This window comes from Podarcis bocagei (assembly GCF_964188305.1).
Source record: "Podarcis bocagei genome assembly, chromosome: 4".
NCBI lineage: Eukaryota > Metazoa > Chordata > Lepidosauria > Squamata > Lacertidae > Podarcis > Podarcis bocagei.
Genome location: NC_138128.1, coordinates 76997598 through 77069686, shown reverse-complemented (window position 1 = coordinate 77069686; position 72089 = coordinate 76997598). Strand labels below are relative to the sequence as shown.

General features: G+C 40.9%; 1 protein-coding gene and 2 long non-coding RNA genes across 7 annotated transcripts; all 3 read left to right on the top strand.

The window, feature by feature from the left end:
* The first annotated feature begins 13650 nt into the window (after nucleotides 1-13650).
* Nucleotides 13651-67444, top strand: CABCOCO1 (ciliary associated calcium binding coiled-coil 1). Of its 5 annotated transcripts, none has more exons than XM_081190956.1 (8): nucleotides 13651-13917; nucleotides 23417-23517; nucleotides 24091-24260; nucleotides 26147-26291; nucleotides 33099-33171; nucleotides 61312-61434; nucleotides 62843-62977; nucleotides 67150-67444. In XM_081190956.1, the coding sequence occupies exons 1-8, from the start codon at nucleotides 13747-13749 to the stop codon at nucleotides 67222-67224; spliced, it is 993 nt and encodes a 330-aa protein (XP_081047082.1). In that variant the 5' UTR covers nucleotides 13651-13746; the 3' UTR covers nucleotides 67225-67444. The 5 variants fall into 5 exon arrangements, with proteins under 5 accessions (XP_081047082.1, XP_081047086.1, XP_081047084.1 ...); XM_081190960.1 differs by lacking the exon at nucleotides 13651-13917 and adding an exon at nucleotides 15900-15962; XM_081190958.1 differs by lacking the exon at nucleotides 13651-13917 and adding an exon at nucleotides 19965-20118.
* On the top strand, nucleotides 15973-17510 carry LOC308585376. The gene is made up of 2 exons (XR_014007347.1): nucleotides 15973-16626; nucleotides 16696-17510. It is a non-coding gene; the product is annotated as an uncharacterized lncRNA (long non-coding RNA).
* Nucleotides 31569-32706, top strand: LOC308585389. Its single transcript, XR_014007361.1, has 2 exons — nucleotides 31569-31647; nucleotides 31935-32706. It is a non-coding gene; the product is annotated as an uncharacterized lncRNA (long non-coding RNA).
* Nucleotides 67445-72089: the final 4645 nt, after the last annotated feature.

Genomic DNA, 72089 nt, shown 5'->3' with positions numbered 1-72089 from the left:
TTCAGATGCCTTCAATGGATCCAAAGAGCTATTCCAAGGCTTGCAATCTTCCTCTGACCCTTTTAAATGGCAGATCCCTGATGCCATATCACAAACTGCTTTTGAAGCTTCCCTCATATTTGAAATACATTTCCCTGCAGCGTGGGGGGTCCATTTGCCAAGAGCAAAGCGAAGCAAGCTGCCTGCTGGCTTTTGAAGATGCACCTGTTTGCACAGGCATTCCCTTAAATTCTCTCCTCTTTTAATTGCCCTTTTAGTTTTATAGGATTCTTTTATTGTGCACTTTCATTATGGGTGCTTATAGTTTAATGATTTAATTGGATTGTTTGTGTGTTTGTGTTTTAGTTATGGATGTTTATATTCCAATGTCTATGTAACAGGTTTTTATACTTTGTAGACCACTTAGAAGCCTGTTTTTGTGTTAAGCTGTATATAAATTAATTAATACACAACATTATGATTTTACTACTACCAAAGGGACATTCCTTTTATCTCTTGACTTGAGTCTCCAGTTTTAATTGCTGTGCCATTTTAATAGAATTACTTTATTGTGTGTTGTAATTGTGGGTGCTTGCGTTTTAATGGGAAATATGTCGCGTTAATGCTTATATGTCTGCGTAACTGGTTTTTATACTTTGTAAACTGCCCAGAAGCCTATTTTGCCATTTGCAGTTGCAAATAAACAAGCAACGCTGTCTCTGGTGTTAAGGGAGGAGCAAGGGGCTGGCAGTCAGGAGTAGTACCAGGGTGTCAGGGCTGAGGAGCAAAGCCTTGACACCAAAACACACCAGAAGCAAGAAAAACTTTGTTGTTCAGTCAGACCCCCAAGCCAGACAGGAAGACTTGGAAGCTCCAGCTGACCAGCCTAGGTGCTTGAATCCAGTGCAAAGCTGAGGAATGCTTCACTACCCTGGAAAATACGCCAGATGACAAGTGTGGGACTCATCACACATTGTAGCTACATACAGAAATGAGGACTCCAGGGCTAGATCTACACAGCTATTAAAAATGCTCTGAAAACGCACTGCAAAAGAAACGCTGTGAAGCTCACAATTGAAAATATCATTGGGTTGCCATTTCAGCTCTATAGCGCCATCTGGTGCCACAGTGTTATAACGCATTTATAACACTGCATTTTGACTAATGTAGCTGAGTCCCGGGTTCCTGGCCACTTGCACATCACCGCAAAAGAGGACACATTTGCTCAAAATTTCCAAGTGTATAGATGCAAGTTTAGAAATACCTGCCGCAATTTAGAGAGAAATACAACACATCTCACCATAGTGGGCAAGACTGTGACCAGGTGACCTGTGCGCTTGCTCAATCTGCAGTCCAAGTGCTAAATGTTGATAAGCCACTTTAAGGCTCTTAACCTACCTGCTTATGAGTATTTATCTTTAAACTAAACTTGGACCAGGCAATCCTTCAAATAGAGAATGGTCCTCCATAAGGTAGACACATAGCGACTGTAAGCCTGACAGGTGGAAGTTCTTTCTTGTGCTTTTTCAGATCAACACTCCCTTAAGGGACAGATCCATTCAGCACCTGATCAGGGGCAGAGTGCGGAGGAGATGCTGCAAGCAGAATGGGTAAGGTGCCTTTGTGAATAAAGGCAACTCCCCATATGTCCGGGGCTGCATTCTGGGCCATTGTGCACCTGCGTGAAATCGCATATACGGTGTTACCTCGGGTTACATATGCTTCAGGTTACATACGCTTTAGGTTACAGACTCTGCTAACCCAGAAATAGTACCTCGGGTTAAGAACTTTGCTTCAGGATGAGAACAGAAATAGTGCGGCAGCAGGACAGCAGCAGGAGGCCCCATTAGCTAAAGTGGTGCATTAGGTTAAGAACAGTTTCAGGTTAAGAACAGACCTCCGGAACGAATTAAGTACTTAACCCGAGGTATCACTGTAATTGGAACAACTATTGAAAAAGCCTGCAAACACCCCATTCCATCTCCTGCACCATCCCCCATCCCACTCTTTTGTGATATTTTTGTGACATTTTCAGGTCACTTCCAGGTACGGCGTGATGCACTTGTGTGTGGTTGTCCCCATATCAGACACGATGCCTATACTTCCTTCTGTATTTGCCTCCTCATATTAAAGTCTTGTCCCTTGTTGGAATCAATAAAATATACAGCAGAGTCTTCTTGTTGTAGCCCCCATCCTGCAGAACTCCTAACCCTAGGAAATCAAACTGGTTCTCTCCTTTCCTAATTTTCAGCCCAATATTTTTGCCAGGCTCTAATTAGCTGGCTGTGTTTTACACGGCACTGAGATTTGGTTTTAGTCTGATCTTACCAAAGGAGGTTTTTAAAGATTTTGATTATAATGTTGCCTATTCTTCTGGAAAGGAGATTTAAACATTTCAAAATAAATAAATAAACAAATAAATAAATAAATAAGATATATTTGAGCAAATCTCTTTTTAAAAAAAATGCACACCATAAACTTGTTGCTAAGCCTATGCAACATTTTTAAATAGATTTATGCCCTCATAGGTGATTCTGGTGTTGGGTGCTGTTGCTTTCCTTCTGTGGCAGTTAATCCTGATGAGAAGCTTCTGGCACAGAAATGAGAGCCTATTACATAGTCTGTCGAGAATTATATTGTATTGAACCTGGTGTCTGACGCAGAATACATTAAAAATCTATAGGAAGCAGGTAATTGGGAGGAAAAATTAATCCTCCATCAGCCTTTGGTTGCTCTTCTCACAGCAAGTGTATTGTTCCCCTTCAGAAGTTTATATGGGCATAAATATTTCACTTTAATGTTTCAGAATTCATTGACTTTTGAATAGCATTTACGATTCAACATGACTGATGTTTTCTTCCTAGCTGGCGTTGTATTTTTTAACCACGATGGCTGCAATCCTGCATAGTCGAGCATACAAAGACCACTGAAATCAATTGCAATTAGGTTTATTAAGTTCCTGTAAATTTTTTAATACGACATGTTTCTTAAGGAGAGAGGTCATTAAATAATAGTTTTAGTACGCTGCCTCATTTGTAGGAACAACTCGCCATGATTAAATTCTCTTCCATCTGCATTTCCACAGTCTCCTTTCTCTTTTTGTTTCAAAAAGCACACTGTGCTAGCAGTTCTGGTTTTTAAGCAGGCTTGGTCACACGATCTTGGTAAGTAGTTCTGATTCATTCTGTAATGACTCAGATACTCCTGATTCCGTGGAAATTTATGAAGTTTCATGCTTGGGAAGCAGTTTTCCAACACATGAAACACTTTCTGCCTTTTATCCATACCCATGCCGGTACTGCATCTCACAAATGAGGAAATAAGCTGAGAGATCGTGGCAATCCTGCTCTGCTGTTTAAATTTGCCCATAAGCTTTGGCAACTAACAGTGAATCCTGAACTATGACTTCCATCATCCCTGGCCATTGGCCATGCTTGCAGAGGCTGATGGGAGTTCTGCAACATCTGGGATCCCAAAGCTTTCCCGTGGCTGGTTTACCCAGACTGGCAATGGCTCTCCAAGGTTCCACAAGGGTTTATCCAAGCCCTACCTGGAGATACCAGGGACTGAACCACTACCATTGAGCTATCGTCCATCCCCATAGTATTCCCAGAGAGCTGTCAGGCATGTGTTGTTGCTTGGATGGGGGAGGACTGATTCTGCTTAGGGCAAGGCCAGGCAGAGGGCCTTCTTGGTAGTGGCGCCTGCCCTGTGGAATGCTCTCACCTCAGATATCAAGGAAATAAACAACTACCTGACTTTTAGAAAACATCTGAAGGTAGCCCTGTTTAGGGAAGTTTTTAATGTTTGATGTTTTGCCGTGTTTTTAATATTCTGTTGGGAGCCGCCCAGAGTGGCAGGGGAGGCCCGGTCAGATGGGCGGAGTATAAGTAATAAATTATTATTATTATAAATTATTATTAGGACCTGTTCTGCCCACCTGCCTTCTTCCAATTTGCCCTACCAGCACAGTTCCCACAAAAACCTCCTTGAGAGGTCCAGAGGGTGGCAACATGAGAACGGGCCTTTTCTGCAGTGGCTCCCCGTCTGTGGAATGCTCTCCCCAGGGAAGTTCGCCTGGTGCCTTCATTGTACACCTTTAGGTGCTAGGCAAAAACATTCCTTTTTAACCAGGCCTTTGGTTGATCTGTTTGACATCCTATGCCCTTTTAAAATGTGGCTCTTTTGTCTTATTGGTTTTGTTTTGTTTTTTTATTATATACATTGTGTGTATATAATCACACAATGATGTCAAAGAAGTTCCCTCACTGACACATTGTGGTTTTTATGTTGATCTTTTATGTGAACTGCCCTGAGACCTAAGGGTATAGGGCCGTATATAAATAATAATAAATAATAATTACAAATCTCCAGCATTTGTTATTCACTTAGAAACCAGCTCTTTAGCTGCCCATCACCTCAGACCCTCCAAGTGTCTCCTTCCCTATACAGGGCTGCCTTCAGATGTCTTCTAAAGGTTGTACAGTGGTACCTCGGGTTACAGACGCTTCAGGTTACAGACGCTTCAGGTTACAGACTCCACTAACCCAGAAATAGTACCTTAGGTTAAGAACTTTGCTTCAGGATGAAAATACAAATCTCGCGGCAGCGGGAGGCCCCATTAGCTAAAGTGGTACCTCAGGTTAAGAACAGTTTCAGGTTAAGAACAGACCTCCGGAACAAATTAAGTTCTTAACCCAAGGTACCACTGTATAGTTACTTACCTCCTTGGCTTGGGGGGGGGCGTGTCACAGAACTTCATCCCCTCAAACATTTCTCTGGTCTAAGGAAAAGCAGGAGATTCTGGGATCAAATCAGAAACTGGGATGGCTTCTGTAAATCCGGAACTGTCCATGGAAAATAGGAACACTTGAAGAGTCTGTTATGGCATTAGATTGTGTGGCCTAGAATAAAACACAATATATAAGAAATGAAAGCAGCAATGGAAATACAATTTGAAATCGTACAGCATCTAGCACCGCCAACAGGCAGAGAAATCACCATGTGGTCCGCCATTTTCAAGTTATCGGTGGAGAGGAACATTTGGGAACGAGCAGTATAGACAATGTAAGGGAAGATGTGGGCTGGAGCGCTCCTGCTTTCCTCCCTCACATAATTAGTACTGTGTGGTTCTAAACAGCGCTAGAAGGGTTTGTTTAAGACTGGGTAATGAGTTCTTGGCAGAGGTGAGATTCAAATCAAAGACTTCCTGACTTCATAGTCTCTTAGCTGCTACGCTACACCAGTTTCATCAACGGATGAATACTTCATGTACTCAGTTTAATTGGAATTTCAGGAAACATGCCTGATGCCATCTTTCTTGCTGTAGAAGAGTATATGTCTCTTGTATAAAACAGACAGTGCCACAGTGGCAACATTAAAGGAGATGCATGGCATGCTTCTTCCTGAATTTGAGAAGCAATGCCGTCAAGTGACACCCAAGTTAGGGATGCTGCAGTCTCACCTTGTACAAATTTATTTTCATATGACACTCATTTGGAATGAGATCAGTGAAATCAATGCCCATAATTGCATGAATGCAAAGGACTTATTAGAATTGGTAAAACCTGTTTGCAGTATAGGCACCGATTCCTAGGGACTGAGGCAGTTTCAGGTGCCCAAAATATATTTTTTGAAGGATCCAGGCCTCCTCAATATTCAGAAGACAGGACATTGTGTGATGTTGCGTTAGCCCACCCCCAATTTTTTGAAGAAGCTGGCACCTCTGAGTGCTCACTGGAAGGACAGGTCGTGAAGCTGAGGCTCCAATACTTTGGCCACCTCATGAGCAGAGACGACTCCCTGGAAAAGACCCTGATGTTGGGAAAGATGGAGGGCACAAGGAGAAGGGGACAACAGAGGACGAGATGGTTGGATAGTGTTCTCGAAGCTACCAGCATGAGTTTGACCAAACTGCGGGAGGCAGTGGAAGACAGGAGTGCCTGGTGTGTTCTGGTCCATGGGGTCACGAAGAGTCAGACACGACTAAATGACTAAACAACAACAACATCATAGACATGTGGTTGAAGACTGTGTGATCTGCACTGCCTTATCTCATTGCATGGATGCAAAGGCTACCTCTTGTAACAGCAGCTTCAACATCCCGCTTGATCTGGATTCAAATGCAAAATAGTGTTTGATCATTTGGGATTCTTGTGAAGCATTCATAATCTATACAATAATCATAATCTGAGCCTGCCTTTGGCTGGGGAGGGCAGGATATAAATAAAAAAATATTATTATTATTATTGCATCAAACAGGTGCATTGTAGGATTAGGAGCTGTTCTTTGCTGCCTTTGAAATATCCAGCTTGAATTAGGTTCACGTTCCATAAAAACGAAAACCGTCATTTCACCAAATGGTTGTAGGGTCGGTTACAAAAATATCACAATTAAAACAAGAACAAATGATAAGAAAAGAAAAAAATCATAACATAAACCACTAAACTTCACCACTGACAAAGTTAACAAAACAAAACAGCCGCCATCCTTTGTCTATCTATAGCTGGAACTTGTCTGCATGCATCAATGGGGGCTGAGACATGAAAAATCTATTTTGTCCTGGGACATCAACTCAGGTTTGGTTTAGCAAGGTGTTCTGAAAACAGGAAAAGTGAGAAACTAAAGCACAATGTGCATTTAAAGCATGTTGCTCCCTGCCCCCAAATCCTTGGAACTGTAGTTTGCATGTCACAGAGCTACAATTCCCAGTTTTTCAACTACAATTCCCAGGATACTTTGCAGGAGGTGGAGCTTTACTTGTATGTTACAGTATGTACATGACTTCAGTTAACTAAATGCATGAAGTACTGGGTTGTTGCTCCTGTCTAAAATGCAAAAGTGTGTGTGTGTGTGTGTGTGTGTGTGTGAGAGAGAGAGAGAGAGAGAGAGAGAGAGAGAGAGAGAGAATATCTACCTGCTATGTTCAGGAGCAGCTACTAAAAATATCTGAATAATGTAAAACTTAATATGACTCCTGTACCTATATAGCTAAATTATATTTGCACGTTGAGAAGTGACATCCTTTTCAATATTGTTATTAAAAATCATTGGAATGATGCCACATATATCCCATCAGAATCAACAGGTCTCGCTGTAAAACTAATGATATAATCCATTATGGAAGATAGGCTGTGAAATTCCATTCCTGAATTATACTCACAAATAGGAGATGAGATAGAAAAAAATATTCCTTTAGGAAATATCTCGTCATGACTGAACAGTTTCCTATTTACGTTTGGGGTAAATCATTCTCTGCTGATCTTACATACGTACATACCTATGAAAAACGAAGGAGGGTGTCTCATACTCACACTTTTAGAGAAATTTATTTACTTATCCTATCAAGAGATAGGCAGATCCGTATCACACTGCTTAATGGCCTGGAAAGATTACAATGGCATACAATTTTTGCCTCTGGCCACATAATTGTGAGTTATTGTTGGAGAAGCATTTGCTTGACACACAATAATAGTAACCATGCTGAAAACAATTGGCTATCACAGCATTGTTTAAACTACATTTTAATTGCACAAGGCAAGCAAGTTCTCTTAATAGCTAGTTAAAAACAGAATAAAGCGTAGCCAACAGGGCTGTTGTTGAAAGGCTGAAGCTTCGAATGGGTTGCTGTAAGATTGGAAGGATGACAAGTCATGTTCCACAAAAGTGTTCAGCATCACCAAACTATGTATTACAATAAAATTAGGAACATGGGAAGCTGGTATAGGTAAGGTAAAGGATTCCTGGACAGTTAAGTCCAGTCAAAGGTGACTGTGGAGTGTGGCACTCATCTCGCTTCAGGCTGAGAGAGCCGGCATTTGTCCACAGACAGCTTTCCGGGTCATGTGGCCAACATGACTAAACCACTTCTGGTGGAACAGAACACCATGATGGAAACCAGAGTGCATGGAAATGCCGTTTACCTTCCCGCAAAACTGGTATATACCAAGTCAGACACATAGACTATATAGGCCATGATTTGTGTATATTTTAATAATTATTTAATGGTTATTAAAGAAAAGCTCATAATGGCAGAGAAGCAATGACACTGATGATGCTGCTTACCTGAGTCTCCATAGGCATGGAAGCCAATTTTGGCAGTTTGTACTCTTTCAGTTTGTCCTCTTCATGCCGACTACCAGCGTTAAAGGACATGAAGGGCTTAAAGAGCATTTGTTAAACTGACACAACTGTTCATGTGAATGTGACTCTAGAATGACATGATTGGTATGCAATGTAGAAAAAGAACAAGACGTTCACTTTGTGAGAAGGAATGTCAAGGAGCTAGGAGAAAAACTTTTAAGTAATGACTCTGATAATGAAAATGTTTTGCTTTTTTTCAGTGATTGACAGTTTACCTCAGAGACACAATACCCTGCATTCAGCAATGGGTGTGTGTGTATATAAAACGGTCTCCTATCTACTTCCTTCCATCAAATAAATAATATTAACGTGACGTTGAAGATATTTACAGCAGCTATGAATTTCTCCATGCAACCTTTCTGACAAGACTTTCTCTAAGTATTTTTGTCACATACAAGTTTCTATGGCACTGAAATGAGGCATGCTAAGAATAATATCCCTAGAATATCTCAATTGGCCTCAGTGTTCCTAACCCAGAGATGAATTTGATCCAATGACAGTAAATGTACTAAATCAGATTCCGAACCAAAAAGATGACTCTTGGAAGATGAAGAAAAGTGCACTAATTGACAATGACATCACCCCACTCTGAATCAAAATTATGGCTTCTAGATCCACTTTACAGCCAGTTTCCTTTTCCCAGACATCCGTATTGCTTCTTTATGAACTATCTCCATCATTTACAAACCATCAAAGGAAGTTTTAATAGGGCTTTGCTTTTCAGTTTGGCAACTGCTGCTCTTTCCCCCCATAGTTGCACTGTTTGTAGCTGTGGGGTTTTTTTTTTGTTTAAATAGTAGTTTAAACATACATTTTAAAGGCCTTTGGCATGAGCCTCTGCACTTGCGTCCTGAGACTTGTCACTTTTCAGCCAATAAAGTTCTCAGAGGACTCTAGACTGTGTCCTGCTCTGAGAACCTTTAAAAGAAAAGTTGGGTGTGGGTTCAGAAGAATCAAGCTGGTTCACCATGAAAGACCACAGCAAGCAATAGCATCCAGCTGTGGCTGCAATTCTACACATTTGTGGGAGTGTCTTAATTAATTCAATAAGCAGAAGTGCCCATTTCCAGCTACAGCCAATCAGATGACTCTTGAGGAGACACTGGTCTTGAGAACTTTAAAACACACTCGGAAGATATAGAAGCAGCAAAGTGAAAATAAACAATAAAATAATGAAAAAGTTAAAATACAATGATTATATACACACATATTATTAAAATAAAATGATTATATACACATATATTATTGATTATATAAAACTTCTGACAGAACTTTAAAACCCAGTTTCCACTAAAATTGAACTGAGCACAGCTGGGCTGGATTTTGATAGCCTCAGGTCCACTCAGGAGCCAAATGTGTCCCTCCTGCCATAGCAGAAGTCTGGAGCTTCACAGCAGAATGAGCGGGAGATACTTAAATGTAGCTAGGCTGGCTTGCCATGTTTTGAAGTTTTGAAGTAATTGATGTGAGAAAGGGGACTCTGTAGGACCATTAAGTCCAGAGGCTAACATTAGCCAACTGCAAAACTTCAGCCAGTGTGGTGTAGTGGTTAAGAGTGGTAGATTCGTAATCTGGGGAACCGGGTTCGCGTCCCCGCTCCTCCACATGCAGCTGCTGGGTGACCTTGGGCTAGTCACACTTCTCTGAAGTCTTTCAGCCCCACTCACCTCACAGAGTGTTTGTTGTGGGGGAGGAAGGGAAAGGAGAATGTTAGCCACTTTGAGACTCCTTCGGGTAGTGATAAAGCGGGATATCAAATCCAAACGCCGCTTCTTCTTCTTTGTCCACCTTCTGGCAAGCGGATTAGTGCTGTTATGGAGAACAGCTTCAGCACCGTCTCCTTCGATGTGGCAAGGGGGTTCTCACCTTACCCTTGTCAAGAGTGGCATTGCAACAGCTGGGATGCTGTCAGTGCCAGGCCTAAGGTGTCAAATACAAACACTGCATACCTGGGAAGTGTTGTCTCTTACATCTGTTAACAATGAGGACAGAGATGAAAACTTGATTCCATATGTGCTTCTTTGAAACTGATGACTATGCATCATGAGGAGCAGATCTGTGTTGCAAAGCAGCCAAATATTGTCAGCATAACATAATATTGTTAAATATTTTCCATTCTGTTAGCATCACATAGCTGCTTAACACAGAAAGAATCACACACCTTTTACCTCAGAAGTACCATGTGTCACTGGGATGCCTTCTGCCCTTCCAGAGTCATGGGATGGGATGCAGAATATGTTGATAGAACAGCCCCAGGAACCTCAGTCAACTACCAAGGGCTCATGCCTGCTCCAGATTGGACTTAACCTGCCACCTACTCTTCCAGTTCAGTTTTCACCTATTAGTGAGCATCATTGGAAATTTCCCACAATGCCCTGATGTAGCATCACTCTGGGGAATTGTGGGAAATTCTCAATGGCAGACAGCTCATGGGTGACCGTTGAAGAGGCCATGGGGAGCCTCTAAAGCAGGAGTGGATAACCCCCAGTCAGTGGCGTAGAGTAGGGGGTGCAGGGGGGGCCGGCCGCACCAGGCGCAACATCTGGGGGTTAGGGTTAGGGGGCGCAAATCCACGGGTTAGGGGGCGCAAATTACTTGCCTTGCCCCGGGTGCTGACAACCCACGCTACGCCACTGCCCCCAGTTTGGGGACCTGATATTCCCACCAGCACCAAAGAATCTTTCTACCCCCACTACACAGATTTTGGCAGAAACAACAAAAAGGGGAAGGGAAGAACTGATCAGTACGGACCTGTGTGTGTGTTTTCTGTGCATACATGCAGTATGAGGTAGTCATATCCAGTTTTGGTCACACCCACCACTGGTATAAGATTCCATAGAGGGTTGGCTAAGGGCAAACAAAGCTCTTAGCCAAGAAAATGGTGAGTCATCCCTACTCTAAAGCAGGTAGACCCACCAGGGGAGGGTGCAGAGAAGGGCCAATGAAAAATGTGGGTTGGATAGGGGCCCAAGGGCTGGATAGGTAGGCCTGGATTTGGCCCCCGGAGGCTGAGTTTTTCCACATGACAGGCATTGGGATTGTGTATGGGAATGAAAGAAGCCAGACAGAGGATCAATTATATAGGCAAATGGGGAGTAGCAGAAGGAGGCAGCATCGGGCCAGGAGTGTTGAACAGAGTCAATAAAAGAATGCCTCATACTTCTGGAACAATTCAGCCCTCAGCCATGCAATTTTTAACTAAGAAAGACTACCTTTTTTTCTTCTCAAAGGTGAGAGTCATCGTCTGCAATTTTGTCTAACAAAAAATATATCCCGCAGCCACACTGGATAGACTTCTCAGGATCTCTACAACTCCTTCAGTAGCTGCCATTGTTTCTGAACAGTGGGCCACTTTCTGAAGGTTGTCATCAGAGGCTCCATCCTGTGCAAAATGCAAGAACTGTACGCAGAGCCCTCCATCCCCTCAAATCCTTGTCACAACAAATGAGCAAAAGCCCATTTCCTTACTAGCAAAGGCTGTGATTTAAGGTTTGAGAATCACTGTGTGTGTTGTATCATCTCTTCTTCCGCTGCTCCAGAGCTTCTTTGACCTCTCTGCATCCCTAACCACCAATCAGATTTTCCCCAAACTAAGTTTGTCCATTAGAACAGGACACAGGGTACCAGATCCTGCGGTGTTTTGTAGAATTAGTTATAGCATTTTCGAGAACTGTTTAGACGGTGCAGATGAAACCCTGTGAATTTTTATATAAATTCCCTGCAATGCTTTTACAGCTGATGCTGGCAAAGCTGCAGTTATTTCCTCTTCTACTAAATACACATATATTATTGTCAATTAAAGTTATTATTTTGAGCGGCAGACGCAGCTAGCTGTAAGACGGAAAAAGCATGTGAGGAATTAGATGTAACTGTTGGAGGATCTCCCAACATTCTCTGTATCCTTCTGCTGCTAACTATGTATGAATATAGTTGAGTATATCTGGGGATGTTTGTAGATTTAAGCCAAATATTCTTGACGTGCATTGTGTGAACTTGAGAGCATATGGTCGAACTGATTATCAAACAGTCCTGTGGGCATAAACTGTGTGATTACTAGTAAATTTAAATTGTCCTTGAAGAATTTTCTCACCACCCATTCATACAACCAAGATAGTTAAAGGTAATTTATAACGCAAAGAAATATTAGTTAAAAGTGTGTGATCATGTACAAAAGATTGATATTACATGATAGAGCAATGGGAGGGGGGTTGGTAAAAGACACCTGGGGGACACATTTAACACGCATGACATAGATAGCATAGCTTTCCCTTCTTGAGCCACCCTCATAGTCACAGAGAGGATGTTTAATGTGTGGTTCCTTTTCCTTTCGCTCCCATTTTCCCCTTGACTGTGTGTATGGAACGAAGAATGATAGTTATTCTGATCAGCAGCAGACTAGTTTTATGTTGTGCCACTGGAGCAACATGATTATCACAGGAAGAAGGCTCTACTCTTCACAATATTGTCTAATTTGGATTTACTTTTGAATAAGGTGGAAGAGCCGGGCTAGGAAGGGCCTGCCAGAAGTACAGCTGTTTCAAAACACAGCCGTGCCATCCAAACTAAAACAGAAATCACACCTGCTGCATAAAATTATTTACACCTTAACCACCGTGGGGGTCTTTTCTTATTCTCTTTGCCCTGCCTTCTCAATATGCACACTCTGCATAATTGATCACAAAACACGGCACATGTGCATCATCTGAATGACAATACCCAGGACTGCCAACTTGAATAAAATATTGGGGGGCAGGTAAGCCCCACCCCCCTCATAATTGATTGCATGACGTGGCCCACAGACACAATTAGAATGGGAATTCCCCTCAATTATAGGAGGCAGCCCCCCGCAAATATTTTATTGGGGGAAAGCAGGCGGCGAAGGGACCTGACCCATTAGGAGTTGGCTCCTAATGCCTGGCCCTTGCATCCCCACTCCCAGGGCTGGATTTAGGTTTGATGAGGCTCTAAGCTATTGAAGGTAATGGGGCCCTTTATATGGGATATTTTAGGGAGCAAGCTAGCAAGTGGGGCCCATTACTTACACCATAGGAGCCTAGACAACACAAAACACTGTTCCTGTATGTAGGTTGTATTTTATTTGTTTTTCCCCCCTTATATTTTGGAAATGTACATCCAGTGGTTTTTTTCCTTTAATTTTTTGCCCCCCCCCCCCGAGAGTGGGGCCCTAAGCTATAGCTTGTTTAGCTTATATGTAAACCCGGCACTGCCCACTGCCCCACCCAGAAACGTGGCTGCCCCTTTATGACAAGGGAGGCCGGCTATAGGATGGGCGCTGCTGTTGCCACCTGTGAACGGGAGCGTAAAAACATCCGGAGTGCGCCACGTTGGGGAAAGGCAGGTTGAAGCAGCCCACGTCTAAACCCACCACCAAGGGGTTGCGCCCCAACTTCGGATCAGATTCTTCCCCGGGTCGAACTGAATCTGGAGTTCGCTTTCCCCTTCGCGAAGCGGACCGGTGGCCCCAAGAGGTAAAGGGGAACGACCCAGTTGGAGGAGGAGGAAGGAGAAGCAAAAGGGGCTCCGTAGCCCTCGGAACCCGGCGCGCTCCGCTTGGAACGCGGCCGGCCTGGAGGAGGAGGAGGAGGAGGAGGGCGGGACGGAGACATGTCGGGCTCGGCCCGCCCCTCGCACCCCAAGGGGCATCCCGGCTCGTCGCCTAGGTCTCACCATGTCCCCGCCCGCAAGATTTCCACGGGCAGCGCCGACATGCTCAGGGCAGTCGTTATGGCAGCCAAGAAAAACAAGGCGAAGGAGAAGGAGAAAGCCAGCCGGCAGGTAGGAAGAGGCGAGCCAGCAAATAAAAAGCCTGCCTCTCCGCCCCAGGGCCCCGGCCTGGCCCCCTACGCGAGCCCCGCCGCCGCCCTGAGGCCTCGCCAGCCTTTGCTCAGCCGCCCTCCTTGGTTCATTCCTCCTCCCCAGTCTGGCTTCTTTCCCCTTTTCCCACCTAATGGTGAAATGCTCTGTCCTCCCCATTCCCTAAAATATTCTCTACCCTTCCAGTGTATCGAGGGGCTGTGGGAAGGCTCAAATCCTTATATTTATTCTAATGGTCAGTAGTAGTAGTTATTTTATTTTTATTATTTATACCACCCCACTCTGGAAGGCTTCCAACACTTATGGCTCTAATTAATAATAATTTTATTAGTGTTGTTCCAAAGGGTGGCCATATGTTACATTTGCCTTTTGAAATAATAACAATAACATTTCAAATTATTGTTTTATTTATTTATTATTTATTGAATTTATATACCTGCCGCTCTATACCCGGTGGTCTCAGGGCGGTTAAGACAGAACAAAATCAAAATATAAAACCACCCCGTGTGTGTGTGTGTTCAAAATGCAAACAACAACCCAATGACTACAAAATTGTTTTGTAGGAATATATCGTAGAACTGTAGAGTTTCAAGGGGTCCTGAGGGTCATCTAGGCCAACCCCCTGCAACGCAGGAAACTCAGCTAAAGCACTGATGGCCATCCAACCTCTGCTTAAAAACCTCCGAGGAAGGAGAGTCCACAAGCTCCCAAGGGAGACCATTCCACTGTTGAACAGCTCTTGCAGTCGGAAAGTTTTCCCCCCAAATGTTTAGTCAGAATCTTCTTTCTTGCAACTTGAAGTCATTGGTTCGAGTCCCACCCTCCAGAGCAGGAGAAAACATAGCATACACATATACATTATAACTGTTATTATTATCACCCTTAAAATTGCACATATCAGGGCACATTAAAAATAAAAGAAGCGCCTGCTGGATCAGGCCAGTGACCCACCGAGTCCAGCATCTTGTTCTCGCAGTTGTCACACAGATGTCCGTGGGAGCAGAATCCAAGCACAAAATCACTATCCCCACCTGTGGCTTCCAGAAATTGGTATTCAAAAGCATTACCACCTCCACCCATGGGGCAAAGCCATCATGGCTAGTAGCCATTGATTAAAGCTAAAGGTCTTGTTAGACTACAGTCATGCACACTTACCTGGGAGTAAGTCCTACAGAGCTCAGTGGGACTTCCATACAGCGCTTGTGTAAAAATCCTTGCACCTGTGTCATGTCTCTGTCTGTCTCTTCAGCATCCAGCCCACTTTCTTCTGTTTTGCTTACAGTCCAGTCCTATGCATGTCTACTCAGACGTAAGTCCCACTAAGTTCATTGGGGCTTACTCCCTTGTAAGTGTGCATAGGACTGCAGTCTTAGGTACGTATAACATGTAAAAGAGCCTTTTGTTCATTATGGGATGCTGTGTTCTATGTTTGTCGTTATATAAACGAATATTTCTTAAAGCATAAAAGGAATTTTAAAAAACCAGAATGAAAATACAATAATTTCAGCAAAATCTCTAGAACAGCAGGGTAAAAACGACATGATTTGAAACTCCCTCAGATGGCAAAAAACCACAAGAATAAGAAAGGCCTTTGCCTGTCACTGAAAATACCTGGAAGTAAATAGATGTTATTTCCCACCTGCTTTACCTGAGATGGCAGAGGTACCCTGAAGATGACCTGAGTACATGGGCAGGTTAGTGAGGAATAATAATGGTTAGCATTCATATGGCCCTTCAGAGTTGTGGCTTGTCCTGCTGCTGCTAAAGGAGCCCTGCTAGCAAAAGAATGGCAACCAAGATTCAGATGTGATTCACATTGTGACATATCTGATGACAGTGGCATCAGATATGTCATAAGGGGATATAGCTCCATTATGACATAACTGATGACATAGCTCTCTTTCAGTCTTCCACACTGTTATTTCCTTCACTGTACTACCTCTCCACTCTTCACAAACATGAGAAAACCTTTTCATTTTCACCAAGATGCGCCTCTCTGGATTCCGGTAGGGAAACCATAAGTTTTGTCAGTATATACATGTTTGCATTAGCACTGGTGTACATAGTGGTTTTTAGATTAAAACAAATTGCCATGCTTTTCTCCCACCTTGTTAATTTCCCTGAACTTTAGAGGCAATGGAATAGAGAAAAGGAAATTCGCATCTACAAAATTGCTAATGATTTCCCTATCTCTTATTAATTTTATGAGAGGCCAGGGGATGGGAACAGTAAAGAAAATGGCTGTGTGGCAGAGGTCTTCTGCCATAGTAAAAGAGGAGGAATCTGGGGTCCATTCTATACCAATTAGTTGTGATCAAAGAGATTTACATAGACAAAGACCGTGAAAATGTGACAAAGCCACTCCCAAATTGGAATGATTTTTTTTGGGGGGGGGGGGAGATGGTTTGTTGAGAATTAAACATTCCCTCCAGATAGAAAGCATTTGTATACAGGTGATGCAAAAATGCAGAAAGATTGAATGTAGTTATAAATACATATTGCTAGGTGACCATAAAAACTGATGCAAGCACATTTAGTATTGCATCTTTATGTTTTATGCGTGCATACCAAGAATGGGAAAGAAACTCAAAAGCGCTTCAAGCAGATCATGTGAAATGAGTGAAAAGGGCAGAGTTAGCATGGTGGAAGTGTTGGAAGTAAGCTTTAATTGTTAAGAAGAAGGAGAAGAAGAAGGAGAAGGAGAAGGAGAAGGAGAAGGAGAAGAAGAAGAAGAAGAAGAAGAAGAAGAAGAAGAAGAAGAAGAGAAGTTGTGGAGCGCCAACCTAGTTGCTAAAAATAGTGTACATGCAATGCCAAAGAGCTTTAACTAAACACGTGTCAAATGCGGAAGTTCCCAGATTCATACCTTGGGATAACTTCCTGAAAACATGGAGAAGTTCTTCCAATCAGCTTAGAGACAATAGCAACATAAAAGGACAAGTGATCTAACTTGGTATAAGGCAACTTCCTATGGTCCTGTAGATTGGTAATTGACATGTTTTAATGGTATAAATGCCAAGAGACTTGTGCTGCTTTTAAAACCTTTTGACCAGCCAGTCACTTTAACGATAACTCTGTTCTGTTTTTAATTGTGTTTATATTTTATAGTATACATAATGTACACCACCCTGATATTTTATGAGAGGGTGGTATATAAATACTTTTATAAATAAATAAATAAAAGGCACAAACTTTTTTTTTTAAAAAAACCCCAAAACCCTTGATGTCAGTGTTTTGAAGCAATGTTTGGGCCATGACTTGGAAATCTGACAGCCTGATCCTATGCATGTTAATTTTGGTGTTTGAGACAGTTCAGTAGGGTTTTACTCTGAAGTAAGCATGTGTAGGGCTGAAGACTGAGTAAAGCTGGCTTGCATTTTAATATAATTTATTTGGCAGTGTACAAAAATCAAGAAGAAAACAGGCAGTGTCCAAAGGCTTACAATCTGAAGTTAGACAGAGCACATTGGGGAGAAAACCAAAAAGGGAAGGAAGGTCAGTCAGGAGAAGCCTGCGTGAATCAAATGTACGAAGGAAGAGTTTTAATTCAGAAAGTAGACTGGCGTGAGATGTAAAGGAAATAACTTTTCTATTGCTGCTGGTAGCTGGGATTAAACCAGAAAGATGTATGTGTGTGAGATAGATTTTAATAGTCTGTGTTTTATCTAGAAGTTCAATTACACCTCTAATGATTTTTTTAAAAAATTTAATTAAATTTGTATTCCACCCATTATTTGTAGATTTACAGCATAAAAATACAATGGAAAAATATTGCATCTAGTAGTACAGGTATGGCATTTTTATTCTGCCAGGCTTTCAGTTAATTTTAATTCATAGCTGCCTGTGGCATGAATTTGTTGGTTTGTTTTAATGCTCTCTGGTTTTATAACTTTTTAAATTGGCACTTTAAGGAGGACCAAAGTGTGGTATAGAAATTATTTTATGAATAAATGGATAAGTACATATGGGAAAGAGTTCGGAATCTGATTTTTTTGTGATATCCGAACCTTGGCTTCTGATTTGTTATCCCCCAAGAAAAGTAAGCCAAGAACAAACCTTTGTTACTACTTATGGTTTATTGGGAGATAAATGAATCACAAGCTAGGATTTGAACATTAAAACAAAACAAACTCTGACTTGTTTTCTGGCAGTGTGGCAGAAGCAGAGAAGTAGTAAGGCATCAGCATACTGCCCATTCATGTTAAACCATAGTTTGTTTTTAACTATGGTTTGAACCAGACGAATGGTTGTGAGATGGTGAAGTGCATTAATTCAGATTGTGTAAGAATTAAAATTGTAATTCATTGGAGTATGGTCAGGTAAAGATTGGGCTTGCATTTCCTTGCATTCAAATGCTCTCTTTTGTCAAAGATGGGAAAGATGGGTCCATTTATCGTTACCTGGGTTTCCATCATTTTGGCAACAGTGTTGTAGAAAAGGGTCAGTTGCATTTACAGGTCAATATCCAGATGTGGCATCCCACTTGTGCAGCGGACTTCCTCTTCCAGGCCTTCCCCTTTCTCCTCTCTCTGCAGCTCCCTCCTGTGTACCCCCCAAATCGGCTGTAGGGGGTTTGGGGATCCCTTGGAAACAGGTTGGGGCCATGGGTGGGCTGCAAGGGGCCGGAGGAAAAGGACCACTGTGTCTGCTGGTGCAACATTGGATCTCACCCATAATACTAAGATTGGCTCTGTCTGTAGACATCTGTACACTTAAAAACTGGGGCAAAATCTTTACCATATTTTCTTTCCTTCTGAGATGGATTTGCTTTTTTATGAAACACAGTATTTTTCAAAAGATGGCTTCAGAAAATCACCTCAAAGTAGGAAAGCAGTATTGTGACTGTACCTAAATGACATGTCTATTTTCCCTGGATTTTTTTTTCTCTTCCACAAGATTTGTGATATGCCCATTATACCTATGTTCTCTCTTAACAGTGTGCAATCCCATGTCTCTATCTTGAATTGTTCTAGTACTAGCCTGTAAGTACCTTTACTCTGTGCCCCTCTCAAAATTGTCTCTTTGTGTGCAAGTTCTCTCTGGCCTCTTCAAACAGCTGTCATTTCTCCCCCTCCCCTGTATGCTCATTGTCAAGTTTTACCCTATTGCCACTTTGATGACTAGAAATATTTACACCATCATCCCTAAAGGATGAATTGTCCTGAACCCAATGTTCCACAGCTCCTGTCAGCTTTCCCCCAGAAATAGGTTTAAAAGCTGCTCTGCGGCCTTTTTGATGTTAAGCACCAATAGTCTGCTTAACGAGCAGAGTCAAGGAAGCTATAAAAGGCAAGAAGTTTTCATTTAAAAAGTGGGAGTTTTGTTGAAATGGGGGAAATAAAAAGGAGTGCATACTTTGGCAATAAGGCAAGGGAAAAAGAACTTGGGGAGTTTGTTGCTCAAAACATTAAGACAAAATTAAATAGTCTAAATATATCAGAATCCAGAAACCAGCCCTGGAGGCGCTTGAATTGTTAAATGACCTACGTACAAAAGGATGACTGAAGAAGGATTGGTATATTTTCATAGAGCCCTGCCGAGGATACTACTTTGCAAACTAAGTCAAATAAAGGTGACAAGTTTAATTATCTGAGGTAATCAACAAATAAAAAATTAATGCATGGCTGGGTCCGCATGGGTTAGGAATAAGAGTTCTTAAAAGTGAAATTTCTGATACTTTATTTAAAAATATATATTTTATTAATACTTATATCCTGCTTTATAGTCTCAAAAGGCAATCAAAGTGACCTACAAAAGATTCAAGCCTGTTACTAGGACAAGAGAGCACATGGTTAATCCAATTTTAAGATGTATTTCAGTCAATTGCTGAATTTTATGTTTTAATGTATTTATATTTTGATGTTAGCCATCCTGAGCCCGGTTATGGCTGTGGAGGGTGGGATATAAAAATGTATTATTATTATTATTATTATTATTATTATTATTATTATTAGCCCTGTGGCGCCAGGATTATTCAGGAGGTATTTCCTACCCTCATCCCTAGTTGCACTTCTGATGTCCTCACTGGATCTCACTCAGACCATGATGGAGAGAATCTTCCTTTGTTGCCTGTTGGCAGTTGCCAAGCAACAGTTCCTATTGAGATCTTTGAGACAAAGGAATGAGACTGAGGAGCTGGGTCTTGTCCAGGTGATGATGGAGGCAGGCATGATGGAGGCAAGTGTTCCCTTGATAACAGTTGGCAGGCAACAGCTTACAGTAGGCAACGGAGTGGGTCTAAGCAGCTGGGTCTCGCTCATCTCACAGTAGAGCTAAGTCTTTGTGAGTAGTTGCCACGCAGCAGCTCCCACTGTGTGTTCTGTGGCAAGGGAGTGCGGATGAGTGGTTCTACTTTACTCAGACCTTGATTGATCTTTGCACTGAAATTGGCCTTCATGTTGGAGGATTTGAATGCTGCTAATCTTATACCAGTTTTTAAGAAGAGGTCTTGTATCCTACTGTCTGTTCCAGGTAAATTGATGGGAAGCAGAATTAAACATATGAAATAACAAGCTCTGCTGAGGAAAAATCAATGTGGCTTCTGAAAAAAGAAGTTCTGTCTTACCAACCCCTAGAAGTTCTTTAGAAGTGTCAACAAACACAAAAATATGGGTGTAGGCATTATATATTTGAGTTTCCACAAAGCTTTTGGCAAAGGTCCTCATCAAAGGCTCTTGAGTAAACTTAGCTGCCGTGGATTGGTAACTGGTTAAAGAACAGGAAGCAGAGATTAGGAGAATGCAGACATTTCTCACAATGAAGTGGAGTAAGAAGTGAGGTTTGTTACTATTGGATAAAAAATGCTGACTTTTATAGGAACTAAGTCTTCCCCAGCAGAACCTCACATTGCTTTCCACCAATTTGCTGAGGGGATATTAGGTTAATTGTAGTCGCTGCTTCAGAAGTTGCTGCCAGATGATACTAAAACCTCAGAAGTCCAAAATACGACAGCAATTTCTCCCAATACAGCGATTGCTTATGAACATATCCCCAATGAGACAATTGGGAATCTCTGGTAAGGAAGATCCCAGTTCACACATTTCAGTGTTGCGGGCAAACCACTGCAGTTGATAAACCAGCAGTAAAACTATGGAACCCTCTGCCACAGAAAGCAACGATGATCCAACAGGCCATTATGTTCTTATACATGTACAGCCGAAGCAAGGGGGCGGTGGGGCTTTTCACTTCTTGTTGGTAATAAGATATGAATTGGTAAATAGTGGTATTTGGTGTTCGGTACAAGTAAACAGGTGCACATTTAATAAATTGCTAATAATTCCTATAGTACTACAGTGTGATTTACAAGCCATGGTTTATTTTCCCTTTCCTTTTTTTTAATTGCTTTTAACTATTAAGCCCTGGTGGGGTCAGGGAGGGGGCTCCCTCCTTGCATTGACTTTGTCTTCTAGGACATGGCTTCTATTTTGAGTGGGATTGTAAATCAACATGGCTATTTTTGGTGTGCTTCCTTGCTTACGAAATAGAACAGCTCAAAAATAGATGCTATTGCACTCTACCTGCCTGGTGATAGCATGGATAATTTGAGACTTTCAGAAATTAATGTATATTTAGAAACAGTGAGTCTGTGTGCTGTTAGACTATGTCAGTTATGTGAAGGACGAGTTTGGGGTCTAAGACACTTGCTAGCTTCTCTACCAGTGAATGTTATGTTACCAGTGAATGTTACCCTCCTCCCAAAGCCTGATGTGGTATTGGTACATAAAGATTGTCCAGCTACAGAAGTACTTACTCATCCTCAGCCATTGCTTTCTTTTGAAAGGCAGTCTGCTTCCTCCTTGGGGAGACATTTGCTTGTGCAGTGAAAACTTCCTCTTCCTCTCCTCCTCGTCCCCCACATCTGTTCTGGGGGTTCCCCCTCCTTGAGCAGATTTGAGAGGGGCGTAGAGAGTGGAAGTTCCACCCTGGAAGCAGACGTCTTTGCACTAACAGGGTGATTCCATTAGATACAACCAATTATCTTGATCACTGATGCCTCTTTTCCTTTATAGCTCAGGCCTGGGGCCCAAATGTGGTCATCCAGGCCACTCTATCTGCTCCTAAGGACTTTGCCCAAGCCAATTCCCAGGCCACTCCCCCCCCCTTTTTTAATTCATTTATTAAATCTATATACCACCCTTCATCAAAAGATCATTGGCCTTGCTCCATACCCTCCTTGAGTGCTTTTATGTGTCAGGGCTGTGCTGTTGAACTGTGATAATCTCTCTTGCATGCCTTCATGGAGGTTATAGAAATGTGTTTGGGTGCAGAAATGTTTGTATGCTGGAATGTTGGAATTGCATTATGTTGCTCTACCACTCTTACCCTGGCCCAACCAATTTTTTGTTTCTGACCACACCTACTTCTCTCTGACCCTACCTATCACAGACACCTGATCTAGCATTGCCAAAACTCCAGGTCTAGCCTGAAGTCTCCAGGTTTGCTTGGCCCCCTACAGGGGCCAGGTGGAGGCCTGCATCTCCAAGTGGGCAAGAGTTCCTTTAATAAATAAAGATTTCAAGCTTCAGCCTGACAGGAGTTAATTGCAAATTATAGCATAGACAATCGGGGTGGGGAGGGGCTGCCCCCTCCCCTTTCTCAATTAAGCTCTATCTTCAGGACCTACCCCCATGACATCATCAGGGGCCGCCCCCTAGGTCTCCGGTTAGGGCCCTGATATCACAGGGTCTCCTGATCTGTCAACCCTAATGTGCTCCTCCGCAGGTTTCGCACAGGAAAATGCTGGCCTAGGGCTGAAAAGGGTTCCTCTGCCTTTGCTTAATCAATATCTATATAATCAAATTTGGGTGATGCATTTTGAAACTAGGCAAAATATTTCAATGGTTTTTTTCAAGAAGGAAAAAAAAGAAGTTGGAGGGGGGGAAGATAAGAGGAGACACCTTATAGGAATTGGATAGGTCAGGCATCTCCAACCTGTGGCCCTCCAGATGTTTTGGCCTACAACTCCCATGATCCCTAGCTAACAGGACCAGTGGTCAGGGATGATGGGAATTGTAATCCAAAACATCTGGAGGACCGAAGGTTGGGGATGCCTGGGATAGGTTATTATTTCAGTATGTGAAAGAAGCTTCAGGGACGTTCAGCATTTGTTGTCTATTTTCATTACCGTCTTGGTGAAGTCCCTGAAAGGGTGGTCTGTTGTGAACCTCTTGTGGTTCTTGGACCATAGTTAAATAACCTCTGGGTTAAGAGTTTCATTCAAATTTAACTTGTTATCTAGTATGAACTTGAATTTCTGCTTTGCAATGTTGCGTTCTCTGAGAAGTATTTCATTTACAATGTAAGACAAATTAATTTCCACTTATCTGTCTGTTCCCAAATCAGCTAAGTTAGCATTGGCAGCTGCCATTGTTTCTTTTTATGCTTTGATGAAGAGATCCTTCAGATAAATAAGTTGTGTGTGTGGCTGCTATTGTAATGTAATGTAATTTGCTTTCTACAGGATGAGGATGCTGTTAAAGAAGAAGAGGCAATGGCTTGGAAATTGCTTTCCCTTACGCAGATTAATATTCTGTTGGAACAAAATATAGCAGGAGTTCAAAGGTAAGTCTGTTGAACTTACCCATAAGTATAGATTTTGTTCTTATTTTTATTCTCTGTTGAGTTAATGGGTTGAACAGCTTATACCAGTTTTTGCCAGATTCTTTCCAAAGGATAGAGCAATGGAATCCTATACTGATTTAGGATCTTTTGACTAGTAGTTATCCACACACTCATGCTTTCTTGTGTTTGATTGCCATTGTAAGGGAATTTATCTTGTGTTACTCCACTTGTGGGTTTATTTAAAGTGACTACATAATCAAAGTGAGTTAATTACATTTATTAATTTATGCCCTGTCTTTCCAAAGCTCTGGATAGCTGACAACATGAAAATGCTATCGTAATTAATTAACGCTTATTTGCACTAAATTAGGCCTGAGCTCATGGTACAGTGCTTACAGTGAGGAATCACATGATAATGGTTTTCTATCAGGTCAACAGGATTTACGCAGATTACTAAAGTCTGGTTAACCTGCTCTTTTAAAAGGAGGGTATGGGAAGCAAGATTGTTGTAGCTACATGTCCTAGCTTGGTCTTCATGCTCCAGTTTTGGATAATCACAATTTTTAATTGCAGTTATATGGAAATGTTCCTAAATATGAAAGAACCTTTGACATCTTTGAAACAAGCTGCATTACTGGATTATTATGTCTCTGGATTTTGGTGGGCTAAAGCATTAGAGTTCACACCTGTGCAACTTGGAGGACTCCTGACTCTGTTAAATATGCTGATGAATAACATTGAGAGTAAGTTTTGTTGTATTTTGCATTTTGGGTTTCCCGTTTGAGCATTTTAATAAATTAATTTACTTTTTGTTAGAAGTAGTTGTTTTCTCAACCCTGTTTTGTTTTTGAGCAAGAATGAGTTGCAAAAGCATGATTTTTGAGCACCCCAAGTTTCAGCAGGTTGCAAGTTTATTTTTGATACAACTCACTAGCCATTGTTATTTTGCTTAGTAAATTGAAAAGATGCATGGAAGCCAGAAATTGCAGAGTTAAAGGCAGTGACATAGTGTGTAGGCCTGACCATGGTTTCATGTTGTTTGAAGCCTTCTGCACACCTTCTCGCTAATCAAATACAGTTGATATATTTTGTAATTAATTTATTTGAAAGGATCTGAAAATAGAATTAATTTACTTTATATATAAACCAGATAACGACCATGATCATCATATTGTAAACTTGCTGCACTTTTAGACTTGTGTGTGTGTGTGTGTGTGTGTGTGTGTGTGTGTGTGTGGCTGCGCCCCTACTTGCTCCACTCACCAACTCCCTTGTCAGTCTGTTAACATTAACCCCTGGAGCTTCCCCTTCCCTCCTCATTCACCCTCCCAACCCAATTTCTGAAGTCACCGCTTTGCACACGTTTTCGCTTTCACCCGTGTCCATATGCTCCTGCTTTTGTGTAATCCACCTTGAGCACAAACCATTCCCATGATGATCTTCTGCATCTTCCTCCTGCCACACAGTGCAACTACCAAGCACCCTTTCCACGTTCTGCCCAGTTATGAAGCCACCATCTTCTCCTATCCTTCAGACCCTTTCATGTCCCAGGTTTCAAGCTCAACCCTATTTCCATGCCACCTACTCCCTACTTTTTTGGAACCTCCTTTGCACCCTTATTTTCACCTTTACTCCCTTTTTCCCTCCACCACTCTTCTTATTTTTCCTCACTCTCCTCTGCACGCAGATTATCCCCCATTTCCATACCTTCTCCTTTCATTCTGAACACCCCTCCTTGCACATACCATGATTACCTTTCCCCCCTTTTCCCTACCACCTCCTTCCTTTTTTCCAACTTCCCTTTGCACACAGAAACACCCCCACCCCACATTTCTTTGCTTCCTCCTCTCTCCTTTTCTATAGCCACCTTTGTGCATAAAGACTAATCTTGACATGGGAGTATTTGAAAGCCAAAGCTTTTCAGATCTGTTTGCAATATGAAGCAGTTCTCTGAAAAAGAGCTTGACATTCTTTTCAGTAGACTCAGTACCAAAGGTACAATCTGCTCTTTTGTGGGAATATTTTCCCAGTTGGTTCTTCCTGATGTTCTTCCAGAGGTGGCTGCCTCATAATTGCTTTTCTGAATCAACCACTTCGTTTACATTAACAGGGAATTCCATGCTATTTGGGGCTGGCATAGTTATTTATTTATTTTTAGATGTATATGACCTCCATCAAAGACTGTGCTCTGGGATAGCAGTAGTGTTCACTGTCTTTGGTAGTTCGAACAAGAGTGCATTCTTACAGGGCAATTCACTCATCCCCACTTTAATATCCTGAAGAAAATGGCCATTATCTGATTTTGCCTTGGTTATTTTTTTGCCTTCTCTTAGTTCAGTATCTGATTCATTTCTTGAACACCAATGAAGTGAATTTAGCAGTGATTATGCCTGGAGAATTGCTTGTGCAATTTATTTCTTAATGTGGCAAATACATTGAGCTTTGAAAGCCATGAGATCCGGGTGAAATCTAGCTGAATTATCTAGTTGTTTGTACGTAAAAGGTTTGCGACATAATGTCTTTCCAGCTAATAACTAGTTGTCAGATCTTATTTTCCACACTTGATTTAAAACCTTCAAAGTGTTAAAAATGAGGGTGGGTTGTATGTGTTTTCTGGTATGCATTGCAGCTCAGCATATGACACTGGAAGATAACATCCAAGAACTCAGAAATGCAATGGCTGGAATTGGGCGACGTAATTCGGAGAAAAGCGGTGGCTTTGAGTTCTTCACAGTAGACCAAGCCAAAGCCATAATCAATTATTTGAAGATCAGGTATTTATCTTACATGTTCATTGTTAAGAAGCACTCTGTGATGCACCTTACCAAATGCACGCAGTGTTCAGATGTCATAGATGCCTCTTATGAATAAGTATAGCTTCTTATGGATAAGAGAAGCAGAGTGGTATTGGATTAGGACTTAGAAGACCAGGGTTCAAATAGCCGCTCAACCATGTAGTTCAGTGTTAGTCTCGCAGCACAACCTACCTCACAGGGTTGTCGCAGCATAACCTACACCACAGGATTGTTGTGTTGATAAAACGGGGAGGGGGCAGAGCCATCCATGCCCCCTTCAGCTCCTTAGAGGAAAGGTGGGATATAAAAGAAATATAGTAGTAATAATAGTAATTTATAATAATAAGCCCATACACCACAGCAGCTAATAAACCATGTTTTGGGTTACTTGTGTGACATACACCTGTATTTTCTGAGGGTCCTGATAGGTATACAGCCATTAAAATATAAAACCAAGTTAAATGGGAAAAAGAGGTCCTTTTTAAAATAAAAACTAATGTACTTCAACATATCAAATTCACAGGATAACAAAATATGATATGGGTGCATATAACAGTGACAAAAAAGCACAAAGTCAAGGAGGTCTTGATGGGAAGAACCTCACATACAGTTTCTCTCTGATATTTATATCCTTACTCACATTGATAAGTAGCAATGCCCAATTTTAAGAAATGTCTTGAATCATGGTGAACTGTCTGAAGCTCAGTTTTGGCATCTACATTTCAGCATTTCCCAGATGATGTGTTCCTACTACAGTTCAAAGCAAAATGCTTGACTTTAGGTCAGGCATGAGTTCCCTGCCTGTGAACCCCAATATAAATGTTTGAAGCTTCAAAAATATCTCCACTGTATGTTCATCTTGCCACGCTAGTAAGCAGTATTAACAATATTAGTTTGACACAGATTCCTTCAAAGTCTTTCTTTGCTCTTCCAGAGATAGGAATAAAGTTGGTGAACAAATATCTAACCACACTGGCAGATACTGGTTAGAAAATACTGAGCTAAGAAGAAATACAGTAACTACCTGAAGAGGGCAGAGTGGAGAAAATAAAAAACTACAAGTTAGCTCTATCAAGGTTACTATTACAGTGAATATAACACTCCCCCCCCCTCAATATTTTTGTGAGATAATAGACAGCAATCTCACCAGAAGGCAAAAGTCAATAAGCAAGCTATTTGTAAAGTTCATCTTAAACTAAATGAAATATATTAAAAGACCTCTGGGATCGCCTTCTAGTTAATACCTCTTATGCAGATTCTTGCCACAGTTTCTGGCCAACAAAACATGGGGGGACTTTACACATTTTAAATTCAGTCTATGTTTAAGGATGACAAAGAAGAGGAGACAGGGACAAGGAGACAAGAGTGTATACAGTTTTACTTATTTCGTGCATTGGATTAGATGGAGATACCCAACCTTTGTAGTAGTAAACCTCCCTGAATGAACTCTGAGCTTCTGGGAGGTTCACAACTAAAGAGTAAAGATTGGGAACTCAGATAGTGGCATTAATTCTTATAGTACAAGCAGTGGCAGCATCAGATTTTTTTTTCTTTGGAAGAGGACAGAAGGGGCAAAGTATATTTCTAGGTGGGAGAGTGGTGTAATCTTAATCAGTTTCCTACTTTTTTGTTGTTACATTTTTGTTGTTACACTTTGTTCAGATTATTACATTTTTGATTCTTTGTTTTCTTTTATTGTTACATTTGCACTTTTTGTTAAAAAAAATAACATATGTTAATCATCAGGTTGCTTTTTAAATTAATTGGCTTTTTAATTATATTTGCATGTATCTTAAATTAATATTTTCAGGTGTGGGGGTGGATGTCCCTTTTTATTTTTTACTTAACTGCCCACTTGCGGTTGCAGTCCTCTTTTGTGAAATCAAATGTCATTAACAGTTTCAATTAACAAAGTGTTCCGTTTCTCCCAAGAAGCATCTATTCAGAGGTATACAGTGGTGCCTCACAAGACGAAATTAATTCGTTCCGCGAGTTTTGTCGTCTTGCGATTTTTTTCGTCTTGCGAAGCACGGTGTCGGGAAAGTTTTGGAAAAGCTTCAAAAATCACCAAAGTCTTTAAAAACCTCAAAAAAGGCTACCACACCGCGTTCTATGAGTTGCTCCTCGAAGTCAAGTCGCAACTGTATTAACAGTGTTAAGAAAAAGGAAACAAACTTGCAAGACGTTTCCGTCTTGCGAAGCAAGCCCATAGGGAAAATCATCTTGCGAAGCAGCTCAAAAAACAAAAAACCCTTTCGTCTAGCGAGTTTTTTGTCTTGCGAGGCATTCGTATTGCGAGGTACCACTGCATTAGCATTGGTGCAGGGCAACTAACGCAAATACAAAAATAAATGTCTGGCTGGATCACAACTGTAATAGTCCCGCTCTATTCCGCCTCAGTCAAACTGCAACTAGAGTACTGTGTCTGGTTCTGGGCACCACTAAAAAGGATATTGACAAACTGGAATGTGTGCAGAGGAGGGCAACCAAGATGATACAGGATCTGGAAAGCAAATTTTATGAGGAATGGTTGATGAAATTATGTTTAGCCTGGTAAAGAGGAGACTGAGAGGGAACTACAATAGCCATCTTCAAATCTCTAAAGGGCTGTCACATGTAGGATGGAGCAACCTTGTTTTCTCCTGCTAGGACCCAAACCAATGACTTCAAGTTACGAGAAAGTAGATTCTGGCTAAATATCAGGATGAACCTTTTGATAGTAAGAGTTGTTCAACAATGGAACAGTGGCAGTGAGAGCCAGTGTGGTGTAGTGGTTAAGAGCGGTAGACTCGACTCGTAATCTGGGGAACCGGGTTCACTTCCCCGCTCCTCCACATGCAGCTGCTGGGTGACCTTGGACTAGTCACACTTCTTTGAAGTCTCTCAGCTCCCCTCACCTCACAGAGGGTTTGTTGTGGGGGAGGAAGGGAAAGGAGAACGTTAGCTGCTTTGAGACTCCTTCGGGTAGTGATAAAGCGGGATATCAAATCCAAACTCTTCTCTTCTTCTTCCCATGGTGGTGAACTCTCCTTCCTTGGAGGTTTTTAAGCAGAGGTTGGGTGGCCATCTGTCATGTTAAGATTCCTGCATTGCAGGGGGGTTGGACTAGATGATCCCTTGGGTCCCTTCCAACTCAACAGTTCTGTCATTCTCTGAAAGACAAATGCTCCCAGGAACGTCACATGCAAAGGCAACAACCTCTCCCAGGTATTTGGAGGTATGCTGCTTTTGAGCATGAAGCTTCCAATCAGCTGCCACATTTTATTTATATATAGGCCACCTTTCGCAGTTTCCTTCACACAAAGTGGCTCACAACCTGTTAAAGCACAATTTATGACATATTACAAGCCATAAAAAAATGGAAACATAACATGAAACATAATCACACATTGCCACAACAATACTGGCAAAATAAATGTGTTTGATGTAAACGGACATCGAAACTAGCAATTTGAAAAACAAACCAACAGAACATAAACGCCTAACATAAATATCAGGGTGAAAGCTGTCTGGAATTGTAAAAGAACAATGAAACGGGGAACTGCGTACAACAGCAGACTTGATAGATGCATTTTTCCAGTCAGGAAAACTGGTCAAGAGCTAATACCTGAGGGAGAAAAGGGGTGGACCATTCACACCAGCTCTCTCACTTTGCATCCTTCCATTTGCTGCTTGCTTGCTGGCCAAACTGCAGGAAAATTATCCCATATTCAAACAGTAGAATGTATCGTTTGATGTAATAAACCAGAAATGAAAGCTGAGGGAAGGCGGGGGGGGGGGGATTGAAAAATGAATGTTTAGTATCGATATTGGAAATGTAAAATCAATTTTAAAAAAACACAAACTGCAGGCCAGTCCCTGATCTGGCTTGGGACTAGATGTCTCTTGAAAGACAGCATGCCTTCCTTCACTAGAAGTTGCATCTGGATCACCAGGGCAGTGGAGTAACACCAGTTCTGGGCCTGACATGGATGCTTTACTGGAGATTCCTGTAGTGCAGGGGGTTGGACTAGATGACCCTCTGCCCCCTTCCAACTCTACAATTCTGTGATTCTATTCCACCTCTGCAGCTCTATCAGTAAGGTGGCTATGACCTGTTTTAACTTTCCTGTTCCTTCTCATTGCATTTGTGCTCAGAAAGGTTAAAACAGGTCATATCCACCTTACTGTTAGAGCTGCAGAAGTGGCATAGAATCACAGAATTCCTGGTCTGGGGTCCATCATTTTAATTTCCTATAGTGGCCTGGCCTGCTTCTGCATTGGGGTAATAATGTGCTGTTAGAATGGAGTCCCTAATGCTGAACAGAATGTCAGAAATGAGTTTAAGGTCAACATTGGGTTCTGCCAGGACACTTAAGTCATCAACAGCTGCCAGGGATGCTGGATGCAAAGGCTGTACTTCTGTATATATTTTCAGTGATGGAACTAAGGTATTTTTCCTTCCTCAAAATGAGTATTTGGTGCTTCAGCTCTTAAAACCTTTTTTTCCCCCTGGAGGAAGCTTTGTTATAAACATCTGAGAACTGTAATAAAAACAAGGAGAAATGCCTGAATATAGAGGCACAATCCACACAGAAGCTCTGATGATGCCTTCACGTCTACTAAAAGATGACAGTGTTTCCTCCCCCCCCCCTTTTTTTCATCTTGTCTCCGGAGGCAGGCAAGCAAGCATCAACATATCTCTTGACATTTTCTTTCAGGAAACAGTTAAGCTGGGGAAATATGTTGGCATTAATCACTTTCAGATCCTTGCAAGGTGTCATAAAAAGCCCTACCCTGTAACTTCATTCACATGTGTAATCATTTGTCTTGTCGTGCCAAAAGTCTAACCATCAGTAACGGCAGAAAGGAATGCCAAGTGTATTCCATTGTGTCCCGTAAAAAAAGAAAGGAAAGGAAATTTTGTACTGTTTTGGAGGAGAAATATCTATGTTGTCCAAGCTACATAATTTGATAGAAATGTGGCTCAATGAAGCTCCTTGAGAACCAGGACAGTAATAATTTTGGCCTACGCATACGCATTCCCCTCGCCTTCCTGAATCCAAAAGGGTGTATTCAGTTACACAAATGAGCATGTCTTCGGTCTGAGAGACATGGCCAAGGTATAAAGTATTTCTGTAGCGGTGATTTTCAAAAAACAAAAAACTAGGACCAGGAGTTCATGAGGGGTTTTAATATATAGACATGGAAGTTCTTGTTATAATAATAAATAAAACTTAATAAAAAATAAAGCAATTCTATCCTACCTTTGCTCCAAGGAGATCAAGGTTGTGTTCATGGCTGAACCATGTGTATGTGTGTATATATATAACATCACAACATTCCTATGAGAAAGGTTGTTTTCTGCTGCTCCAGAGAAGCGGACATGGAGCAACGGATCCAAATTACAAGAAAGAAGATTCCACCTAAACATTAGGAAGAACGTCCTGACAGTAAGAGCTGTTCGACAGTGGAATTTGCTGCCAAGGAGTGTGGTGGAGTCTCCTTCTTTGGAGGTCTTTAAGCAGAGGCTTGACAACTATATGTCAGGAGTGCTCTGATGGTGTTTCCTGCTTGGCAGGGGGTTGGACTCGATGGCCCTTGTGGTCTCTTCCAACTCTATGATTCTATATTCTAAGATAGATTAGTGCTCATAGATGGTGATTGGTGCAATGACACCCAATGAACTTTCATGGCTGGGTGGGGATTTGAACTGGAGTCCCCAGTCCTAGCCTATCCACTGCATCCCCCTGGCTCTGTGATGTTCACAAAGGGCTTCTGTTTCTTTAGAACTCTGCTGTACGTTCCATTCTCTGACTTAGAAGGCTATTTCTAACTACACTGCAGTGTCCCTGATGCCCGCTATTGATAAGTTTGCCCATCAAACTTTTCTTTAAGTCGTGCTTAAGGAAAAGCATTCATAGGTGCCGTTGTGTTATATCATCCAGAGAGAGCAGTGATAAGGATTGCAGAAACGCACTGTGACTGCTGCTGACTGCATGGCTTCCATCAGTACGTCCAAGTGAGTCTTCTGGCCATGTATCTGCTGCAACTATTTTCACACTCTCTGATGTCATAATGTTTTCATGTTGCTGTGGTCATGAGTCACCTTTTCTTAGCATTGTGATCTCACCAGAATAAGTCCCCTACCCACAAACAGATGGGCTATAATAGAAAAAGACAATTTGTACCACTTGATCACCGAGAAAAACAGCAAGGACTAAAAAAAATTTAGTGTTTCAAGGCGAGGTATGTCTCTCAGCATCAGAATTAATTTAAAATAACACTTGTGCTAACATTCCAAATTTCAGTATATTGGTCCACATTGGAGACTATGACCTCTGATACATTCTTTGATCTCCTTGTTAGGTTTGTATAGAAGAATCTATCTAAATAAAGTTGGAAATATGTCCTATCTTGGGTTCTGATATTCACTGTTGTTGTTGTTGTTTTGTTGTTGTTTTACTTACGGAAGTGACCCAGAGCAACATACAATACAGCATATACACTAAAGCCAATTACAAAAACCATAAGAAATCTATTTTTTTAAAACCCACACACATCTATACAAATCAAAGACAGAACCTGCCCCACAAAAATTTTGTAAATCAGGAATATGGTGGGACAATGGAAAAGTAAGAAAAAACCCCAGATATACTTCCCAAAAATCTAGGTAGAAGAGTACAGTCTTGTTATGGCAATGTTTTCCTTGTGAATCAAAATGGCCCTAGTTTCCTCCCAAAATATTTTTTCTAAATGGATTCCCTACCCCCTGCATAATGAAGTGTCAATGTTCTTGTCTTCCAGCATATTCCAGCATTATACACTATATAAATTTCTTTTCTACACTCCCAGGGAAGAAATTGTGTTGGGAGATGAGGTAAGTAATTTGTATGACTGGAACTGATTAAGTGGAATGTTTTAATGCATGTTCGCTGGCATCTGTTTTCTATAGCTCAAAGCAACTTTGTGTCACAATAGCTCAAGTGTTAACAGCATAGAATTGCAGATGAAAGAATAAAAGAGAAATGCAGTAATGCCTGTCTCCTCAGAAATTTGAAATTTAGAAGACTAAATATGCCATTGTTGGCTAGACTTCTTGCTGTCTTGTCAATAATATCTTCATTGACATCATTTATAAGGGAGATGTATGGAATTTTAGATACAGCTTATGGCTGAGGGCTGGTCTGTAGAGGCTTAAAGCTAATGTGTATGTGACTGTTTTCATTGATAAATCAGCATGTGGAAGAGGTTCAATAATAATAGTGGTTAATTTCTAATTCCTCACTATTCCTGATGTGCCACTCTTCCATATCCCTTTCAGTTACCCACATCTGTTCACTTCAGCAGTTTGATCACTGCCTTAGTGTGGTTAGTCACGAAACTGACCACAATCCAAATGGGAAAGTAGAATTTGCACAGCTTGCCTTTTCTGCCACAGGTGCTCCCACTGCTGAGGAGGCAATCCATTTCTTAAGAGCAGCTAATATCTTTGGCAGTGGGAACTGATATGACAGAAATTGCAGATAGAGCTCCAACTGCATACATGGGTCTGTCCTGTTCACATATCACACCTTTGGACCGCACTTCTATTTTTAAATGATAAAGCTGCATATACTTTAAATATGTGAAACACATGATCCCCCCCCCCTGAGACTTTTAAAATGATCTCTTCCTAAAAATTATGGCTTGAACTATTTTTTTAGCCAATGAGAAGGCAGCTTTAAAGGGAGCAAGCAAATAATAAATGTCACTACTACCCTGCTGAGTGCTAACCATCATAATTCAGCTTGTCTAACGAGAAAAAAAAAAAGCCATTGCAAAAGAAAACTGTCAGACTATGAATGTCAACCTCTTTCGAGAAGGTATAACTTGGCATTTAGCTAGCAACAGGTAGCATTTGTCCAGTAACAGTCAAGTCTCTTTAATGGTTTACCAGGGAATGCCTTATAGAAATAATTTTACATTGAAATAAATCCAGTGGGGGTTTTTTTTTGCGGGCGGGGACCCTAAATCCAATCTGGACAGTGTCTCTTATCTGGCTAATTTTACTAGAGAGCAACTAGGGCTTTGAGGGGAATACCTGCCATATCAGGCAGAAAATCCTCCAGGATCCTCAGGAATCCATCAGATTCCATTAACCTCTATGGCAAACCATTTCAGTAGCTTCAACACCCATGGTTAAAGTCACTAAAATACTTATCCTCAGCTGGAAATTATCTGAGCTGCACAAGACAATATAGCCTCCACTTCAAATTGCCAACATCCTGTACAGTTGAGAAAAGCACCTTCAAGAACATGTTCTAGTACATGTACTCAGCTGATAGCATGTTATGGTAGTGGTGAAGTCATGAGCTCTCACTCCACCCCATAAACAAGGTGGCCCAAGCATGAATTTTGTAGTCCCCAGAACCAGCATTCTGGGAGTCTACAGCATCAAATCCAAGATGACCTTCATTAGATCAGTCAGGACAGTGGGGTGGCAGAATTCCCAGTTTCTGTCCCAAGTGCTCAACACAAGGCACAAATACTCTGGATTAGTACAGTTGTACCTCGGAAGTCGAACGTTACATAACTTAAGTAAAGTGGTATCTCGGGTTAAGTACTTAATTTGTTCCGGAGGTCTGTTCTTAACCTGAAACTGTTCTTAACCTGAAGCACCACTTTAGCCTATGGGGCCTCCCGCTGCTGCCAGGCCACCAGAGCATGATTTCTGTTCTCATTCTGAAGCAAAGTTCTTAACCCGAGGTACTATTACTGGGTTAGCGGAATCTGTAACCTGAAGTGTATGTAACCCGAGGTACCACTGTAATTATGTGACACATGCAACTGACATTCATTTCCATGCAAATGAAACTTCTAAACAATGTAAAGAAAGTCATTAATGACATTTCATTTATGGGCTTAAAACAACAATAGCATTGTGAATGAACACCAGTCATAGTAATTTGACTGATTTCCATTCTGGACCACAGACAAACACGCCAACTGCAGCAGTTTCCACTTCTGTTTCCATTTTCACTGGAATTCTCTGACACCCCAGTCTCCCAGTGCCTTACAATCTTTTAAGCAGCTGTAATTTAACATCCCTACTGATATTTTTTGTCTCTGGACCAAATTCTAGTTCTTGGAGAGGGGGGACTGACATTTGACAATCTCAAAAAAATTGTTGGGGCAGGTTGACTGCAGGAACAAAATGGTTCATCTTCATATTTTCTGGGACATTTTAAGCATGTAAATACAGAAGACCTCTGGGGATCCAAAGAGCCCATGGATTGTAAATGTAGGCCGTAGTTCTAATCACACAGTGGGACTTACTTCTGAGTAAACATGCTTAAGATTGCACTGCACACTGAGAATAACGTTTCCGCATCTACCCCAGGAAATGGTTGCTTCGAGCCTTGGCATTCATTTCTGTCTCAGGTACAGAATTTGTTTATTTAATATAACATTGGCTTAGCCTACTTATTCACAGAGCACAAATGGAGGAATGCTGAATGCAGAAATTCAGCAAAGCAATTTCCATTAACATATGTCAGATCTCATAACAAATGTTTACATTGCTAAGACATTAATTGCATAGAAGCTTTTATTTTCTGTTTGGGGGGGGGGCTCAGCTAATTTATTTTACTTAGGGTGATGTATTACTGGAGTTTTGGGAACATTTACAAATGCAGCCTTGATGGTTACATGTTCATGCTGTTCTTGAATGGAACAAGCCTTTAAAAAAATTGGAATGGTGTTTGCTTTGAAACGTTTCCTAATAAAAAATAATGTGGTTGGTAAATGTAGTTTTATCCCTTCTTGCTTCAATCAGTGTGATGGAATAATCAACCTTTTACGACCCAGCTGACTGGATTTCTGAAGGAATTTCATACCTTGGACACAGTCCACAGAAACCTCTGTGCACAAGTTCCAATGATATGAGTTTATTTTCAAACTCTCAAGAGCAGAAAAAGTTTCCAGAGCATTCTGCCCAGGGCTTAGAGATGTCATAGAGTCAGATTGCAAGGGGTGTGTGTAATTTTTTATATATAATATTACATGTGCTCTGTCATTAAATTTATAGTCACTCGATATCATACGCTGGAGTTACCTTCGCAAAATAGTAACTATTTACATTAACTTATTTCTGTCTTGAGTATAACCATACTTGGACTCTCTCCAACCCTGATTTTATTTCATTTGGAATATATTACTTGTTCATGTGAATTTGTTACAGGAAAAGTTGTCCGTTCCCCCCGTCCCCCAGATTGGCTGATTAGAAAGCCTTACTTAAAAGGAGTTAGTCTGAAAAATTAGAAGCTGAAGCTGGGTTGTCGTGGGTATTATCAGTGTGTTGCTTTCAACAAGTCTTCATCTGGTACTTTTTTCTTGTGCAAGAACTCTTCATTAATTTTTTTAATCCCAATGTATGAACTGAGATCTTCTGAACTGGGTTGTTGACTGATGTGCCTAGCATGCAGCTGGAAATATGCATACTTAACATTGTTCGGACGAGCAGAAACAATTTGGTTAGGTTGTGTTTAGTTGGGAAGTAAATGAAAGTTGGAGTGTGATGATAAACACCTCCCAGGGAACACCCACGTAATAAGCTACCTGCCCCCAAAATATTCTAACTGGTTTCCACACCAGCAAAGACTATGGAAATATAATGGTTCGTTTTTACTTAAATGATTATATGTGATAAGAGTAAACCCTGATTTAATGTAAAAACAAATACATTTTGACATTTTGATGATGAGATTATCTGCAGGGTACAAAAAAAAGCTTGTGTACATGAGCTGTGCTAATTCTACAATAAAGCCACATCTTGGGATCACCCTAATTTCACCCCCCCCCCAAAAAAAACTTCTGATATACACACATTGTTCTGTATTAATATTCACAACATTTATGAAATATTCACTTCAGCATATACATTATCTTTACAAACTAGAAAATACATTTTTTATCTTTATATATCAGAAATCTCTGCATTGTTCTCATAACAAAGTCTCACTTCTAAGCTATATTTACCTACAGCTGTGGGTGATTCCAGAGTAAGCTAGCTGGTATTGTGCTATCCAATTACGTGCAAGTCAATGGGCATTTCCCCATATTAGCTGAAAATTATTGTACCAGCAATGAGTTATATTTAATGTGAAAATAGAGGTCATACCCACTGAATAACTACAGCTGGGAAATGAGTGTGTGTTACTATTTAAATTGCTACCATATGGCTAGCCCTGTAATATACATCTGTATATTTATGAAACTCTACCTAAGGAATTATTTATATTTCAATAAAAAAGATAAGATATATACAATGAGAACACAGACTATTAATATGAGCTCGCTCTTTGAAACGAAAGAAATATTCAGAGTTAAATATTTGTGGTTTGTTAATCCGGGTACATTTGGCATAGGGTTTGGACTGACTGAATAATCAAAACATAAGACAATGGAAACATTTAGCAATGCTAAGAGAAGGAGTGGCATGTAGAAACCCATGAGTTTCAAACCCGCTTTGAGCATACTCTTAAATCTCAGAGCAGAAACCCTCATCCATGTTTGTCTTCTAATTAAAGAAATGAATTTTATAGAAAGGTCAGTGAGTTCAGAATTTGAGCTGACTTTTCCTGTGTTTGTAGTTGACACAGTCTGGGAGAGAAACAAGAGACCATAATATTGCCAGTGTCCTAGTTTTGAACTGCCCATCCTGAAGCAGAAAGGATGCTAATAACACTGTGCTATTTTGTCTCCACCTCTGCTCACCAAGGGCAAGATGGTTTGAGCATATAATGCCAATCCTAGCCCGACTCCACTGACGGTTTCTGAGCCCAATTCAAAGTGCTGGTTTTGACCTATTAAGCCTTAAATGGCTCAGGTCTGTAACACCTCAAGGACTGCGTCTTCCCATATGAACTGACTCAGACCCTGTGATAGACATCTGAGGCCCTTATTCATGTACTTCCTCCACGAGAGGTCTGGAAGCTGGCAACACGAGAACGGGCCTTTTCTGTGGTAGCTCCACCTTTGTGGAATGCTCTCCCCAGGGAGGCTCGCCTGGTACCTTTGTTGCATATCTTTAGGTGTGAGGCAAATGCATTCCTCTTCTCCCAGGATTTCAGCTAATTAAACAATCTATGAACTTTTAAATTGGGGGGTATTGTTTTTGTTTGTTGAAGGGTTGTGTAGAAATTGAATAAATAATAATAAGTCATTATTGAGAGATGTGTCTGTCAAGGAGAATGGAGCATGTTGTAGTTAATTCAAGTAGTTTTAGGACACTAGAAGTATGGCAGTGGAGAGACCTGCAATCAAATGGGCTGGAGGACCACCAAGAGCTTTCCTTGCTCCTGATTTCTTTCCCAACTTGAATGATGTGGCCTCCACATCTGTCAGCTCCTCTGTCTTGGCCTTGCTGCTGGTGAACAAGAGGTTGACCAAAAAAGAAAGACTGCTTTCTTCCATGACTTGATTCTGGAGAAGCACACAGACTTGGCCTGCTCTACCAAAATTTGGCCAATACGTACTGATCAGCTGGATTTGTCACCCGAAAGCCATCTTGCATAAGTAATTGGGCAGTTGACACGGGGAAATTCTTCTGTATTGAGTCCCTTGGCTTTCTTAGCACATTTGGTACAGTGGACCATGCTTGAGGAAAGCTGAGCTACGGAACTCCTTGCAATATGGAGAACTCTGTGGCAAAGAATTTAGCAATTTTGAAAGGTGGATAAATTAGTAGAAAGGTGATATATGTAATTGCCAGCTGATTATGCCTCCATCTGCTGCCATTTTGTGACAGGCACCACCATTTTGTGACTGGTGGGCTTCTGTAATTTATAGCTCTCTCAGGTGAACTCTGAGTAGAAAGGAACCCTAAGGTAGGTAGAATGCTGCTGCTGTGCATTTTTAATTTAAAATAATGAATTTGATGGTGCAAGTATTGCTTTTGCACTTGTACATATTCTTCAGGTCTCCTCCTTTATACAAACGGGGGAAATGCAGGTGAAGAGTTCACTTGTCCAAAGTTCTTCAAATTCCTGTTTAACATTTTCACACAGTTTTCCTCACTGCATTATTCATGGTGTCCATTTATCATTGTAATTCTTCAGTGTTATTCATGCAGTTCCCTTAATGGTCCTTCATTTGTTCTAATAGAAACCACTTGTTAGCTTTTGAATCTCTACAGGATTTTGGATTCCTATTTCAAGCGTTTACATAGAGGAAAGACTAAATTAACCCATAATGATTGTTCTTCAAAGAGAATATTTAATGGAATTATTCTTTCACCTGCCTCTGTTATTGGAGATCTGTAGATGTGTGTACGTGCTCATTTAAATTTTGAGTACAGTCAAAATTGGTTTAAAAAGTGATATTGCATAAAGATTAAGTTGCTCTTCAGAAATTTCTTACCAGAGGGCACTAGAGTGCCCTCATGTGGGAGTTTCAGAAACATCTTTCCCATTGCTCTCTCTGGAAATGCTTTTCCGTCAAAGTGCCTGTCAGATAAATGCCTTGAGGATATTGTATTTGTTTAGAAATTTACTCTTTGGAAAAAGACAAAGCGTTCATTCCAGAGCAATGGGTCAGGAATCTTACTTTGCTTATAATTCTGTTTCTTAAAACTCTTCTATCTGGGTATTATAATTCTTCCTGAATCAGAAAATCATCCTCCTTTCAGAGATGCTCAGGATGAATTAATTGCACAGGGGGAACAATTAAAGGCATGCTTCAGTCTTATATCTGCTTTTCCTAGCTACTATTTAATACAACTCATGGCACTAAAGTGGCAAAAAGGACAGGTTAAATTTGACTTGGCATTCCAAACGAAGAATTTCTGCTGTTTGGGAATAATCCTCATTGGGACAGGTAACTAATAAAGGGAGTAATGATTGCATGATTAAAAATAATTTTTCAATAATAAAATAGGCTTGGAATTGTTTTGATTTCATTTATTAGACTCGCAGATCACTTTAATATAGTCTCAAAGACATTTACAGCCTATATATGTATACTGTGATAAAAACATATTATACTGTGTATAGTATGTGTACAGTAACTGTTTTAAAACACACACTAAAACCCAGATTGAGGAACTGTAGCAACAATGTATATAAGCCTGCCCCAGAAGGATACCATGGTCAACAGTATCAAAAACCAGAATGTTGTCAATTAATACAAACAGGGACACAGGTTATCCCTGACGCAGGTTATCTCACTACTGAAGCTGAGCATAAAGTCCTGTTGCCATGAATCTAGAAATACTGAAATGTTGATGTTGTAGAGGTGGTTAATGCTGTGGTTGTAGAGATTGTGAGGGAAAAGCCAACTAAAGTTGCTTGTGACACTGAAAACAATAGGATTCCAGTCAGTTATGGTCCACAAGCTTCACTGACTAATAATAATAATAATAAGGCATTGGTAAATTTTATTAATTTCAGCTTCAGGCAGTTTATATTAAGCAAGCTTATAAGCACTAAGGGAATAATCATGTTTGACAAATGCAACTTGAATTTTTTTTTTTTGAATATTTTAAATCTGAAGTGCAGTACAGTGGGAAATAGTATCATTGCCTGGAGTGATTTATGTTGTCGTATCTCCCCCCCTCCCCGGCCCTTCTTGCAAGATACAAAGCAAAATGCAATGAAGGTAATAAATGTCAAGGGCATTCAATAGAATCGTAGAGTTGGAAGGGTCATCTGGTCCGACAACCTGCAATGCAGGCATTTGAAACTGGACAGTCTGGACAGTCCGAGTGGGCTGGGCTTGGGAGAGGACTGAAGTGGAGCAGGCTTCACTCCAGTCCGTCCCCAGCCTATAAAGGGCTGGCTGCGCCAAACCTCTGGACCACAGTTGGCCAAAGAACAACCTGCCCTTCCCACCTTTTTTATGCTGTGGTTTTTATATACTAACCATCCTTCCTAGTGCATTGTGTTTCTTGACCTTGCTGTAGCTTAACAATGGTTGCCGTTTTCTGAGCTCTGTCCCAGCTTCTGCCAACCTAGCAGTTTGAAAGCATACGAGTGCAAGTAGATAAATAGGTACTGGGGGAAATTTCTGCCTGAAACCCTGGAAAGCTGCTGCCAGTCCGTGTTGGCAATACTGAGCTAGATGGGCCAGTGTGTCTGACTTGGTATATACCAGTTTCGCAGGAAGGTAAACGGCATTTCCGTGCGCTCTGGCTTCCATCAAGGTGTTCTGTTGCGCCAGAAGCGGCTTAGTCATGCTGGCCACATGACCCGGAAAGCTGTCTGCGGACAAACGCCGGCTCCCTCGGCCTGAAAAGCAAGATGTGTGCCGCAACCCCATAGTCGCCTTTGACTGAACTGAACTGTCCAGGGGTCCTTTACCTTTTACCTTTTTTTTTACCCCAGATGCAATGTTACCTTTTTTCATTGGGTTGTATGTCAGTACACCAAGAGGCATGATTCATGGAGAATGCAAATTCCGTCTAGGAAATCTGCTCCTTTGTAAAAGCTGGATAAAAGGGAGGAAGTAATCTGTGATTAAATTTGAGAAGAGAGTAGAATGTTTCAGTCTTAAGCATTTACATTGTTTCGCAGGGTAGAGTCCCTCACGAGGTCAAGAACAGAAGATGGAACTGAATTGTTTTGGTTGCTAGCTTCTGTCTGATAAAGGCAAGAGTGATGCCTTGAAAAACATTTCTAAAGGCGAAATGTAGGGATAAAAGTTATTTAGTAGCCTGTTAATGCCTGCTCTGCATATCAGCTCCTTTTCACAGAAAAGAGGATGGGGCATCAGCAATTTCACTTGTTCAAGTTTAACAAGAAGTTTAATCTCTCACAAAAAGAAAATGCTTTGTTAGGCTACATTCATTTGCTACATTTTGGATTCAGTATGAAAATACCGTTCAGAGGGTATGCTTTTATGTTTTCCCGGTGAATATTCATGAAGCGTACGTGTGAGTATTTTGGATTCTTCAATAAAGGGATTTCATTTAGAGGAAAGGGCTTCTGATCTTTAGAAACAAAATAAACTTGAGAAGATGTAATATTGGGATGGCAGCTGGGTTTCTCAGTTAACAGTACAATTATACATGTCTGAAATAAGACTCTTCGAGTTCAACAGGACTTACTCCCAGGTCAGTGGGTATAGGATTGCAGCCAATATTGTCACTGACTTGCAACTATTTCCAAAAATGACTGATTCAACAAAACGAGTGGTAGAATTATGTTGCTTGGGGAATTATGTTGTTTGGGGAATTGGTACAAGGGCACAGGATTTGGGGTCATCCATAAAATTATATTATGCATTGATTGATTGATTGATTGATTGATTATTTCCCCCTTGCTTAATATACTAAAAATATCTCTAAGCAGTGTACTGAAGCAACAATAGACAACTTACAGTATTACAAAAATGCACAGTTACATATAAAAACGTTACATCAATACAAAGTTACTAATATATATAAATCAATATCAATCCATTTGCCTTCTGACACACCCTCCCTCTTGTCCTCTGGGTCCAAACTCTCAGCTCACCCACAAAAGTCTCGCAACGAGAAGAGTTCCTGGAAACAGCGGACATCACTCTATTCTCTCAATCTAGATTTGTCTTTTATGGGCAGGCCCAAGGTGGAAGGTACTTCCACATACTTCCCACAGCTATGTCCCATTCAGCTGCAGTCTCCGCTCCCGGTTCCAGGTATAGCAGGTTTGTTGAGTTTCCCATGGGCTCCACAGGATGGGGAAAGGGCCACTGCTCTACCTGCTCCACTCGCAACTTTCTTCACACTCTGTCCTTTTCTCCTCCTCCAGATGCTTAGATGAGGGAGGTATCAAGATTGTGACAAAGTATTGGGTATTAGCTAAAGCTAAGCATAATATGACAAGGGGTTGGAGGTGCTGTTTAAAAGAGCTTCAGTGTATGATAACGTTTTATGGATGATCTCATTTCACTGTTAGGACCTCGTTTTGAATTTCTCCTATTTCGGTTGATTTCAAGGGGGTGGGGGTGGCGGACAGAAGACAGCTTGCTAGCTATGCTAAATGACTACAGATGCCAAGCAGGGTCATTTTGTGAACAGTTCGATCCCTTAAGCACTAATCTGTGAGCTGTCTGCAAAAATAGGAAACAATAGAATTGGTGAGTTTTAAATAACTTCCTGGTAAGGGATCTGTCCTGGAAATTTTCATTTTGAGTGTTTCCAAAGCCCCTTTTACAGTTTTGATGTCTTGTACAGAGAAAGATGTGAAAAAGAAGCTAAAAAATGTTATGTTCATGTTGAGCAGATTCCAACATTGCCAGTTTTTTCTCCCCCACTCCGCTGTTCAGTTTTGCTCAGCATCCGTCCTGAAGAATTGTTCTGGAGAAAATGGAAGTTTGCTCACTATTTTGTGACTCTTTTGTTTGTCCTAATAACAATGTTATCCTACAGTGGCTTTTGGATTTTTCCAAAGAGGAACCTAGGTAGCTGCATTGTGGAGCTAGACCATTGGTCCATCTAGTTCAATATTATCTGCACTGGCCTGCAGCTGCTCCCCCACGGTTTCAGTTAGACTGGACATTCCCAGCCTACCTACCTGGACCTGTGGGCGACTGAACCTTCTGTATGCAGAGCAGATGTTCCCCCACTTTGCAACAGTCCAAATGGATCAAAGCAGTTACCCGTGTCTCATAATTTTTGCTAAGGAACCACATTGCATGAGACTCAATAGACCTCACAGTGTAGCTCTAGTGGTATATCTGTAAAGGGGCAAGTCTCAGTCTGTATTGCAGTCCTTGGTGAGCAAAATAGAGACAAGAAACAGTAGTTGTGCTCATTGCTGTAACTACGGTTAACTTTTTTGCATAGTTCCTGTTTATTCTCACTGTGGCTTTAAGACTGTCCGCGTTTGACCTGTATTCAGGATGTGTGCTTGATCCTGTAGTGTTTACAGTGCAAAAAGTAACATGAGCCTCAATACTATGGTCCCAGTTTTGTGTAACTTCCTTCAAGTTGAGGTCAGGCAGGCCCCCTCCCTGTTGAATGTCTGGCACTTACTGAAGACTTGTTTTTATTCCAATAGGCAATTTTTAATTGAATTCTGATTTTGAGTTTTAACTCATTTTAGCCTTATTGTTTTGGGTGTTCTGTACACCACTTAGAGATGACTGTGGTATACAAATGGTATACAAAGTCATGAAATAACATTATTAACCGTGGAATGAAAACTAGCAACCATATGGCACAATAGTTCTCTACACTTTGGTAAAATATATTTCAAATAAGACGGCAGTAAAACTTTAGGTTGTCGGGAAAGGGATCATTTCAAAATATTATATACAATACTTTGCCAGTACTTCTTTGCTTCTGTGCACATCCACCAACAGTGAATGAAGTTTGCCTTCCCTATTCCCCATTTCCATCCTCTTATCATCAATCAAATCTTAATCGCATCCATGATTTTGCAGAATTCTCACAATGATACAGAACAAACTGCATAATTGTTCAGATTTGCCCAGATAGAATTCCCAAACTTCTTGTGGCAACTTTCTCCTCTACCCCCAACATTTTTTCCCATTCACAAACATCTTCAGCTTGTCTATTTTGCCTCTTATCACATAGCATTTGATAGATCTTAAGACGGCATAGTTCTCGGTTTTCTCCTATGTTTGTTTAAGTAGCAAAAAGAGAGTAAAACTATTCCTCATACAGCAAGCTTTGCTTTCCTTCACCAGCACCCTTTCGTGGAAGCAGGATAAGATGATGTAGCTAGCACCAAAACACTAAGAACAAGGACAAAACCACAGCAAGTCTCTTCGGAGCATTCTGCATTCTTACTTCTTCTAAGTTATTTCAACATCACTTATCCTTATTTAGAGAGAATTAAAATTAGCCCAAAGCTACACTTATCCATTATTATTTCTTCCACAAAAAAAGGATTCATAATTTATAGTAAATTAGCACAATTGCTGTTGGTACACATCAACTCTTATTTTTTCCCTGTTCTCACAGCTGAGCATCACACTGGGCTGTCACATTTTCCATAAAAGCAGCCTTTATGCGGTAGATCTGCTTCTGATTAAATCTGACATTTTGTTGGTGCACTAGCTGAGGTCATACTGCATGTATAACAATTGCAATTACACCAGAGTCCCCTTTAGCTGAACTTCTTACAAAGTAGTAAATGTCTTTTTCCAAGTACAACAAAGAATTGGATACGGAAACCCACTCTCATACTAAAAAAAAAATCAGTTACAGTGATTCATTTTTTTGTAGTAAATCAAAATAAATGTCTTATTTAAAAGAGATGGGGTTGGTGGGGCTTACTGCATGCGTGAATCATAGAGTTCTCATAGACATTCATGAGAAAACATTCATTATGTTCAATTTTTTCAGCAGCCACAACATTTCTTTTAAATGATATGTCTACAATTTGCTTTGAAGATGGACAGGGAAAACTTCAATTAAAAGCTTAACACAGATTGCAGAGATAACTTGCTACATGGTCTAGATCAGGGTTTCCCAAACTTAGGTCTCCAACTGGTTTTGGACTACAATTCCCATCATGCTGACCACTAGTCCTGCAAGCTAGGGAGAATGGGAGTTACAGTCTGAAAACAGCTGGAGACCTAAGTTTGGGAAACCCTAGTCTAGATTCTTCTTCAGTGCAGACGTTGTATCTGGGTCATTCCATGCCAAATCACCTGATTTTAATGCTCTACCGTGCTCTCACGTCTCAGATTTTGTTCAATTTTTTGTGTTTGTACATACCTATGAGATAACCTCAAATTAATTTTTAAAGATTTTTTTGGTCTCAGGAGATTTTTTTTTTAATTCTGATTTTCACGCGATTTAGGCTAATCCAATTTCTGCGTCAAGTTTAGGGAAAACCTCCTGTTCTGCATATTTTTCAACCAATTGGGCTTATTTGGGTCTCAAAATAAAGCTAGTTTTGGTCTCTTTCAAAATAAGGTATAAAAATGGCATTAAGTGCCGCAGAAAAGGGTCGCCGACCATTCAAAGTGAATTTTAGTCATTTTCTACCTTGGTAGGTTCGATACGCCATAGCGCGCAAGCCACAACTAACACATGTATCATACTTTTTTTTTTTTGTAGAATGGGCTAACCATGAACTGGTTGTGTTTTAAAAATAAGGGGTGTTTTTGATGGTTATAAAATATAAGTTTTATTAATTATTTAATAAAAATAAAATACGTCTTGGAACCTTTGTTCCTTTTATTGTGTAAAACACTTCTCCTAGACAGCTGTGTAGAGGAAAGGGATACTAAAGTTCAGTTCATGTATCCTCCTGGTCCTTCACCAATATATTTTGGGCCAACTAAGAATGACTCCTGGGTGCCCTGTGAAAATATAATCAAAGATGTTCCAGTTCCTTCATCATCAACTGTAAGCAAATTATGCTTCAAGTTGTGTTGAAGTGTCGACACTGGAGCCAGGAACACCCAACTCAGGATTAAAGCAGTGGAGGAAGACACCCCAACCCAACAGAAACTCCTCATGCCTGATGATTAAAAGGCACATCTACTGAGAGACCTGTCCTACTTTATCAGCTGAGCTATGTGAAGTAACTCCATCCCTGTAGGCTGTCCACAGTCCATAGCTGTTATGGAGGAAACCTCTTGGGTGATGAGTTCATCAGATCTGACTTTTAGGACTCTGCACCTAGGGCCTTGTGGGTCAGATTTGAGCTCTGAGGCATGTATGCTGTTCCCTGACTACACCAAACATCGATTCCTAGGCAGGCCCATTCTTACTCGCAAGACAGAATTCCTACATCCAAGTTTGCACATAAACTTCTTGAAAGTAGAGTAGGAGGTCTATAAGGAAAACTTATTGTGACGAGAAGAAAATAAAGACAATCTAGCATGTCACTCTTATAGTTGCTCAGGTTATTTAGTCCTGTGTTTGATAACGTCTGAGTGAAGCCTTGACAGCCTTGGTAGAAGGAAAAAGTGTTACACTTTTGTTCATGAAATTTAAGGTTAAAATGCCCATGTTTCAACTCATGGAACATTCCCAATGACCATAGGGATGCATCCTGGTCTCCAGTAACTTGGGGACAAAGTGTTCCCCATTCACAGTTTGCTGTGCGTTGTGTTCTGATGTGCTGAAATTGAAATAAATGCAAGCTTATGAAATCTGGTTAATACCCTTTATATTGAAGACTTGGCTCACACTTGCTTAAAGCCATCCTTTTAAAGTCCGTGTCATACGTAAAGTTGTTGTTGTTTTCCTAGAACACATATTTCAGTCAAGATGCTTGAGTTATTCCTCAATAGATATTCCCCAATTATTAGTATTTTAAAATTCCACTCAGCTTTTCTCCTAAATGCGATTGATCACTAGATGGAGACAAAACAATTTACCTTTACACATTAGAAGATTTACAGATGGTAATCAAATCCACCAGCTGCTGCCCACTTTTTTCTGGGCAGTTTGCCAGCTTTACTGGCAGCATGTTGACTTGGAAGCTGATAGTGTGGCTCAGTTTGATTGAGATCTTATGTGATGATTTTTATTATAAATTTTGGTTGTAATGTTACTGGGTTGGGTGGGTGTTTTTTTGGTTTTTAAAAAATCATAAAGTAGATCCAATATACGTATAATGGCCAAAGGGTGCTGCTGCTTTCCTGCAGGAAATGTCTAATTTTAAGATACCAGATTATACATGGAATGTCATCAATTGTTGGAGTCTGCTCTGACTTGCCCTGTTCTTATCAAGCTGGAATATTGAGGAAAAAATCAGTGGGAGAGGAAGGGTTGGGAGAGTCAATGGAAAAAGATTCTTAAAATCAGCAGCTCTGAGTAAATTAGAATATTGGTGGCTGAGTGGCTGTTCATTTTAAACATACATGCATTCAAGTGATGTGATGTTCCAGGAGTTAAGGGACAGGATAAGGCGTTACTTTGGTGTCTATAACTCATTTCCATGAGGAAGGAACTCATTTATCATCTTTAAATACAAAGCAGAGCAGGGGTTCTACTGGACATGATCTCAGGCATAGGGAGCTCTGCATCCAGTTTGGTTTACAACATACCGTACTTTTCCGTCTATAAAATGGAATATAAGATGTATAAGATGCCCCGCTATTTGGGGGGGGGGCTCAAATTTAAGAAAATGAGCCATGGGGGGGGTGGAATGCCGAACCAAATATCACTCACCCAACTGGCAAACGCTAACAATCGCAAGCAACACAAGCCAAATTGCGGAAGCGGCGGCCAATCCAAAGCAGCCCTTGATGCATCCTCTCATAACCCTCCCATTTGACAAAGCAGCCCTTGCAGCAGACACCATCCACCTACCCAATCGCTAGATCCTGCTTGCGGATGCAACCAATCACTCGTCCCCACTCTGCACTACCTATGCATAAGATGACCCCCATTTTTTACTTTATTTTGGAGTAAAAAACCCTCGTCTAATACACGGAAAAGTACGATAATTTATTGGCGGAGTATACCTATAGGTGTAAATAACACAGAAGATAATATTTGCATAATCAGATGGGCAAGTTTTTTTTCTTTAAGGAAAGCTTTCTGTCAGTAGAAGCATTTTTGTTGCTCATTTAGTTCTGCATGAACCACGTATAAGAGTGGGACCCATAAATTTTGCTCCTGTTAGGGAGATGCAGAGTGAAGCTCCCGTTTTATTGTTTGTATGGTGATGATGTGGCATGTACTGGGGTTGCATCCAATAAATCAGGCCAATGTAAAGTGGAAATTGCACAGCAAAGCACTTGCCAAGCGGATATTTTTGCATGTTCTCCTGCTCAGTTCTTGTACCTTCTTTGCTGTCCCTTCCTTGCTGGCTCTTTCTTCCATATTCAGTGTTGCCCCTGCTTACAGGTTCACAATTGCTGATTGATGGTTGGGCAATTCCCGATGTCCTTGGAGAGCAATGCTTGCCCAGATCCATTTCAGTGCAATTTCAGATCTGTGTTTGACACCCAAACCATTTTAATTTATTTTGTCTGTCTCACAATTTTTAAATGCACAATCCCTTAGATACAAGTCCCATTGAAATGTTGGATTATTTCAGTGTGAAAATGATTAGGGTTAGACCCTGTGCTAACTACTTCTTCATCTCACCATATCTCCTTTTCTTCACACTTGTGGCCTTGATGGGTTGGCATACCTGAGCAGTCTAGCTGTAGCTGTAACTAGCCTCATGCAACTTCCGGTTGTCTCACCAAGAGAACACAGTAACTATTTTTGTTGGGCTAGCACACAGCACTCTATTCATGATCTTTATCCAGTTCATATAGTCCTCAATAGTAGGACTGGTTTCCTGAATTACATATTTTTTTGAAGGACAAGTGAGACTGGCAACAAAATGTTAAATGTGTGGAACATCCCTGTTTAGGATCCAACCAACCAGCCATTCCGTTTTCCTTGGAGATCCAATTCCCATCCCATTCACCTGCTTTTTTGTCTCCCTGCCCTCCTGGTCAGATTTGGCTACTGAGCATGCTTAGTCCTCACTGGATTATGTTTGAAGTTTTTTCTTCCTTAGGGTTTCCCCCCAGAGCTGTGTTTTTTTCTGGTCCTTCTGAAAAACCTAGGTTGCTGTCAAGCCTCCCTCTTCAGCCTGGATGGTACCATTTGGCTACATAAGAATCAGCAAGCACTTGAAGAATAACCTCTCTTTCTTTCTTTCATTCAGACATCCATATGAATGTAAAATCTCTTTAAAAAAATTAAAATCACAACTCCTGCCTTAATATCATCCATGGTGTTGGTCAACATAAATCTTAAATCCTTATCCTATTTGCTATGGAGGTGAAACTTGAAACATTGAGACTCCTAACAAGCCTGCAGAGATTAGTCCGAATTATGTGGAACATTTGGCTCCAAACAGAATGTCAAAAAGAAAAATCTTTCAGCTGATGTTCCCTCCGGAAGAATGGAAAAAGAGTCACAAAGCAGAGAAGGTTGAACACAAGCATTCAAACGCTCTGTTTCCTCACCCATTCCCAATTGCATCTGAAGCTTCATACTGTTTTTCTGCAGCACAGAACCTTTTCTCATGAATCTCAGCTTGAGGTTAAACCCTTCATGATTATGGGGATCTTGTTTAAACAAATGTCATCTCTCACGCTTTTAAGAAATGGAAATTAAATTACAGATGGCGAGGGATAAGGAGTAAAATGGCTGTGTTATGTAACAATTCACTTCAGGGGGAAACTATTTGGTTGAAGATGGTTATTGTTTCTTCCCACTCTTAGTTAAACACATTTTAAACACCCTGATTTAATAACATGATTTGCTGGCAGTTTTCAAAGCAAGTCACAGCAGAAACTATTTCAAGCCCAACAACGCTTGGAAATAACACTTTCCGATGCTGTCTAAGGCCTAATAAAAACAACACTTCTGGCTTCTGAATATATCACAGTTCCCATTTCCCCAGTTTTGCAGCTTCTGTGGCTTGCCTGGTCTGGGGAGTTAGTTTGATAAGTTTTCTGTTGTCCTGCCTTGTTTAGCACCCATTTAACTGAATTTCATCCAACTCACATGTTGGTCTTGTTTGATCTAAAATTGTTTATAATAGAACACACAGCTGGTTTGATTCATGTGTTACACTGGAGGCCACTAGTTCCTTGAGAAAAGTGGTTCATTTTAGATCTTCAACTGTGATACGGCGCTAAGGCTTTCAAACATTTTGTTAGCGAGCTGGCTGGTTTTTAGAAAGAACCCCCACCCGGCCCCAGATGAGCTTATATTTCCCTTACTGTGTTTTTACAAACACAAGTAACACATAATTGGTATAACAATGCAATGTGAATTTATGCCGTATTGCAGTAATTTTACCCTGGAGTTTATGGTTGCCAGATTCCCCCAGTGCTTTCACATTCATTGATGAATCGGGGTTGAGGCCATTGTGGTTTCTCCTGCCTGCCTTCCCCTTACCTGCTGTAATGAACAGGATTGCACATAACTTCTGACCAAGAATCTTGGGAACTGTAGTTTTCCCTACAGTTCCCAACACCCTTAACAGATTACAGTTCGCAGGATTATTTAGTGGAAGTAATGTGCTTTAAATGGATGGTGTGTATGTAGCTTCTACCTTCCAATGTTGTGTCCCTTGACTATTCCTGCTCTTGGTTTGAGGCACATTAAAATCTTCTAAAATATGGGTGAATAAATGGAGAATCCTGCCTGAATGCACAGCTTAGAGTATATTTAATTTACCTTTACTGTATTGATTTTTATTCTTTGGTAGTGGGGGTTCCCTTGACCTTTAAACCACACCACAGAAAATGTACAGTTTTTCAGCCTAGGCCTAGCCATGTTTATTCAGAAGTAAGTCCCATTTATTTCATTATCTTAATTCATTGGACCACAGAGATGTTCAGAGCCCTGTCAGCCTTATGATCCTATGATTATGTTTTTTGAAAAACTAGAGCAAGCGTCGTATCAGTCAACAGCTTGTCCTCTGTATTTTCCTTCAAGTGACTAATGAGCAAAATCCCATGTTATATATAAAGGGGATAAGAGACACAGCGGGAATAAACATATCAATCATGGGCAGCTTGTTCAGTCCTAAAAGCTACAGTGAGAAATCAGTCGAAAGAGAGGAGGACCTTGGTTAACTTTCATATTTTCTTTTCTTTTCTTTTTTTCCTTGCATGGGCTACATCATCAAAGTAGATTCTAAGCTGCTGTTAAAAGGCATGTGACAATTACAGGTGTCCCAGAGAGGAATTGCCTGTTTGTAAGAAACATGAAAAACTTGCTACCTATGTCCAAGTATCATTATACATTGCAGGAGGGGAGAATTGAAGCTGGCACAGGGCTGAATAGTTTTGCTATACAGTGGTACCTCAGGTTAAGTACTTAATACATTCCGGAGGTCCGTACTTAACCTGAAACTGTTCTTAACCTGAAGCACCACTTTAGCTAATGGGGCCTCCTGCTGCTGCCGCGCTGTCGGAGCACGATTTCTGTTCTCATCCTGAAGCAAAGTTCTTAACCTGAAGCACTATTTCTGGGTTAGCGGAGTCTGTAACCTGAAGCGTATGTTACCCAAGGTACCACTGTAGTTTGAATTGTTAACCACCAATTTGGGCAGGGAAGGAGCAACTCAGTGCCTCAACAGTCCTGAAATGAATACAGTGATACCTCTGGTTACGTACTTAATTCGTTCCGGAGGTCCGTTCTTAACCTGAAACTGTTCTTAACCTGAAGCACCACTTTAGCTAATGGGGCCTCCCGCTGCTGCCATGCCGCCGGAGCACGATTTCTGTTCTCATCCTGAAGCAAAGTTCTTAATCCGAGGTAATATTTCTGGGTTAGCAGAGTCTGTAACCTGAAGCGTATGTAACCCATGGTACCACTGTATAGATATTCTAAGCCTCCATCACACATTGTTGATGTACTTTAGTTGTGCAACCCTGGGGACCAAAAATAAGTATAAATTTGGAACATGGCTTTTTAAAAAAGACCCACCTAGCTCACAACAATGTTGTTGAAGAGGAAAGAAAGAGCAACTACATACAACTTATGTTCTCCTAAGTTTGGAATAACGTTCTTCAACCTTGGCTCCCCAGATGTTGTTGGACTCCTGGCAACATTCCCAGGCAGATTTGTTTAGCCATTGATCAGGGATTCCAGCAGACACTTGGGGCCCAGAGTTGAAGAACACTGATTCATGTGATAAGAAGCTTCCTTAAAGCTCCCCCCCCCTCACCTAATCACTGTAGATGCCACTGTAGAACCGGGGACCTCCTACATGCAGAGGGCGTGTCATACCTCTGAGCTATGGCCCCATCCCAGATAGAACCCTGAGCATGCGGGCTGCAGTGGATGCTGTGTGGATACTTCTGGAGCACCTCCACCTGGGTGTTTGTTTGAACAAGGAGAAGGCGTTGGAATGCAGTGCCTTGAGTGGCAGGAAGGAGGTCACATGGGATGGGGGATATTAGGGCAAATAATCCCTGTCCTGGTCATGCCATTGACTTGGCTTCTCCATAGCTTGAGGCACAAGGTGTGGGGATTTAGACCATTTAGAAAGGTGCTGTTTCACTTTCAACATTCCAGAGCAGGGAAAGTGCATGCTAATAACCTAATTCTAATGATGCAGGCATGAAAACTAACAGTCGCTCAAACAATCTCTAGTCAATTTTCTGATAAAGTGAATTTAGCGTTTCCTCCATTTTATGATTAAAGTGAGCTATGGTACGAGTTTATTTTTAAGTAGGTGTTAATTAAAAATATGGAAATAGGTTGGAACACATTGCTTTTCACAGGCAAGGAATAATCACAACCAATTTGTTCACACAATCGTGCCTGTTTGGGAATGTTTTTAAAAATGGCTTGAGTTTCCGCTTGGTTCTCTGTCTGCTTGTTTCCGCAGCGGAATATGATTCCAATAAAATCAGTAATTGAATTTGCAGTCCAAAGAATAAATGGTTATTTTAACAGAAAGTTGCACGCTTTGTGGAAAAGACTTAAGCTCTTTGTATATTGTATCTAATGGCAGAGGACACAACATTACTGCCTTTACGTCTCCTTACAACCCACACATATAACTAAATGCTTAGTATTTATAAAAGAAACTAGTACGGTTTTTGTATCTTTGAACAACTTTGTGTCCTGCTGTTTCTGGATTAAGACAAGTTTATTTTTAAATGCCAGTTACTTTGAACTAGAAAAAAAAAGTGGTTCATACATAAGCTGGAAATGAGTTGGGTTTTGGCAGCTTTAGTATATGCCTGCAAGGACTCAAAAGAACTTTGATACACATTCTTCAATGGCCTCCACACTGTTAGCTGTTGTGCAGTATTTTGTCTCTGATGCATTCACTCTGTGACAGCTCTTCCACAAAGAGAGATGAGGTAACTGGAAATGACTTTTGAAACATGGGGTGATGGAGAAAGATGGGTTTTATAGAGTATTGTAGGGCAACACTAAGTATTTTTTCACACTGTTAGTCATTTAGGCTACCTCGATGCTGTACATTTAAAGCAATATGATACCAATTAAACAGCCATAGCTCCTTGCGCACCCCCATCGCAAAATATCCTTGGTTATAGGTGCCAAGAGTTTTTAGGAGATCCTTATTCCCATCACAGAGCTACAATTCCCTGAGTTCCCTAGGAAGGGGCGGGTGGCCCTATTTTCAGAAAGTTGGTTTGCCTTTCTGTTCTCCCTCAACAAAAATCTACAACTTGTCAGTCTGTCCCCCTCCTACCAACATCCCATCTAGCATTGTGGAGGGGGCTGGTTTATCTGGATAGGGGTCCAGTCTGTTTTCTGCTCCTTGGGGAGTGCTTTGTTATACTTGACAGCCAGTCATTGGGCACTCTAATGAATGGACTCGCTTCTCTGTGTTTACCGTATTTTTCGTTCTATAAGATGCACCTGACCATAAGACACACCTAGTTTTAGAGGAGGAGAACAAGAAAAAAAATCCTCTCCCTCTCTGCTCAGCGCCTCTCCAGCAAAGCGGGAGGAGAAACGGAAGGGGCTCCGTTTCAACTCCCGCTTCACTGAAGGGGCGCTGCGCAGCTCTCCCTCTCTGAGCAGCACCCCTTCAGCGAAGCGGCAGGAGAAACGGAGCCCCTTCCATTTCTCCTCCCGCTTCGCTGAAAGGGCGATGCGCAGAGAGGGAAAGCTGCGCAGCGCCTCTCCAGCAAAGCGAAGCCAGGAGAGCAAGAGGGATCGGTGCGCACCGATCCCTCTTGCTCTCCTGGCTTCAGCGAAAGCTGCGCAGCCTGCATTCGCTCGATATGATGCACACACATTTCCTCTTACTTTTTAGGAGGGGGAAGTGCATCTTATAGAACGAAAAATACAGTATTTACCATGCTGTATTGTGGTTTTTAAAAAGGAAAAAATACTTGTGGCCTCCATCTTTTTATGGCTACATGTGCATGGTCAGATTTTTGCTTTCTTCCACATCAGTTGCCAGTGCTGAGATTAGCACGTATGCCTCTTGCAGAGATCTCTGCATGCTCACCTGTAGAGCATATGGCTGATGCTGGATTGGGAGGCCATAGAAGGTAGAATATTCTTAAGGGGAAAGTGAGATGAAAAAGTTTTGGAAACTTTAGCATAAGGCAGCCATGGTGTGGATCTACATGGGACAGGGGTTGTGAAATTTGATAAGTCAGGAGGGAACTGGTAACGGACGCATCTCAGTTATTTGGACCTTATTTTATGTTGCGACATGCATTTTTTAAAAACGGAGGTGTCAAGATGTAGATGGGAATTGGTTGTTTTCTGCCAATAGTACTCTGACTGGTTGACTAAGTAGACAAATCAGCAGCAATCATTGGTGTAACAAGAAAATTATCTATGTTGACCTGCGGGAGAGTGTTTCAAAACTGTTTAATAGCCTGAATCTAAGGGGAAATATTTATGTGTTTCCTGTCAGCAATTTGTGGATAGAATGTAGAGGAGCTGAAATCATAAAGCATTGTGCTGCTGCTAAACATCACTTAAAAATTCCATGTTGATATTCATTAGTATAGATTACTGCGTTTCAGATGAATCTCATGTCCTTGAGGCCAAGTTGCTACTAAAGTGATGCACTGCTTCCTAGATTGTCAGTATAATTCTGCCATTAAAATGTTTTGCTGTCCAATATATGTTTCATACTTGTAAAGTAGTTTTATGCAGATATTTTCATATTTATTAGAAGGCCAGGGAAAGCCAGGGTGCACTGTATATAAAACACCCTCCCAGGAGGAATAACAGATGGCCCATAGGCTCCACAGCTGGATGAAGGGGATGGTGTCTTCCAGATGTGTCCATCAGGTTCCCAGGCAACCCCACCACATGTGAAGCAGTGTCCCTTCTGCCTGTTTAGACCTCCAGCAAGTGTTAGATCTCATTTTATACATTTTTGATAGTTTGGTCCCTTCCTATAGAACACCTTTTCACAGGAGAAATGCCTCATTCTCTGTTTTTAAATGGACCCTAAAGACCTGGATACTTTATTCTATTTTTAATTGAATAATGCTGCCCATCTACATTTTATGAACTGTAGTTTTAACTTGGGCTGATATTTTTTTAATATTGAAATAAGAAGGTTTTGTCCTGTTCTTTTAATTAATAGTCTTTGATGTTTTTATTGTTTTGTGGCTTTTACTTGCAAACTGCCTTATTAAAAGTATTTTTGTACTGCTTTTGCTTTGAAAGGCCCTATAAAAATGTTTTTTTAATCATTACAAAACATGGCTCAGTCATATTTTTTGTGGCCTCACAAGCTATCACCTAAGTCCTGGAGATCTCATTTTCCCTTTTAACAAGTTTCTAGCTTTCACTGTTTTGAAAGCAGCTTCAAAACATGATGGCGATGTGTTTGGAAGGCTCAAGTTATGCAATTATTTGGATCTCAGCCAAGGCGTACCATCTGGAGTCAATCGATAGGAGGCAAAATTTGGACATGAATCTAAGATACAGTTCAATTCAGGGAATAACATGCTTTCTGTCTACAGAACAAGAGCAGATTTTAATATTACACAAACAACTCCTTTGTAACCTATTAGTCATAGCACTTTACTCTTCAGTTAAACAAGCACAGGCACATCTAATGTGTGCTCTTTTTATTCCCCAAACCTGAAATGCACAGCTAAAGATGAGAGTATTGAGTGAACTTTAGGCTTCCTTAACTTAGCTAAGTGATTCAGTTTACAAGCTTGCCTGTGTCTGTGTTCTGAGAAATGAGACATGTTTGGATATGCCTATGGTATGTTTGTGTCCCATACGTGGTAGAGAATTTTGCGGACTTGGCAAGCAAAAAAAGAGAGGAGGAATAGAAATTCAGTGTGATTCTGGTTTGGCCGAAACTCTAAGACAAGGATATAACTCCTAAAATGCGATTAAATATTTGGAGAGGTATGGCTAGATTTTATCACTACAGTTCTAATGTGATCCCTGCTGTTTGAACATTTGATTAATAACGTGTTCACAATATGGATGTAAACATGGGTGGGGAGATTGAGGAGAGAGGGATGAAGGGAGCTTGTGCTGCAAATATCCACTCTTTTTAATGAAAAATTAAGCAGTATTAGATGATAGATTCTGATTTTCTGGAGGCATATTAGTAAAACATTCTGCTCTTGCTCTCACTCCTCGTTTCCAGTTATTGCTCAAGTAGAATAGGTAGCTTTTCCTTCTTCTGCAAAGAAAAATGCTGCTGGAGTCTCCTGCGGTTAGAATTAGCTGTCACAAATAAATAGCTGACTTTCATCTCTGTAATATTACATGAGCAGGTATTCTGTGCTGTGGCTAACGCTATAGAGCCATTTGTATGATATTAAATGTTTTTCCACCAATCAGCTCTCCATTTATACTTCAGTAACCGTAGCATCGTGTATAGAAAAATGGTACAATAATTTTCATTTTAAGAGAACTTAAGTAGCATAACATCTGGGGGGACGTGGAATTTTATACTGGTAGATTGCACAATGTTAATTTTGTAATAACTACCACATCTGCGCAACTCATTCCTTAGGCCTTCTTAGCAACCCCTTTCCATTCATTCTCCAGAATATTTGTTATTATTTATGCCGTTTTAATGTTGCCGTCTTGCACACTTTTGGTTTTTTTTTTAAAAAAAGCAAATCTGCTGGACGTCAACCACAAACAGCATATGGCAAACACATGGTGGGAAGTGGATCTGTTGTACCACTTCCTATTCCCCCCCCCCACGAAAATTGAAAGCATATTTGGAGGCTAACTTTTAGACTGCAAGGCTGCACGCTAAAGAACCCACTTTAGGCACACACCAGGGTTCTCGGCAGCAACTCCACTGCTACCAGATTTCAGGGGTGGGTTGACAGGTACCGTATTTTTCGCTCTGTAAGACGCACCACAAGATGCACCTATAAGACCATAAGACACACCTAGTTTTTGGAAGAGGAAAACAAGAAAAACAAAAATTTGATTCCCAGAAGCCAGGACAGCTAGTGGGATCGCAGCGCAGCGATCCCGCTGGCTGTCCTGGCTTATGGGATAGCCGCGCGCAGCCTCTCCCGGGCAATGGGAGCCTTCATCTCCTGCCTGGAAGAGGCTGCACACGGCTAAGGCTCCTCCTCGGGGAAAAGCCCCCAAAGCCTCCCTCACACACGCTCCACGTGGCTCTTTAAAGGGAGCGCTGAGCAGAGCCTCCCGCCTGCATTCGTTCCATAAGACACACATTTCCCCTTACTTTTTAGGAGGGGAAAAGTGTGTCTTATAGAGCGAAAAATACGGTACATGACGAGGGAGGGCACTTCTAGAAAAGGTGGGTTGCACACACAGCGTTCTTCATGCAGTTTTCATAGCCTACCCATGGACCTCAAGGTAACAGGTGGGTAATAAATTGAGATGGTGATGATGAGAAACACTCTTGTTTGATGGACTTTCCTTCAAACCAGCTTCCGTCCAATTAGAAAACAGAAGCCTCAATTAAGCAGAGGTGTGCACATTTCAGGCAGCCAGTGCGCATGCACAGTTAACAGCCTTAGTGAAGTTCAGCGTGGGAAACAAATCATGTTTGGAGCATCAGGTGAAGACATCCCTGCCCCCTCTCTGGTGCATATAGCAATATTAAAAAGTGACTTGGGCCACAGGGGCTACCTCATCATGTTTCAAGCCATTAATATGTACCTAGCCAGAGTGGCTTATAGAGGCCCGGTTCAAAATCCTTTTGCATCACTGCAGCCAAACTGCTGAGGATCTGACTTTGTAGAATGCCGAATCGTTACAAGACATAGGTTTGCATAATCACTACTTTATTCTATTTAAACTTTTTTGCAATGCAAAGATGACATATTGCATAGGGAAGTGAAAAACATTCTAAGAAAATGTAAATGTTTTGTAACTTAGAAAAAATAACAATCCATTTTTTTTAAATTTAAATTCATTTGTGGACCTAATTCCCTTGAAGCCTGTAGAAGCAAAACGCCTTTATTCTACATGCTTAAGAAAGCTGTAAATTTTTTCTTGGAAAAATTGCAACTTTAAAAAGAGGGTTATAGTGCTGACCTTGTCTCCTCTATTTTTAAATAGATTTTACTGCATAATCATTGGTAATCGTATACATGAGGTTTTGTTTAAAAGAAACACAAAGGCTTAATTGTATTTTTTTAAAGGAAAGTATTGCATCAGAAGGATTCATTTAAATACATTTGGCTCTGGGCTCTCTTCACAATTCATTCATTCTGATTTTCCCCTGGACTTGTTAAGAATGCAAAATTTAGGAAGGACTGAGCCAAATAACGCTTTTTAGATCACTACATTCTGGCTTCAAAGCATAGTTCAGCTCAAAAACCTCTGTTACTAAAGAAAATACTTCATTTTAATTCTCTGTTTGCAGTTGCATTTTTTTTTAAAAAAAGCTATTGTCTAAATGTTAGGGCTGTTGTGACTCACAAAAGCAGCGAGTTCTGGGATAATGTCAGTATAATTGGCTGTTTGAAAGGGCGGCAGCAGCAGAGAAAATGCAGGGAGAGCCACTGTAGGTATACAGGTCACTGTAAAGACATGTGTATACATGCAAACATCTTAATGGCTAAGGCTTGAATAATTTTGAAATTCTGAATGGCCAGTAATGCATTTGTAGTGCGTTTAAAGACATTCAGTGATATATCCTGGGAGTGCCAACCCTTTTGATCCTAGGAGCAGATCTGAAAACTTAAGAAACTGCCATGGGCACCACGAAATGCCCATTTCACAAAAGAAAAACTGGGAGTGCTCAGAACCCCCTGCCTGCAAACAGCAGGCAAAACACTGCACAAACTCCCCAAACAAAACATAAGGGGGGGGGGAGTAGGCCAGTTGCACAAGCACACCAAAAATGCAATCCTGCCCATCCAACAGTCTCTCTTTTTTTTTAATAACATATTTATTGCAAATTTTAAACAAAAAATCATTAAACATATAAAATACCATCACCAAAATATAACAAACAAAAAAGAACAGAGAAAAACAGAAAGATAAACATAGAATAGAAAAAATACAACAAAAACAACTTTCCGTAAATCATATTTCCATAACCTTTGGACTTCCTCACATCTCCCTTTTCCTGCGTTCTCAATAATAAACTTATAAGCAGCAATTTATTGCCTTATTTCAGTTCTTATTCTGTAATTCTCAAATATTATGTCTCAGACTTTAAATATTTTTATCAAATACTTAACTGCTTGGTTTAAACATAATATTGCTTCAAATTTCATCTTTTTCTTAAACATCACTTATTCTCATATATCTTTCAACTAAATTGCTGATGCCATGTTGTTTTCTATCGTGCATTTTCTTAACATTCACCATCCAACAGTCTCAAACCCCCTAATATAAAAAAGAATTGGGGGGCTAGGAGCCTGAGGCCCCCAAAGCAGCACATTGGGGACCCATGTCTAGCCAGCTTTTTCCAACCCAACAGCAAGTGATTGGAATGGCTGTTTTTTTCACCCTTATAGCCAGTCAGCTTCTCTTTGCTTTACAGGAAAGAATCTTTCAGGTTTCCTTTATTTATTTATTTATTTATTTATTTATTTATTTATTTATTTATCTCTTCCTTCCGTGTACAGGAAAAGATTGTCGCCCACAAATCACTGGCCTGGCAATGAAAGTGCAACTATCTTGTGCTTCAAGAGCAGCACAGTAGTAGCAAAAAAGTTGTGTTGGTTTCTGTACTGAAGGCCAGCAGTTTGGGTTCTAGCATCATTCTGCAGACCGGGAATTGAAAACCACTCTTTTATAAACTAACAAAACTATGCCCTGATAAGGACAGTCCTTTTCTATAATGTATTTATATTAAACGGTAGTGATATCCATAATCACAGGTCCTTCTAATGGTGTAATATTCCATGCTAAGTAATTGAACAGAATTCAGCATCTGCTGACAGATGAATGCTTTTTCAGCTTTAAGGAGGACCGCTGGAAAAAACATACGACTAGAAATTAAATACAGATCCGGAAAGGATGACAGGAAACTGCCCAGTTCAGAGTACTTGGGAGAGTAACAAAAAGTGTTTTTGGTTCACAGCCTAAAGTGTGTTGAAAAACCCATCAGCATATTATGAACATTAAATACATCTTTGTTGTATAAGCTTTTTCGTTTTGTTTTCCAAACAGAATGTTGTAGAACTGGTCAAGCCCGCCGATAGCCCTTTCCCTGCTCCTTTGGAAGAAGGTTTGGCAAACGATATATATTCCAAATTTATAGCACAGATCCCAGGTGAAGAGGATGCAACTAAGGTAAAGGAGAATTTTCCTATTAAAACTATCTTGGTCAAGGAAATGATATGCTCCTTAATTATCCATCAGGGTGAGGAGTTTGGGAACTGCCGCCATAGAAATTTTGCTGGTCTTCTAGCACAGAAGCATAGAATTATAGAATTGGAAGGACCTTGAGGGTCATGTATTCCAACCCCCTGCAATGCAGGAATAGGCAGCTGTCCCTTACGGGGATCAAACCTGCAACCTTGGTGTTACCAGCACCATGTTCTAATCAACTGAGCTATCCAAAAAATGCAAGGCGAGCTGGTGTGTTGCATATATTTTACTTCCTCTGCAGAAGTAGACATAATTAAATGCAGTTTATACTTACACCCACTTTAAGATGAGAATTTGTTTCCTCTGTCACAGAGGTTCCCAATGTGGTTCCCATGGAAACCCAGCACCCACAGAGCCCCCCCCCCAGCTGAAATCAGACTTGGAAGTAGTATTCTGCTTTTGGGTTGTGTTTGTGGCACTCCTCTAAGAAAGCAGTACTGCAAATAAATCTGTTTTCATTGATGAAATGTTGGGCACTGAGTTCTTTGAGTTTGTGCGCGCCATGATTTTGCAGGATGAGATCAAATGCTTTGCGAGGTCACCAATTTACAAGGACGTAGCTAAGATCCTCACCTGGATACACGCTACCGAATCCCATATTGCCAAGAGGCTTGTCAGAGCCCAGCAATCTGTGGAAAGAAAAACAAAAACCCCTGTCTTCCCATCCATTATAATATGCCGCCATTGGTCAAGTTTTACATTGGCTGTAGGAGGAGGAGCTTAGGGTGCAAGATAGGCCTAAGATGTAAAACCAGCAGAACCTGGTTGCGACAAAAAGAGAAAAATGAAGTAAAGGAGATACTGACCAAAAAAGAATAAGGTGTTTTAATAAGTTTGTGCACCTTGAAGATGGAAACCAAACACATTTTACCCTTGCGTCCCTGTCCCTGGCATTTCCTGTCAAATTTAAGTGCATCTAATGTGTCTACCTTCACACACCTCAACCACTTTCCCAACTGCACACATTTTTGCAGCTGCCCATTTTGTGTCCAACTGCACACTAAAAAAAACACACCAACTGGTAGCTAATAGAAAAGGTGGCGTGTGATGGTGCTCATCACAATTTCTTTGGTTTGTAGATGCCCATGGGCCCAAAATAGCTGGTGACCTCTGCATCTACTATACCAGCTGGTAGCAAGGCACTTGCTAGCTTTGAGGCTCTGCTCTTCTGCTCAGTTTCTTAAGTAATGTGACAGCCTTCCGTCCACTGGCTTGGCCAAAACAACCTCCCAAGTTATCTCTTTTATGCCAATACTGTACAGCAATTCTGCTTTTGCATATGGTGCTGAAACGAACACCTTTCATCTAAGATTTCCTCCCACCCTGTTAGGAAATGGAGGGAGGCGTTCCTCAGGAAGAGGAGGCTGAAGCCGAAGCCATTGTGGATCCTTTGACAGGTTACACCATCGAGGATGTTCAGATGGTACTGGGCCAGATCACCGGTGAAATGCTCAGCGGTATTCAGGTATTTTCGGAGAGGTGGCGATGGCACTCTGTTGCAGCAAAACACAACAAAGGATCTTGTGACTTTTAAAAAGTTTCTTACTGCATAGAATTTTGTGGACTACAGTCCATTGGTTCGTGAAAACCTTATGCCATAATAAATGTGTTAGTCTTCAGGGTGCCACAAGACTTTATTCTATATGCATGATGCATATAGAAATGTGCATTGATGCAAGATCCTGCACGCAGCTCATTATAGACTGAAGTACAACACAGTGGTACCTTGGTTCTCAAACTTAATTCGTTCCGGAAGTCTGTTCCAAAACCAAAGCGTTTTTTGTTCATATTATTTAGCCCCTGCCCATTGACCTTAGAATTATACTATTTCTGTAATCCAAACAATGCCTAAATTATTTGGGATTGCTTCTGCACTCAAGCCCTTTTGGATTGCTGGAACGTTTATTTTCCATAATTAGCTGGAAGCAGAATTAAAATAGAGGTCCTATATTATGATCTTTGTATAACGCTTACCCACAAGTTAGCCACATTCATCAGAGACACTTTCTAACATTAGTTAAAAGTTTCTGTCTGCAGGATTTGGCCTTTTCATTGTTTCGTGCTGATGGCTTCTGGGGATTAGTCTCTTAATTGCTCCAATATCAGTTCTTGTTCATGCCATAGGCAGAGTTTTAGTGACTTGTTGACCTGCATTTTTTGGGGAAATAATAATGCCATTTCACTATTAAACATGAAAAGAAAAAAATAACATGAGAAACTCAGTAATTAAAGCCTTCAGATAATGCTCTGCATGGAAACAGAAACTGAAAATGGAGCAATTAAAGATAGGCATTTCCCAGGGCCATGAAGAGCCTGTTAATCACTAATCCCTAGCTGCAATCAACAGGAAGTGACACAACAGGCAGGTCCTACAAACTTGAAACCTTTAATTCAAGGCACAGGAACTCAGGAAAGCTGGAATAGTGCTTTGTCTGTCCCCAGTGGGCAGGCTGGTGCTGCAGTTGCATTTTATTGCTAAAAACGTTTTCAAAAGTTACAAATCATAAAATATGACAGAGGACAATACATAACAGTGAGGATTTGGCAGTGGTGTCCCCTGGATTCTCTACAAAAAGTAAGTGAACAAAGAATAGCAATTCCGGAAGAAAGGGCTGGAGTGGAATGCTAGATAAGAATGCATAGGGTGAAAAGTGTGTTTCATGCAGCAGCATACAATTTTCCAATATAGAAAATAAACAGGACTAAAGCTTGGTGTGTGGTTTGTTTCAGTCACTAGTTTATTGTTTGGCAGATGCAAGGACAGAAGAACAAGACAAATCAGGACTGCGCAGAGTAGGACCTACAAAGCTTTAACAAACCCCACCAGCCATGTGTTGTGGCCTACCAAGTACACAACAGCTCACCCACTGCTATTTTTTTGTCCTAGCTGGGCAGGAAAAGCAGAAAAGCCTATATATGGAGAAGTGCCCTCCATAGCTAGCAGGCAGCATCCAACATGATACATTGTAAGGTGTGTAGATCTAGGTTAGATAGTACCATTCTGCAAGAGTCTGCATATTCAGCTTCAGGAATAACCATCATATGACTTCCTTGGTTTGTAAGTCTACTGCGTCATATAAAGACATTTGCATTCTTGCCCTCTCATCCAGCATTAGGAAGCAGTTGAAGGACAGTCAAGCTAACCTCACATGTTTCTCCTCTTTTTCAATAATTGTATAGAAGAAACACAGTTCTCTTCAGTGGATTTGCAACCAACAGTTCCCTCTAACACAAATCAGGGGTACTTGATAAAATCACTATAAACACGCGCCTTTAGGATGGGCCTCTTCTTTCTCCCTTCCTCCCCATCTTCTGCCCCTGGCACTATTGTGAAAAGTCAGATAGCCCCCCCCCAAAAAAAAGTTACATTTAAAATAAAGCGATGTGGGTATTTTTATTTGCATGTCGGCAATTTGCAAAAATGTGTCAGTGGGCAAAATAAGTTTTGGTTATTTTGATGTGTATCTATCTAGTGCCTGCCGTTACTTGAATATCTTGTGGTTTAATCCCAATACAAGGACTGTCTCTCTCCCTCCCCTCCCCCCACCCCCATCCCCACCTTGTTTCTTACGAGGCTTCATATCTTTTTGGAACCAGTTTTAGACTTAGAATGATTAACCTGCTATCCTGTTTGCACTTACTGGGGAGTGGTAGCATTGAACTCAGTGGGGCTTAGCCATGCATAGGATTGCAGCATTTTAAAAATATTAAGTGTAAAACTCTCTGCTTCTATGGCCCAGCTATAGCTCTTTTCTCATCTCCCCTTCTCCCTGCTCTCTTTATCCTGTGCGAGCCATTTGCTTTCTGCCCTGTTTCTGGAGCTGCTGTCTTGCTCAGCAGCCCCACATACGATAAGGAGAAGGAGAAGTTCATCCTGTGAACGCTATAAAAGTGAATCTCTGAAAATCCATCTGTATTGTTGTCTATAGCCCTGAACCATTTCATTGTAGTGGGTATTTGTCCGATTGAACAGATAACCCTCCTGTCAAAATCAAGGAGGATACTCATCAAGCCTCAGGGATTTTGGATGTCTTCTTAGGGGCGAATCCAAGGTTCCCTTTTGTCTTTCTGTTCCACTGTCTAACTCCCCCACTCCCTTCCTTCCTTTTTTATTCTGGAGGATTTTATTAATCTGGGCCACGTATGAGGAACATGATATGATTCTAATCTGTATTCATTTTATTTAAGATGCATCTTCTGCCACCAAAAAGGGACCCAGAGCAGGGTGCAAACATTACACAATCCATAAAGCCAACAATCAAAACAATTTTACAATCTAGTTTACATCTTTTGTTGAGGTTTGCTGTTAACACTGTCTCTGAAACAAATTGTTTCAAACTGGGTTTATAAAAATACTGTGTGATTTTAACTAGGATCCCTATGGGCCACCAATAGGGCTTCAAACTTAAGAGATCCTCAGGGTGCCCCTCTGATATTTAACAGTGAAGGCATAACTAATCTGTGTTAAATTATTCTGTTCTTATGCATTCATGTTCAGAGACATGAGAAGTATTTAACTGGGTGCGTACAAGGTCCATTTTCATCCATCGTTTTTGTCAGAATCTCAGTAACTATTAGACATGAGGCCTTCCACCAGAAATTGGCCTAAATGGGCCACAATCTTTCTGCCTCTGCCATATTTAAAACATTGCCTACTAGTTCTCTTTCACAAAGTGATTTTTGAGCTAAATTCTGTTGCAGTTCACCAAGACTTCAACAACATCCTTTTGAATTCAGCAGAGAATTTGGTATTAACTCTTAGATGCATTTAAACTATGTCTAAAGTAGCAGAGAGAGAGAGAAAATGTTCTTGAAACCTTCATTTCTGTTGTATTCTGTTGCTTTGGAGGCTGCTTTTGTCAACCATCTTCCCTCCACAAAAACAGGAAATTACAGAATGCACAAAAGTATACATTTCCTACAAAAGAGATACACACATCCACCTATTTAAAAGGCTACATAAATTCCAAGACCACTGATACATTCAGCCAGCATTTGTACAAAGTTGCAGAAACAAAACAAAATGAATGTTGCAGGAAACATACTATCACTGTCCAGGAATATTTGTTGCCATCCTAGTGACATTGTTCTGAATACTGCAACGAAATCCAAGCATTCTGATGCTTGTTTGTATGATGTTCATTTGCAATGAAGCTTTAGTTGAGAGAGACAAGCAACATCTAGTAAAGTAGTTCTGGCTTGTTGTTGTGCACATTGCTTCATTACATTTCCAGTAATGCACTCTTAAGTGCAATAGATCTGCTCTAAAGATTAAACATCTGCTGTGAAGGGAGGGGAGGATGGAAAATAACTCAAATGCCAGAGGATTCCACCTCCTCTCACCAATTTAGATTTATTGGTAAAATTCATCTGAGAAGGCAAGGTTACTGGTCGGGTGGATTGAGAGATGGTTGTCACTTCCTGTTCATGACAAGCATATATAGTGCATTGAACTATGCACACAGTAATGAAATAAAGTATTGTCATGCAAGTACAGGCTGGGGCATCGTAACATCTGCAAAACAGGAAGATGTCCAAAGAATAATGCTTGCCTTTGCTATAGTGAAACCATGAAGACAATGTGCAGTAGCTGATAGCTCAGTTACATCTACTTCTTCTTTAAAATTGTCTTTACAGACTGAGATTAATGAAAGGCTACAAACGCAGCAAGAGGCCTATTCTGCAAGAATAGACAAGCTGAAGAAGGCCTGAAACTGAGCAAGCAGAGGGATGGTGGTGTCTTACACTTGCTATATAAAACACAGGACAGCAAGCCCTGTGATGTGTTTCTACTACCTACAGTCAGCATAATTGGGACGCTGTTTCATCATCCAGAAAGCACTGTTCTTTACCATAGCACATCTATTTTTATATTATTTGAGTGTTCTATGAAAAGATAAATAAAATTAAACTTTGATTTTCCTCTGTTGAAGGTTGTGTTTGTTTGTTTGTTTGTTTGTTTGTTTGTATCTGAGAGTCATCAGGGTTGTGAAATTTCCCCCTATATGTGTGTTGGTGGAAGATATTCAGAACATCCAAGGGCATAAAAATATTGTAACCTTTCGGGGAATCATAAACAAGCAGCCTCTTACCTAGAATAGTTACGTCATCCCTTAGGGATGGATTGATCGGTCTGTTTCAGGCCCATGTAAGTTTTGCATGTAGCCAGTCATAAATCCATTCTGTCCCATTTCTCATTTATCTGTTTTAAAAAGAATGAGAACATGTTATTTAAAGCCATACTTTATGTCATTGGGTGCATTTCTAAACATTTTTTATTATAAAATATGCTTTTTTTAGCATTGTTTTTTGAGACAAGGACCCTATCATAAAATTCAGAGAAATCTGAAGGATAGTTAAGTTGCAGTGTTTGTACTAGTCTGGGAGGTACAAACAAGGCCAGTTAGGGCAATGAAGCAATATTGCAAATGTAGCCATAGGCTAGATCTATATAATAGTATTATGTTGTTGGCAAGTTTAATTTTTGGTCCTTTTCTTAATATTTCTTAGCATTTCTATTGCCAGACTCTCCTAAATCAATATTACCAGCTATTCAGACCGTTATGCACTATGCTTGAGATCATAATGCAAAGCCCATGTTTGTCTTTTTATGGACTAGGCCTGACTTTGATTTCCTTCAGCGAACTCTGAAGATCAACTGATACCCCCTGCCACCTCCCAGGTTTTATGGAGGCCCTGGGAGCTCTATAAAACACTTTGAAGATGAAAAAAGTGCTATATAAGTGTGCAACGATGCTGATTTGTTCAACTTCACACATATGCTGGACATCTGTGCACTTAAAAATTGTCTAAGTGAAGCCCAAGTCCTTTATGATAAGAGGTCCACTGAAGTGAATAAAATTTAATTGTGTTGATTATATTAAGCACACTTGGGACTTGATTAGGGTCTTAATGGGAAATGGAAACAAGGGACAAAAACCAGCTGGAAAGAAAATGAGAATGCATCATAAATGCGCACGTAACATTGAAGAGAAGGGTACCTTCTGGTTCATTGATATGTAGGTAGACTCCATTTGGCTGCTCTTTTAATGGCTTGCCACGAATGAGACACTTTTGAAAAGTTGTGTCAAGGGTGGTTGGTGCCTAATGACTCATTCAGACTTACCAGTCACCGCTTGGTGCTGCAGTTTCATTTGGTAAGTAAGATTAGGCATTCGCCAGGGTCTCAAGGCTTGTGAGGGACCAACACCCTGAAGGAGCCATCATTTGGACTTCGTATGGAGCACCCAAGAAAGCCTGAGGCAACATGAGAAAATTGCCCATCTGCATGTCCTACCTCTTCCAGGTTAAGGAGGCTGGGGTAAGGGTGGGGAGATCAATGAGGTTGCCCTGCTTGAAGAACTGCACACTACTGGAGCCAGCAGAAATCCCAGTGCAGTCACCTTGTGATAAACCTGCCAATATGAACTATTCCAAATGATCCAAGACTATTAAGTCTGAGCTACAGTGGTTCTCAAACTTAATCCATTCCAGGAGTCCATTCGACTTCCGAAACTGTTCGAAAACCAAGGTGCGGCTTCCGATTAGGTGCAGAAGCTTCCTGGACTCAATCGGAAGCTGCGGAAGCCATGTCGGACGTTTGGCTTCTGAAAAACGTTCGCAAGCCGGAACACTCATTTCTGGGTTTGCGGTGTTCGGGAGCTGATTTGTTTGGGAGCCAAGCCGTTCAACAACCAAGGTACCACTGTGCTCTCTGAATTTCCTAATTTATCAGGTTGTTCCCTACCCCAACCTGCTACGTCAGGTTGATGGAGCAGGGGGATATCAAATATGAGTGTTCCATATGTATTTCTTAATGATGCAAAATACTGTCCTGTATACAGCTAACAGAAATTCCACACTTTTTGTGCCACTGTCGTTCCCTTGAAGGCCATACTACTCTAAAAAGGAACAAGGTTTGTTTTGTTTTTTATGGCTTGCAACCATAGTCTCCCAGTTCATGGTTTGCGAGTGTTTGGATTTGGTCCATTAGTTTGACCCCAAGCCCATGCAGCCTTAATCTGGTCAGTGTGAAGATGGATGGGGCTGAGACTGCAAGAAGCCTGTTATTTCCATTGCCTTATTATGCTTCCTTGAATACCTTCCTTGTGCCCCATTCGATGTCCCTATCCCAAGAATGAACATGCTCAGTTGACTCATCTGGGGAGATTTAATCATGTTTTCTGCATCCACACTAAGACTTGGGGAAGTTGTCTTGACCAAGCTTAAAAACTCCTGCCCACACTTCTGATAGGCTAAGGTTGTTGTTATTATTGTTATTGTTATCAGCAACTTTTCATTATTTTGGGGGAAAGTAACCAGCTAATGTGGAGAACGGAACTTACAACTAGAAAACTGAGAAACTAAGAAAAGCAAAAGTTGATGGATTTTTCAATGCCCTGAGCTTTTGTCTAGGTAATATTGGCCCTATTATACTAATTGTTCCAGTTTTGCCCAATTTGAGTTCCATCAACTTATTTAGATAATTTTAATTTTGATCATTTATTAACTGAATGCAGTGATTTTATAAGCAAAAGTTGCTTTGAGCTCTCTGTGACCTTTCTGGCATGCACAATATTGCAGACTCCAATAATGGGTAATATGTGTATAACAATTGTTTACATCCAACCAACATTTACAATCAGACTGCCAAAGCAGCTTCTTTCTACTGCATAAAATAACCTGTGTGACATTGAGAATCAGACACCACTTGCTCTTTTTGTTTGTAAATTCAGCGTATAAAAAAAATATGTCTGTACACCAAACTAACCTGATTTCCCCCTTCTTCTCACTAGTACATGGATTCTTTGTTCATATTATATTTTTAATACCTTTTTTTTCAACGTTAAAAGCAGGACAAAGTTTGCATTCACTTAACTTTAAAATTCAGTGATTGCCAAGAATGTCCCATACAGTAAAATCTGCTTTCAGGTTACTAGAATATTTTTTAATAGCTTGCTGCACATTGCTGCCTGCGCATGGTCAATTCACACATGATGTTTCTTTGGTGTGCACGTAAGGTTTTGTAAACTATCCCACCCCTCGCAAAAATAAATAAATTATGGTACATTCATCAGAGAGCCAAGTTTGACTGCAGTTCCCTATCAAGAGCATTTTGAGTTGCAAGTCTACGTTTGCCCACCATAATGTGTGAATGGGCTTCTCAAAAGACTTACTTTAAATGAGGGTTTAAATTAAGTTGGAGTGGGGGGAGAGAAGGCAGGAGCCACCGCTGGTGTTCCCAGAAACCAATTTGTCTTTTAACAGCTGGCAACTTTCAGTGTTCCATCATGACTGCCCAATAGTGCCCTCTTGTTGTTACTATTTGCATGCCAAGGCAGGACAGGACAGCTCAAGACTGGGAATTAACACTAGATTTTTTTTCCCCATTCCAGAGAGCTAAAAGCAGTATGAAATGTGTACACTTGTGATGCTCCCCCAACCCCCGTCCCGATAACATCTTTTCGCCAGATATAAATAATGAGTCCCATTATTTCTAGGGGGTTGGATAGGGTTGTGGAAAGAATATTGCTGGAAATCATACATTAAACCACAGATAGCAAATATGTGTCATTTCCACCATCTGTACTCTGATGCACCAACACTTTACCAGATGAAACTATTATAATACCTTATTTCGTTGTTTGTGAGAGAGGCAGCAAGGTTAAGATAAAAGGACGTTTTTGAGCTTGAAGAGGTAGCATTTCAGCTACCTTGAATTTTCATCTGGATATTTTACAGCACTTTTGGGTCCACAATGCTGCCCTCCGTACATGAGGATTGTTTTGCTGAATCAGACCAAAGCGCCGTCTAATCTACCGTGCCATTTCCACTACTAGCTGCTGACACGTTGCCTCTGGGCACTTGCAAGCATAGCCTCTCCAGCATGTTGTATTTAAGGGAAAGCCACCCTTTATATGTGGTAATTCTATTTAGAAGTCATGATTGATAGCCATTGGAAAAGCTCCTTGAGATGGGAGAGGCTGTAAAATCAATACCGTCAAAATTGGAATAAAATCTCTGCGGAGCAAGGCTTTTATATTGTGCAACTCGCCATAAAAGATCTATGTATGCAAACATGAGAATTCCGCCTTCTAATCCTCTCCTTTGTACTATCTGGTAGATATCAACTCCAAATGTTCCAGCCTGCCTCATGCTCAGATTCATAATCTTCCCCAGAGCATAATATTCAAGAATTATCAAGACTACTCACAGGGAATGATTTTGTCCCTTGATTGAGTTCCAGAGAAATGTTCTCAGTTCTCCCCCTTGCCAAATGCATGGTGTGGATCATACAAACCATTTTTTCCCAAGCCTTATTGACCCCCCACCCCAATCCTCGCCATAATAAACGCATTTCTGCTAATGGGTCTGGGGAGGGAGGAGGGATTTGGCAGATGTTTGCAAACGAAGATCTACCACAAACGATGTTTCTGCATTGCAAAACATTCCTGTTTCTAGGAAGTGGTTGCTTATTTTTATAATTCAAGGAATACAGTCAAAATACCATGCATAGCATTCCTTAATATAATACCAAGCAGCATTGTTTGCAATATCTCCTTGTAACCACTGTAGTT

Coding starts and splice junctions, on each gene's coding strand:
- CABCOCO1 (XM_081190956.1), top strand. CDS start 13,747: ATGTCGGGCTCGGCCCGCCCCTCGCACCCCAAGGGGCATCCCGGCTCG. Junction 26,292..33,098: donor ATCAATTATTTGAAGATCAG/GTATTTATCTTA, acceptor CTTGTCTTCCAG/CATATTCCAGCATTATACAC. Junction 62,978..67,149: donor AAATGCTCAGCGGTATTCAG/GTATTTTCGGAG, acceptor TTGTCTTTACAG/ACTGAGATTAATGAAAGGCT.